Source organism: Nerophis ophidion, linkage group LG01 (assembly GCF_033978795.1).
Source record: "Nerophis ophidion isolate RoL-2023_Sa linkage group LG01, RoL_Noph_v1.0, whole genome shotgun sequence".
NCBI lineage: Eukaryota > Metazoa > Chordata > Actinopteri > Syngnathiformes > Syngnathidae > Nerophis > Nerophis ophidion.
The window spans coordinates 23,594,596-23,666,207 of NC_084611.1; the positions used below are offsets into that span (position 1 = coordinate 23,594,596).

General features: G+C 38.2%; 5 protein-coding genes across 7 annotated transcripts; 4 read left to right on the forward strand and 1 right to left on the reverse strand.

The window, feature by feature from the left end:
• Nucleotides 1-222: 222 nt before the first annotated feature.
• On the forward strand, nt 223-23,266 carry dhx37 (DEAH (Asp-Glu-Ala-His) box polypeptide 37). 2 transcript variants are annotated; one of them, XM_061898907.1, is made up of 27 exons: nt 223-375; nt 495-603; nt 679-848; nt 932-1,044; nt 3,141-3,471; nt 5,496-5,644; nt 5,726-5,818; nt 5,888-5,984; nt 6,510-6,623; nt 6,718-6,934; nt 7,019-7,117; nt 7,186-7,259; nt 7,348-7,483; nt 7,567-7,643; nt 8,822-9,054; nt 9,126-9,237; nt 9,310-9,416; nt 10,884-11,072; nt 11,159-11,283; nt 14,011-14,127; nt 14,213-14,385; nt 14,445-14,559; nt 18,842-18,979; nt 19,044-19,138; nt 22,675-22,748; nt 22,820-22,917; nt 22,995-23,266. In XM_061898907.1, exons 2-27 carry the CDS (start codon nt 501-503, stop codon nt 23,069-23,071), a joined length of 3,426 nt encoding a protein of 1,141 aa, XP_061754891.1. In that variant the 5' UTR covers nt 223-375; nt 495-500; the 3' UTR covers nt 23,072-23,266. The 2 variants fall into 2 exon arrangements, with proteins under 2 accessions (XP_061754891.1, XP_061754901.1); XM_061898917.1 differs by having other exon boundaries at nt 225-375; nt 499-603.
• A 180-nt stretch (nt 23,267-23,446) lies between these two features.
• On the forward strand, nt 23,447-35,470 carry ufd1l (ubiquitin recognition factor in ER associated degradation 1). Of its 2 annotated transcripts, none has more exons than XM_061898929.1 (12): nt 23,447-23,604; nt 25,589-25,721; nt 29,600-29,632; nt 29,717-29,838; nt 33,383-33,513; nt 33,758-33,830; nt 34,104-34,172; nt 34,252-34,320; nt 34,389-34,439; nt 34,512-34,600; nt 34,704-34,788; nt 34,888-35,470. In XM_061898929.1, the coding sequence occupies exons 1-12, from the start codon at nt 23,596-23,598 to the stop codon at nt 34,960-34,962; spliced, it is 939 nt and encodes a 312-aa protein (XP_061754913.1). In that variant the 5' UTR covers nt 23,447-23,595; the 3' UTR covers nt 34,963-35,470. The 2 variants fall into 2 exon arrangements, with proteins under 2 accessions (XP_061754913.1, XP_061754922.1); XM_061898938.1 differs by lacking the exon at nt 23,447-23,604 and adding an exon at nt 25,234-25,391.
• A 2,700-nt stretch (nt 35,471-38,170) lies between these two features.
• lg01h22orf39 (linkage group 01 C22orf39 homolog) lies at nt 38,171-45,405 on the forward strand. Its single transcript, XM_061898979.1, has 3 exons — nt 38,171-38,330; nt 43,242-43,409; nt 43,496-45,405. Exons 1-3 carry the CDS (start codon nt 38,301-38,303, stop codon nt 43,625-43,627), a joined length of 330 nt encoding a protein of 109 aa, XP_061754963.1. The 5' UTR covers nt 38,171-38,300; the 3' UTR covers nt 43,628-45,405.
• Nucleotides 45,406-47,121: 1,716 nt separating this feature from the next.
• mrpl40 (mitochondrial ribosomal protein L40) lies at nt 47,122-56,622 on the reverse strand. The gene is made up of 5 exons (XM_061898966.1): nt 56,459-56,622; nt 56,249-56,329; nt 52,783-52,941; nt 47,552-47,633; nt 47,122-47,487 (listed from the first exon to the last, which is right to left on the reverse strand). The coding sequence occupies exons 1-5, from the start codon at nt 56,518-56,520 to the stop codon at nt 47,260-47,262; spliced, it is 612 nt and encodes a 203-aa protein (XP_061754950.1). The 5' UTR covers nt 56,521-56,622; the 3' UTR covers nt 47,122-47,259.
• A 148-nt stretch (nt 56,623-56,770) lies between these two features.
• Nucleotides 56,771-70,670, forward strand: acaa2 (acetyl-CoA acyltransferase 2). The gene is made up of 10 exons (XM_061898950.1): nt 56,771-56,931; nt 59,569-59,735; nt 63,852-63,980; nt 64,063-64,179; nt 64,271-64,418; nt 67,343-67,518; nt 67,602-67,731; nt 67,818-67,888; nt 69,998-70,152; nt 70,233-70,670. Exons 1-10 carry the CDS (start codon nt 56,916-56,918, stop codon nt 70,312-70,314), a joined length of 1,191 nt encoding a protein of 396 aa, XP_061754934.1. The 5' UTR covers nt 56,771-56,915; the 3' UTR covers nt 70,315-70,670.
• Nucleotides 70,671-71,612: the final 942 nt, after the last annotated feature.

The window sequence follows — 71,612 nt, forward strand, 5'->3', positions numbered from 1 at the left end:
TAGTGACATTCGTGAGTTTGCAAATTGCACGCCATTGGTATTGTGCTTACAACAGATACCATGCACATTTAATGTAGAAAATGTATTATTATTTTTAAATTTCATCCCATTGTAATGGAAAGCTTTGTTTTTAAAACATGAAACGAGAATAATTCATTTTTATAATGCATTAAAAAAAATACAATTTTAGAAACAAAAACACAAAATTCAACGTGGTTTTTATGAGCGGAACGAATGTTTGGGGAACAGTTCTACCACGGACACATTAAGTACAAGGACCCAGTTGTGTTTACACGTGAGGTTTCGCTCAAGCTTCTGTACAGAAAAGTGTGAAAAAAAATCTCAATGACATTATTTGGATACTGAAAATCAACGGTTTGTGATTTTAATAATAATTTTTGACGATAGTTGATGTTTAAATATGTTTTTTATTTGAATCGATTGTTACCAAAGTCTCTCGCCGCCTATTATTATTTACGGTTCCCCTTTCTCAGGTAGCGATGGGCAACCTGAGAAAGAAACACAACTGGAAAGGGAGACAGAAAGGCGACCCTAAACAAGCAGTAAATGTAGAAAAAAATGAAATCGCCATCGAAATACAAGGTGATTTAAAACGACGAGGTCGGCGCTCTTAGTGGAGCTTAGCAGCGGCTAATAAGTAGTGTTGTGCTTCCCCAGATGGAGTCAGACTGAAGGGTGTCGATGAGAGCAACGCCTTGGTGCTCCCAGCCAACAAAGCCAAAAAGAAGAAATGTTCAGTGCCTCCTGTTTCAAACAAGAAGCCTCTCACTAAGAAGCAGAGGAAGGAACTGGAGAAAGTTCTACAGAAGAAGCAGAAGAAAGCCCAGGTGATAAGCTCATAATGCTGCTGTACACAACCTCCAAGTGAATTATTATCTATTAAAGATTGACACCAATGTGTTCTGTTCAGAGGGCTGACATCCTGACCCGACTGGCGGAAGTGCAGGTTCCAGAATCTGAATTGAAGCTACTATACACAACATCCAAACTGGGTCTTGGGGACAAGATTTACCACACTAAACAGTATGTATAGGACAGTGTTTTTCAACCACTGTGCTGCGGCACAATAGTGTGCCGTGAGATACAGTCTGGTGGGAGATTATGTAATTTCACTTTTTTGGGTTCAAAATATGGGCTTCACGGTGGAAGAAGGGTTAGTGCGTCTGCCTCACAATACGAAGGTCCTGCAGTCCTGGGTTCTTTCTGTGTGGAGTTTGCATGTTCTCCCCGTGAATGCGTGGCTTCCTCCCACTTCCAAAGAGATGCACCCGGGGATAGTTTGATTGGCAACAGTAAATTGGCCCTAGTGTGTGAATGTGAGTGTGAATGTTGTCTGTCTATCTGTGTTGGCCCTGCGATGAGGTGGCGACTTGTCCAGGGTGTACTCCGCCTTACCGCCCGATTGTAGCTGAGATAGGCCCCAGCGCCCCCCGCGACCCAAAAGGGAATAAGCGGTAGAAAATGGATGGATGGATGGGTTCAAAATATTTTTTGCCAGCCAGTAATTATAATCTGCAAATGAGTGTCGGTGCTGTCTACAGCTCGGCAGCATAGCCATGTTTTACTTTTCCATATCAGTAGGTGGCAGCCGGTAGTTAATTGCTTTGTAGATGTCAGGAACACGTTGTGTGAGACTAAAAGGGTTTGTCGTTGTATCTAATATTCTTACTTCAAAAGAAAGCGATTAGAATTGTAAATTATGCGAATTATCATGACCATACCAATGCTCTGTCCATTCAATTAAAAACATTAAAACTGCACGATCTTGTTGACCTCAATACTACTATTGTGGGTTTCATAGCTCATAACCACATGCTGCCTGGGTGTCTACAAGTCAGATTTAAACCCAGAGAGAATCCCTCTGACCTCTGAGGTTCAGCTTTCTTTCAGAGAGCAAAAATAAGAACGAGTTTAAAAAGTATATGTGTTTCTGTTAGAGGAGTTCAACTGTGGAACAGATTGGATGATTCCTCAAATTTTCCAGTTCCATTCACACATTTAAAAAACACTTTAAGACCATTGTCTTGAAAAAATATATCACTCTTGAATCGACATTGTGATTAACGTTAATTAAAAACTAAACGTGGGATATAAATAATAATGGAAGTATAATTGTTTGTGTGTATAGTATATAATTGGTGCAAAGGTTTAATATGTGTGCAAGGATATTTCACATGCCTTTACTGTGTATATAATTGAACTATGTTCATGTTGTGTATAATGTGTATTCACAATATGTTGTGCAAAGGACATTTCAAAATTCTCGGCAGTTTATATTTATTTTGTACTTGACATTGCTTATAGGGTTAGGCGCAATAAGTTTTCAACTTCAGCCTAAACCCTATCGGTCTGCAACATTTTTTTTTTCTCATTTTCAATATATGTATGTACAACTGTTTGTTTGTTGACCGAAAAACAATAAACTTAAACTTGAACTTAAACCAAAAATAAATAAAAGGTGAGTGCCTTTAAGTAAAAGTATTTAAGATTAGGGAAGGCGATGCAGAACGAAACTAAAACCTAACTGGCTACAAAGTAAACAAAAAACAGAATGCTGGACGACAGCAAAGACTTACTGTGGAGCAAATACGGCATCCACAAAGTACATCCGAACATGACATGCCAATCAACAATGTCCCCACAAAGAATGATAGCAACTACTTAAAGAGTCTTGATTGCTCAAATAAAGCAGATGAGGGGAATATCGTTTAAAGAGGACATGAAACTAGTACAGGAAAACTCCTACAAAACAGGAAAAGCCACCAAAATAGGAGCGCAAGACAAGAACTAAACCACTACACACAGGAAAACAGCAAAAAATTCAAAATAAGTCAGGGCGTGATTTGACAGGTGGTGACAGTACACCTACTTTGAGACAAGAGCTATAGTGATGCATGCTTAGTTATGGTTTAATGTCATATCCAACAATTGCCACAACTTTTTACTGTCAACTGAGTTCATTTTTAATGATTGAGCTGGTGATGTGCCTCTGGATATTTTCAATGAAAACAATGTGCCTCGGCTCAAAAAAGATTAAAAAACACCGGTATATAAGATGAATAAACTACTTATTGACATTTTTGTCTGTGGCGAATCACTCTCTTGTTTCCATCTTTCAGGTCATCAGATGAAGTAAAAGATGAAGTTTCTGGCTCAAAGATCAGCAGTGTCAGTGGGGCCAACAGGAAGAGAAAATGGAAAGAAGAAGAAGAGGAGGCGGAAGAAGCAGAGAATAGTGAAGGCTCATCTGATGATGATGATGATGATGATGATGAAAATAAGGAGAAGGAAGATGATGCAGTGGACAAAACCGCAGAAGCAAGTGAGCGCAAGGAAATAAGCACTCTGAGTGAGGACTCCAAAGAGGAGGTCAAAGAAGCACAGAGTGAGAGGAAGCAGATGTTGCAGCCATCTGTCTTCATCCCAGTTGATCGATTACCGAAAGTACAGGTAAGAGAAAATGACACTTTACTTTATCTTCATTATTATTGTGCAAGATGTTAGGCCAGCTCTAGTTTTGCTGTTTTAATTAGGCAAATAGTAATCTGCATCATAATTGTACTACCCACAGGATTGCCATCCTCCATAAACCAGGAATATATAATAAAAATTATTTAAATTTGGCTGCTAATAGAGATTTTAATACTATCGGAATAATGCATGTTGATGACAGATGTTTTTCCGTAAATTTGACAGCAACAGCAACACACTGTAGCGTTCTTACTAGTGATGAGCATATCCTCGTCTCCATGGAGACAAATAGACTACGTTTCTCACATGTAACATTATCACTTGAGAATGAAGAATAGCTAAACATGCTATACTACATACAGTAGGAGGATGTGATAGTCATGCTAATTGCGAGAGGTGGGGGAAATGATCGATTTTTATGAGCATCGCATTAGCAATTTTAATATAGATAATCGAATCGATTAATAAACGTCAATAGCCGATTTATTTATTGAAAATAAAGTAATGCAGACGGTTCTAAAATTTGGCCGATTGCAGCGAACCACCTCACCAAGGGATCCGACCAACTCCTTTATTATCGGAAACTTATCCAATTTTTCACACAAGTGTATTAATTTAATAAATGTGGGATTAATTTGTTATTCCATTTTTTTTTTTTTTTTACAGTTGCAAGTGATGAATACTTATTTAGTGAAACGAAACAAAATTTAATACTGCGTTAATATAAATAAACTAAAGATGCATCAATAGTTGATATTTAATCGGATCGTAGCTCCTGAATCGTTATCGGAGCTACGAATTCCTAAGCTCGAGCTCTTGAATGTAAATAGGAGTGGGCGAATCGGTGTTTGGTCGATACTGAAGTGATTACATCGATATTTTAAAATACAAGTAACTGAAGAAAGGAAAACTTTAAGGGCACAATCGAAGAATTAATTTCGGAGCCAATATTAGTTTTTGCTTAGTTTTTCTTGCTTACTTTGTTTAGTTATTTTGAAGAATTGATTTTATTTTAATATTTAAAAGGGAATAAGGAAATCTTTGAAATATTAATTTATATTTTTACACCGCCATTTTGTGATTAGTCTGATTACCCAGTTGTGATCAAAATTTAATAATTTAATTATATTGAACATTTTAAGTATGAATATTGGTAGGACCAATACTGCCTTTGTAACTACTAGGTATTGGATCAATACCCACATTTGTAGTATCGCCCACAACTAAAGTTAAGTATCCAAACAACAAAAGAATAAGTGTTTTTTTACATTTTAATACAAGGGTAGGTAGAACCATGTTACAACAGAAAGTAACCAGGACCAGCTATTGATGATCGATTCGATAAAATAATACAACTAGAAATGATACAATATGTTATCGCATACGTCGCATACCAAATTGTTCGATTAACATTTAAATGCCTAATAATATATTGTGATATATATCGTATCGCAGGAGGTTGCAATATATATTTTTGGCAATGTCGTCCATCTCTACCAGGAAGTAAGCCCACTAACTGACAAACTAATGCACAAATTCACCGTGACTGGGGTCTGCTTTCTGCTGACTAACATTCTTATTTCTCATACTGCAATACAAGCTGTGTACTGACTGTATGGTAAACTTTACAGGAAGTAAGTTTAATTTTTTGGGATGGCGTGGCGCAGTGGAAGAGTGGCCGTGCGCATCCCGAGGGTCCCTAGTTCAATCCCCACCTAGTACCAACCTCGTCACGTCCGTTGTGTCCTGAGCAAGACACTTCACCCTTGCTCCTGATGGGTGCTGGTTAGCGCCTTGCATGGCAGCTCCCTCCATCAGTGTGTGTGAATGGGTAAATGTGGAAGTAGTGTCAAAGCGCTTTGATTACCTTGAAGGTAGAAAAGCGCTATACAAGTACAACCCTTTTATCATTCATTTATTTTTCAAATCTTTGATGAAGTGTGGGGAGTGTACACATGGTATCTTTGAAACTAAGTAACACATTTTGTGTCTGTGGCTTGTAGGAGGCTCGTTTGAAGCTGCCCATCTTGGCAGAGGAGCAGGTGATCATGGAGGCCGTAAACGAGAACCCCTGTGTCATCATCTGTGGAGAGACAGGAAGTGGAAAAACGACGCAAGTGCCTCAGTTTCTGTATGAAGCCGGCTACGGCAGGTTTGAACCCCTCTTTCTGTGTGTTGTGCACATACAAGCTTAGAAACCATTGTTGACGTGGGTGGTGTTTCCTCCCTCCAGTGACACAGGCATCATTGGTATCACTGAGCCAAGAAGAGTAGCAGCAATCAGTATGTCCCACAGAGTGGCAAAAGAGATGAACGTGTCCACACGGTAACACACATGCACTACTGCTAATATTATCTTTAATTTTATGACATTGTTTTTGTCTGGGTTGTTTAGAGTGGTGTCCTATCAGATCCGATATGAGGGGAATGTGACTGATGAAACCAAAATCAAGTTCATGACGGATGGTGTTCTTTTGAAGGAGATCCAGAAGGTAGAAGCGCTACAGAACTACAGTTCTTTAATTTAATTATTTACATTCTGTTAATGTCCAATTGTTTGCTTTTAGTTAAGTTTTTTTAAACTATATATTTTTTAGATTCAATCCCTTTTTCCATAGATCTGTTTTAAATTGGTAATTTGTTTTTATCCAATAATTATTTTTATGTAGAGATATTGAGAAAGTGCTTGAAAATTAGGATGTAGTGTTTTTATAGCAACAAACCACCTGTTATATTAAAAGTAAAAATCGGTTTGTACATGCAAACCAGTTTTATTTTCCTGTCACCCACACAAAAAAATCTACAAAATGCAGCCATGACACAGAGACTGGAAAAAGGATAATCATAAACGAGAACTTTAGTTTTGGCCTTAGTCCTTTGCATAGTCCTCTGTACATGTTTGTGTATAAAAAAGCTTTTAAGTGGTAGTATAGCTAGGAAATCCATCTGGTAAAAAATATATATTTAGATTAAAATATTGATTAAAGGGGGTTTATTATTTTTCTCTGTGTAACTAGGATTTCCTGCTGCAGCGTTACAGCGCTATCATCATAGACGAGGCCCACGAGCGAAGCGTGTACACAGACATTTTGATCGGACTGCTTTCTCGTATTGTTCCACTGAGAAACAAGGTAACAAGCAGCGGGTGTCTGTCTGTGTGTGACTTCTTCATTTCTTATGCTGCAGTAATGTTAACTTGCTGTTTTGTGTATCCTCTGTCTGCAGAAAGGTTTGCCCATGAAGCTGATGGTGATGTCAGCTACTCTGCGTGTGGAGGACTTCACCGACAACCAAAAGTTGTTTAAGATGCCCCCACCCACCATTAAAGTGGATGCACGCCAATTCCCTGTCACCATACACTTCAACAAACGCACCCCACTAGATGATTACACAGGAGAGGCCTTCCACAAGACCTGCAAAATTCACCGGATGCTGCCTTCAGGTGCTCAAACTTATTTTTACTGCTTCTTTACTGCTCCCCAGTGGTCAGTATTTGTGGACTCATTGTCATTTGACCATGCTTCAGGGGGTATCCTGGTGTTCCTTACTGGTCAGGCTGAGGTTCACAGCCTTTGTAGACGACTGAGAAAAGCTTTCCCGTTCAGGAAGGGCAACACAACCACTGGTAAGTGTGTTATACATTTGCACTTTAAAACAAGCAAGTTTTTGCCTGATTTTTGTTTTTCTGTCCAGGCCATGATGAAGAGGGGGCAGACCACTCAGAGGCAGTGAAGAAGTTCAAGAAGGCCAAACATAAGAAGACAATTGTATGTTTGACTGTTATGATGATCATTGAACTACCTGTACATTTAACCAGATTACATTGTGACAATGTTGTGGTCTCTCTGCTTACAGTCACTGCCTCGTATCGACTTGGACAACTACTCTGCCTTGCCTGTGGACGAAGGAGACGAGGACAGGGAAGCAGGCATTGCAGAGGACGAGGACGAAGGCTCTGACCTGGACATCGGAGATGATCCCGGCGACACAGGTGAGCCTTGGCACTAATTTCACAACAGTAGAGGGATGTGAAACCTATCAGCTAAAAAGTTATGTTGTGTTTTATTCTCGTAGAAGAGAAGGCTGACCCGTCCATCCCCATATACGTCCTCCCGCTCTATTCTCTTTTGGCTCCTGAACAGCAAGCCAAGGTAAACAAACAAACCAAACTGACCTGAAGATTATATGAGTCTATTTATACTTCTATCATAATTATATAAATAGAAGAAGTCTTTATTTAAGGCATACAGCCTCGTTTCCAAAAAATAGTACTAGAATGTAGTGATAGTACTATTAATTGTCCAAACATATGGCTTAAAACTTCCAGCAAATTAAAAAGTTAAGGCTTTTGCTCATTGTATAGATTTGTCCACTGTTCCTGGCGATGAAGTCACGTTATCGATTAGGAAAATTAATTTTTAGAAAATATGATTTGCCTGAGTGGCTTGGAAACACTGTGAGTAAGAAGCGGTAGAAAATGGATTAGAAAGGACAGATTTAAAAAAATACATATTTTTTTTTTTTACTTGGATATTTGTTACCTTGTATTTAGAAGAAATTTGGGATTTTGGTAAAATTTTGTTTTAGCTATTTATATTCTAGATCAAGGGTCCCCAAACTACGGCCCGCGGGCCGGATCTGGCCAGCCAGCGTTCATAATCCGGCCCGCGGGCCGTATTTTGGGAACCCCTGATCAAGAATATAAATAGCTAAAAGAAAATTTTACCAAAATCCCCAATTTCTTTCTTTTAAATACATGGTAACAAATATTACCAAGAGTCCTCAACTCTATCATAATAATAATAAGGCTGAATTTCCCCCAGGGATCAATAAAGTACATTCTATTCTATAAACTAAATTATGAAATTAGTGCCGTCAACTTTAATGCATTAATTGTGTGATTAATCACAAAAAATGCATTAACAGCTTAACCACGCAAATTATGTTAAGCGCTCTTTTATTTTAATCGCAATAATCACCGCTTTCCATCCCAGCTGATGGAGCTTGAGAGGTGCTGCTAAGACAAATGGGCAAAACTGCCCACAGCTAGGTGTGCCAAAGGTGCATAAATTCAGTATTGAGCAAAGGGCCTGAATACATTTGATATTTTAGTTTTTTTAATTGTTATACATTTGCATTCATTTCTACATTTGTTTTTTCTGTCAAGACTGGGTGCTGAGTGTTCAATAATGAGAAATAAAATGAACTTTTTTTATTTTATTAAATGGCTGCAATGAATACTTTTGGTACCACTGTATGTATGAGATAATTGTGTTTTTTACTTGTAATTATTTTACAAAATGTCTTAAAGTGTGTCATTCTCTCCCAGGTGTTCAGACCTCCTCCTCCTGGCACTCGTCTTTGTGTGGTCGCCACCAATGTTGCTGAGACCTCGCTGACAATCCCTGGCATCAAATATGTGGTTGACTGCGGGCGGGTGAAGAAACGTTTCTATGACCGTGTGACAGGCGTGTCCTCGTTTAAGGTGACTTGGACCTCGCAGGCCTCAGCCAATCAGAGGGCGGGTAGAGCTGGGCGAACGGAGCCGGGACACTGTTACAGGTACGAGTTATTGTTGTGTCTGCTTGAGGAGAATATGTTTCTTAATGAGAGTTATGTAAATCCTTCTGCAGGTTGTACTCGTCTGCGGTGTTTTGCGACTTCAGTCCATTTTCTGAAGCAGAGATCACTCGCAGGCCTGTAGACGATCTTGTCCTCCAGATGAAAGATCTCAACATAGAAAAGGTCCCTTCTTAGATCATCGGCTGACTTATGTTAAAACATTTTTTATAATAATAGTATTTCTTATGGTTGCAGGTGGTCAATTTTCCTTTTCCCACTCCTCCTCCTATTGAAGCTCTTGTTGCAGCGGAACAGTTGCTTGTCTCCTTAGGAGCACTCAAACAGCCGCCTCGCATTGGAAGGTGACTATCTTTTTCCACTCCCGCCGTTATATTAGAAATATTTCAGTCAGTTAAAAGATTAAATTGCCTATATGTATATTTATTGGTTATACTATACTGGATAGCAGTATTTAAACGCCTACTGAAACCCACTACTACCCACCACGCAGTCTGATAGTTTTTTTATCAATGATGAAATTTTAACATTGCAACACATGCCAATACGGCCTTTTTAGTTTACTAAATTGCAATTTTAAATTTCCCGGGATTTTCTTCTTGAAAATGTCGCGTAATGATGACGTGTACGCGTGACGTCACGGGCTGTGAGGAAATATGAGCGCTGCTCACACACACAGCTAAAAGTCGTCTGCTTTAACGGCATAATTACACAGTATTTTGGAGATCTGTGTTGCTGAATCTTTTGCAATTTGTTCAATTAATATTGAAGAAGTCAAAGTAGAAAGATAGAGTTGGGAAGCTTTAGCCTTTGGCCACACAAACACACGGTGATTCCTTGTTTAAAATTCCCGGAGGTGAAACTTTACTATGGATCAGAGCGGTCAAGCGAACATGGATCCCGACCGAATGTCAACCAGCAGGTTTCGGTGAGAAAATTGTGGTAAAAAGTCGCTTCTTACCGGAGATCAGCTGAGCTTGCGCCGTCCATATGTCTTCCCTGAGACACTGGCGTCAAGACACCCATGGACATACACCTTTGACTATCAGGTACTGTTAAACTCACTAAAACACTAGCAACACAATAGAAATATAAGGGATTTCCCAAAATTATCATAGTAAATGTGTCTAAAAACATCTGAATCCGTCCCAATTAAATCGCGTTTTTTTTTTTTTTTTTTTTTCTTTCATCCTCGCTCAAATTAATGGGGAAATTGTGTTTTTCTCGATCCGAATAGCTCTTTTTGTGTGAGGCTCCTATTAAAAACAATGTGAGGATGTGAGGAGCCATCAACGAGTGACGTCATCATCTGCAACTTCCGGTAAAGGCAGGGCTTTTCTGTTAGTAACCAAAAGTTGCGAACTTTATTGTCGATGTTCCCTACTAAATCCTTTCAGCAAAAATATGGCAATATTGCAAAATGATCAAGTATGACACATAGAATGGACCTGCTATCCCTGTTTAAATAAGAAAATCTCATTTCAGTAGGCCTTTAACATGTCAGATGTAAACATGTAAATTGGTGTGTTGTTTTAGAATAGAATAGAAAGTACTTTATTGATCCCTGGGGGAAATTCAGCACCACAGTTCGCTCACAATAGACAATAATAATAATAATAGATAATATAATATATATCATATACTATATACAGGTATATAATGTATGAATAGTTTTAAATTGCTGTATAGTCCCCTCTGTTTTCAACATACTCGATTATCCCCTAATGCTAAAAAACATCTTTATTGATGGATGTCATCAGCCGTATTTATTGATTACTTTTTTTTTTTTAAAGCTATCTGTCTTCTTCCAGGGTAAAAGAGATGGAGCAGGCCAGGCTGAGCTCGCCTATTACGCCGCTGGGCAGAGCCATGGCCTCTTTCCCTGTCGCACCACGCTACGCTAAGATGCTGGCGCTCGGCAAGCAGCAGGAGTGCTTGCCCTACGTCATCGCCTTGGTCGCTGCTATGACAGTCAGGGAGCTTTTCGAAGACCTCGATAGGTGAGAATGCATTCGGTTTGAAATATACAGTGGCTACAGTAGATGGCAAAAATAGATATAGTATGATTATTATTATTCTTGTTCAGACCTGCAGGTAGTGAAGATGAGAACTCCAAGCTCTCCCAACGTCGTGCTCGTCTGGCCCAAATGAGGAGGTTGTGGGCAGGGCAAGGCGCGTCACTCTTGCTTGGGGACCTCATGGTCATGTTAGGTAAGTTTGTTTTTTTGGGGTGGCATCCACTGCATGCATAAGTCTGGGTACTGGGGTTGTGTGATAACGATTATAAATCAGGATTTGCTAACCTTTTTGACCTCGGGAACCAACTTTTCCAGTACAGAGGCACCTGGGGCCCATTTAAATGTTAATAATGAAATAGTAATCTTACTCGTAATTTTAATCGTATTCAATAATTATATCTAACCTACAGTACGAACACTTTAACAGGCTACACCTTTTCAAATGATATGGAACCATGTGCCTCCCTGCTTGGCACTCAGCATCAAGGGTTGGAATTGGGGGTTGAATCACCAAATGATACCCGAGCGCGGCCACCGCTGCTGCTTACGCTACCCTCACATCCCAGGGCGTGAACATGGGGATGGGTCAAATGCAGAGAATAATTTCATCACACCTAGTGTGTGTGTGACCATCTTTGGGACTTTAAATTTAACTTCAATCACAAATATTATTATCAAGGCTTAGGTCATAAAAAAAACATGTACTTACCAACATGCAGTGCTGAAATAAATACACTCTAAATAAATTAATAATAAATAATAATATATGATTTCTTAAATAAACTGTCAATAAAATGTATGTGCAACTGAAAATATAGCTTACCACTTCTGTCATAATTTTTGGGCTTCAGGAACTTCTCTATGACTTTAGCTCCATACTTCTTCTCTTTGATTTCGTCATTACTGCCACAGGTGCTGGAAAAGTGTTTTACAACTGTGTACCGCTGCGGCCCATACTGAAAAAGAGATATTTTTTGGCGGCCCTCTGTAGGGCGGACACGGCCCAACAATGGTTAAGAAATACTGATAAAAATGATATAAATTTGGCCGACAATAGAGCTTTTTATACTATTGTTATATCGTGATAATACATGTTGATGACACATTCAAGCAGTGTCCCACAAATTTGACAGCGACAAGCGAACATTTACGTTCTCAACACAACGTAGCATTCTTGCGAGTGGCTATTGTCACTTCACAGTACAAAGACACTTATATGTCAGCAATCCAAATAAGCTACTTTTCTTACAAGAATCAAACCTGGAGGACAAGGAATAGCTTATGTTACACTACACACTGTAGAAAGATAATGCTAACTGCAAGGGAGAGCTCTTGAATGTAAACAAAGTGGACAGATTGATACAAATATTGACCGTACCGAGACAAAGTAAAGTATCAGTATGCAGTAAGGTCGATACTACAGTGCTTACACCGATATTGTTGGGAATCAAAAAATATTTTGTTGTGTTTGTTATAGTTTAGAAACTCAGGAAATAAGTCCCCGGATATAGGAGGGCTTTAAGTGCAAAAACCAAAGGATTTACTGTAAATCAATGCCAATAGTAAGAACTAGTTAAACATTCCTAAAAAAATCTACAAATGTCCTATTATTGGTTTGATAATGTTACACAGCCCTGTGTTAAGGTCTGATTATAATTGTGATTAAAAATGTTGTCATTCAATGATCTTGAAAATCTGAAGTATCAGTAAGCATTGATATAAAAAATACTGCCCCTGTAACTACTTAATATTGGATTGATACCCAAACGTGTGGTATATCCTAAAACCAATGTTAAGAATTGAAACAGCAGCTGAATAAGGCATTGTTACATTTCAACAGTGATGTAGATAAAACCACGTTACAACTGAAATTACCAACTATTAACACAATATTAAAAATTATATTATTACTTGATTTGAGAAAACATTTGTAACCCCTTTTTCTTGGTTATTTTATCATTTACATACTAAACCAGGGGTGCCCACACTTTTTCTGAAGACGAGCTACTTTTCAATTGACCAAGTCGAAGGAATCTAATTTATTCATATACCGGTATATAATTTATTTTTAATTATTTATGAAAGAGACATTTTTGTTAACACGTTGAAGGTGTTTAATGATAACACCAGCATGTTTAACACATATAGATTCCTTTGTTTCATGAAGACAAGAATATAAGTTGGTGACATGTATTACCTGATTCTGATGACTTGCATTGATTGGAATCAGACTGTAGTGCTGATAACGTCCACATTTTCGAATGGAGGAGAAAAAAAGTCCTCCTTTCTGTCCAATACCACATGAAAGTGGTTCGTTTTTGGCATCTTATTTGTCCAGCTTCTATACTCGTTTTTATACATTTTGCAAGAAATGTATTAGCGGCAAACTCCGTAGCTTGCTATCTTGTGCATGCTAGCTTTCTGAGACTCTTATTTTGTTAGCGCAGGCAGGATGAAGCAGGGCTTTTATTGTGAAGACAGCAACTGTACAGTCTGTCTTTAGGGTTTTGACAGCAGGTACGGCGCGAGAGTCTGTTGAAATAAAAAGTGTTTCTCGCCCTCCTCTCGGTCATACTGTATGTTTTCTTAATAATGATCTCGCAGCAGCCAGCGTCATCTCAGAAAACCCTCGGGTGCCATGAATGTCAATCAAGTGACGAAAGTGACGTCGTAGTAAAGATTGATGATCACTAATTTTTAGTTTTATTTTTTCAATGCTTGGTTTGCGATCGACTGGCAGACCCTCCACAATCGACCGGTAGCTCGCGATCGACGTAATGGCCACCCCTGTACTAAACAATATGTCGTGACATACTGTATGTCGTTATCCCAGGAGGCTGCAATATACAGTGTATTGTAATACAGAACTTAGACCATATTGCCCATACCTACTGGTTATAGTCTGCATGTCTCACTGCAGGTGCTGTCGGTGCGTGTGAATTCACCGGCTGCACGCCCAAATTCTGCGAAGACAACGGGCTGAGATACAAAGCCATGGTGGAGATCAGGCGGCTCAGAAGTCAACTTACTAATGCAGGTAGTTAATATGAAAGGTGCCTAAATGGAAAGATGTGACCAACTGTGTTAAAAGCACACATCATCACATAATATTTTTTTCCCAGTGAACGCTGTGTGCCCAGAGCTGGGCATGTTTGTCAACCCCAAGATGAGTCCGCCTTCAGAGCACCAGGTGGTCTGCTTGCGACAGATCACTTTAGCAGGACTCGGGGACCATCTGGCAAGAAGAGTGCAGGCGGAGGAATTGTTAGATCCAAAATGGAAAAACGCTTACAAGGTGAGCGCCTTGTGTGTGTTTTGGTTCCACACCGCTTTACATTTTCCCTCCATCCCCAGACGCCGCTTATTGACGACCCGGTGTTCATTCACCCGACGTCGCCACTTTTCAAAACACTTCCTGAGTTTGTCGTCTACCAAGAAATCTTGGAGACTACCAAGATGTACATGAGAGGTTAGTCTGCATAAGTACAAAGTTGTACTGTATTTTATGTTCTTTTTTTTTTTTACATACAGTACAGCACTGTGCAAATGTGTTAGGTCTGGGGTCTGCAAACCGCGGCACTGGAGCCAGTCGTTATAAAAATGGCAATAGATTACGAAAACATTTTTTTTTGTTTTGATATGGTTTCTGTTGGAAAACAAACATGACACAAACCTTCCTAATTGTTAGAAAGCCAACTGTTTATACTAAACATGCTTCACTGTTGAGAGTATTTGGCGAGCGCGTTTTGTCCGACTAATTTTGGACTTTACGTAGTTTGTTTACATGTACAACCTGCACCAACGCAGCCAAAGAAAGACATGTTTTATTTCACTCCTTCTTTATAAATAATAATAAATGGGTTGTACTTGTATAGCGCTTTTCTACCCTCAAGGTACTCAAAGCGCTTTGACACTACTTCCACATTCACCCACACATTCACACACTGATGGAGGGAGCTGCCATGCAAGGCGCTCACCAGCACCCATCAGGAGCAAGGGTGAAGTGTCTTGTTCAAGGACACAACGGACGTGACGAAGTTGGTACTATGTGGGGATTGAACCAGGGACCCTCTGGTTGCGCACGGCCACTCTCCCACTGCGCCTCATTATGTCTACCAAACCTTGTATGCTTTGCATGAATGCACAAAGGTGAGCTTTGTAAATGTTATTGACTTGTTGGCGTGCTAATCAGGCATACGTATTTGGCCAACGCATAACTGCAAGCTAATCGATGCTAACGTGCTATTTAGGCGTGCATCATTATGCCTCGTTTGTAGGTGTATTTGAGATCATTTAATTTCCTTTACTCATGTCCTTTGTGTATTTTATTTATATTTGTATCTCTCATGACACATTATTTACATGTAATATTGGCTCCATTTCTGATAGTTGTTTATGCTATAGACCAGTGGTTCTCAAATGGGGGTACGCGTACCACCCTGGGGGTAGTTGAAGGTATGCCAAGGGGTACGTGAGATTTTTTAGAAATATTCTAAAAATAGCAACAATTCAAAAATCTTTTATAAATATATTTATTTAATTATACTTCAACAAAATATGAATGTATTTTGTGAAGAAGTGTTTAGAATTAAGTTCATGAATCCAGATGGATCTCTATTACAATCCCCAAAGAGGGCACTATAAGTTGATGATTAGTTCTATGTGTAGAAATATTTATTCATAATTGAATCACTTTTTGTTTCTTTTTCAACAAGTTTTTAGTTATTTTTATATCTTTTTTCCAAATAGTTCAAGAAAGACCACTACAAATGAGCAATATTTTGCACTGTTACACAATTTAATAAATCAGAAACTGATGACATAGTGCTGTATTTTACTTCTTTATTTCTTTTTTTCAAGAAAAATGCTTTGATCTGATTAGGGGGTACTTGAATTAAAAAAATGTTCACAGGGGTACATCACTGAAAAAAGGTTGAGAACCACTGCTATAGACCAGTAATGAATGACCAACCACCGGTCCAGGGACTGGTACCGGTCCATGACGCATTTCCTACCGGTCCGCACAGAAACATTAATTAATTTATAAATTACCACATTTTCTTTGACTTAACCTTTACCTGTTCGACTAATCACACTATAAGTTTGTTAATAGATGTACTTTACAGCTCCTTTATATTACAAGTTCAGGGTTATAGTGAGGGGATTTGTCATGCTCATTTTTTGCTGTTTTTACCTGCCACATGTGGAAAGACGGTCCGTAAAGATAATGCATACATTAAACCTGTCCCTGATGGAAAACAGGTCGGGAACCCCTGCTATAGACCACACCAAACGTTACCCAGCTTGCAAAGATTTTAAAAAATCCATTAGAAGGTGAAAGCCTGCCGTTTCCTTTAACTTGGCCACTCTAAGTCTGTAATTTCAAGGAGTTATCTCACCCTCAGTTTTAATAATGTGTTCCAATGTTGTAAAAATGTGTAGAATAAATATTACCTTCCAACACGTCTGTCAACAAAGACTTGCGTCAACCTGTGACACATTCGTTATGATATTAGGCTGTTATAGCTAATATAGACACATCATGTTTTGCCTTCATTATAAGACTTATATAAGGCTTTTATTTGTTTGTGACTCCAGACAGACTATCTTTGTATTTTGGGTCCAATACGGCTCTTCAAACATTTTCCTTTGCCGACCCCCTCTGTTGGGCCTTTGTCTAGTGCGGTACTGATTAATGCGAAGGGCTCCCAGTTTGATACACACTTAAATAAATTGCCAGAAATAGCCAATTCGCTCAATTTACCTTTAATAAATAAATCTATATCATATATATATATATATGTATGTACGTATGTATAAAAAATGGGTATTTCTGTTTGTCATTCCGTCGTACATTTTTTTTCTTTTTACGGAAGGTTTTTTGTTTTTTAGAATTTTGATGACATGTTTTAAATAGGTTCAAATCCAATCTGCACTTTGATAGAATATATAACAAATTGGACGAAGCTATATTTCTAACAAAGACAAATAATTTTTTCTTCTAGATGTTCCAGAACAAAAAATTTTAAAGAAATTCAAAAGACTTTGAAATAAGATTTAAATTTGATTCAGAAGATTTTTTAGATTTTCCAGAATATTTTTATTTTATTTTAATCATAATAAGTTTGAAGAAATATTTCACGAAATACTCTTCGTCGAAAAAACAGAAGCTAAAATGAGGAATTAAATTAAAATGTATTTATTATTCTTTACAATGAAAAAAATTTATTTACTTGAACATTGATTTAAATTGTCAGGAAAAAAGAGGAAGGAATTTAAAAGATAAAAAGGTATATGTGTTTAAAAATCCTAAAATCATTTTTAAGGTTGTATTTTTTCTCTAAAATTTGTCTTTCTGAAAGTTATAAGAAGCAAAGTAAAAAAATTAATTAATTTATTCAAACAAGTGAAGACTAAGTCTTTAAAATATTTTCTTGGATTTTCAAATTCTATTTAAGTTTTGTCTCTCTTGAAATTAAAAATATCGAGCAAAGCGAGACCGGCTTGCTAATAAATAAATACAATTTAAAAAAGTAGAGACATCTTACTGGTAAGTGCTGCTATTTCAGCTATTTTTAGAATAGGCCAGCGGGCTACTCATCTGGTCCTTACAGGCTACCTGGTGGCCGGGGGCATCGCATTGGTGACCCCTGGTCTAGTGTATTATTTTACATGGACAACAAACTGCAAAACAATGTAAGTATATGTTGTAGGCCTCTCTAAAATATTGATGGAATGGAATGGTCCCCGTTAGTATTTAGCAGCTATACATTATTTTGTGTTTACCTTTTATATTTCCCCATATAAACTGTTGATCTGGCCTAGGTTGGTTTCCTTTGTTTCAATACAGCTTCATGTGTATGACTATACTGTTTTCATTTTGACATAGTGGAATACCACATTGGGCCTAAAATCACGCTAAAACCTCAAATCTGAGTAGGGGGAAGAATGTTTTACTGTAAAAATGTCTCGTGTAAGGAGCCCTTATTACTAAAAAGGTGAATATCGGGTGTATGATTTAAAATTGTACAGTATGTACACATTTAGTCCACAACAAAGAGTGTTAAATTCCCAAAAATGTGTTTTTGTCCAACTCTAAAAAGCTGAAAATACTGTAAAACAGTTGGAAACGTTGGCTTTCTTTCCCCTTCTACCTCAGCAACCAAACAGCCTCTAATACTTTGATTAATGAAGGGGGCGGTATAGCTCGGTTGGTAGAGTGGCCGTGCCAGCAACTTTAGGGTTGCAGGTTCGATCGCCGCTTCCGCCATCCTAGTCACTGCCGTTGTGTCCTTGGGCGAGACACTTTACCCACCTGCTCTCAGTGCCACCCACACTGGTTTTAAATGTAAAAATTAGATATTGGGTTTCACTATGTAAAGCACTTTGAGTCACTAGAGAAAAAAAGCGCTATATAAATATAATTCACTTCACTTAATTCACTTCATTTTTTTTTGCTAATAAGAAAGTGGTGTCATCTTTTAGTGCCGACTTTACTTTCAGAGTGCTGCCTTCCTGCACCAAAAGCGCATATAAAGGAGCAATAAACATGATTTCCAAAGTAATGGGGAACATTAACAATCATAAATCTGATTTTACATGTCTACACTATATAAAGACTAGTATGCAGTTTAAAGTCATGCTATGGCACCCTTTATGGTGCACCTGTGTAGACCACTGATTCGACGTTGTGGGCTCTTGAGTGTTTGTTAGTGTAATAATCAACGTCTGTGCTTTCCTGTTCCTGTCAGGTGTGTCCGCGGTGGAAGCCGAGTGGGTCCCCCAGCTCCTGCCTCAGTACTGCCATTTCAGCTCTCCTCAGGAGACACCACCACCGTGGTTTTGTTCCTCCACAGGCACCATTCGATGTCTCCGCTCAAGCACCTTTTGTATGTTGCTTAACTTTTTCCCTCATTTCAAGTAAATTTAACTCCCGTGTCTTTTGTTTTGTAGTCCGAGTGGCCTGGCAGCTGCCTGCTGTGGAGATGGAATATCCAGACGGTCTGGAGCGATACAAACTGTTTGCTCAGTTTCTTCTTGAGGGACAGGTACTACAGGATGGATCGCATTTACACGGTTGTAGTAACATTTTTTAGAACATTTTATTACAATAGCTCTTCTAAATTCACCCCGGATTTTTTTCTTACAGTACTTAAAAATCTATGGTTAAATATTGTTTAATCACTACATGTTCGTTGTATTTTGTCCTTTCTGAAGAGTCTGGCTACAATCTGTAAAAAAAATATGAATCTGGATTTTTTTCCATTAATTTAACTGTTTTTATTATTACACACACACACAGCCTTTAAAAATCCCTATAATTTTTATTGCTGAAAAAAGTATTTCTATTATTGCCCAGGGTCTGAATCTTTATAGCAAAGTTCATCCCAAATAAAATCCAGGTTGCATATATTCAATGCGTAAATTGAATGCTATATAATGCATTTACTGTACTGTCATTGCAATACATACAACTCTACAATAACGCTTACATTGCTGTCATAAATGTAATTGTTTGGTTATTTATAACAGTGGTTCTCAAATGGAGGTACACGTACCCCTGGGGGTACTTGAAGGTATGCCAAGGGGTACGTGAGATTTTTTTTTTAAATATTCTAAAAATAGCAACAATTCAAAAATCCTTTATAAATATATTTATTGAATAATACTTCAACAAAATATAAATGTTAGTTCATAAACTGTGAAAAGAAATGCAACAATGCAATATTCAGTGTTGACAGCTAGATATTATGAGGACATGTTCCATAAATATTGATGTTAAAGATTTTTTTTTTGAGAAGAAATGTTTAGAATTAAGTTCATGAATCCAGATGGATCTCTATTACAATCCCCAAAGAGGGCACTTTAAGTTGATGATTACTTCTACGTGTAGAAATCTTTATTTATAATTAAATCACTTGTTTATTTTTCAACAAGTTTTTAGTTATTTTTATATCTTTTTGTCCAAATAGTTCAAGAAAGACCACTACAAATGAGCAATATTTTGCACTGTTATACAATTTAATAAATCAGAAACTGATGACATAGTGCGTTTTTTTCGATTAGGCGGTACTTGAATTTAAAAAATGTTCACAGGGGGTACATCACTGAAAAAAGGTTGAGAACCACTGATTTATAATAATATTAATTTATATGTTGCTGTTTGTATGTGCCCTGCGATTGGCTGGCGACCAGTCTAGGGAATACCACGCCTCTCGCCCAAAGTCACTTGGCATAGGCTCCATCTTCAGGCATGTGAGCACCCATTGAGGAAAAAAAAGTGGAAAACTGGCAACAAAATAGGAAAATTTATATCGGCACAAAGTGCTGCCATGCAATCCCCAAATACAATTTGAAAAATCAAGACTAAATTTCCTGCAATTGGGTGGATTTCCACACTTTATTTTACCTTTAGATTTTTTCTCATCTACCAACCTCTTTTGGCTGTCGTTTTGATGTTTGCATGTCTCATGTAACTTTCCACAGTTTTTTTTGTAGATATTTTTAATTATTAAAATGTAATGTAGGGCAGCACGTTGAACAAGGGTTAGTGCGTCTGCCTCACAATACGAAGGTCCTGAGTAGTCCTGGGTTCAATCCCGGGCTCGGGATCTTTCTGTGTGGAGTTTGCATGTTCTTTCCGTGACTGTGTGGGTTCCCTCCGGGTACTCCGGCTTCCTCCCACCTCCAAAGAAATGCACCTGGGGATAGGTTGTTTGGCAACACTAAAGGGTCCCTAGTGTGTGAATGTTGTCTGTCTATCTGTGATTGGCCCTGCGATGAGTTAGCGACTTGTCCAGGGTGTACACCGCCTTCCACCCGATTGTAGCTGAGATAGGCACCAGCGCCCCCCGCGACCCCAAAGCGGGAATAAGCGGTAGAAAATGGATGGATGGGAAAATGTAATGTAACATTTTTATTACATGCAGAGAACTCAAAAGTTGACCGTTTTGGACGGCGAAGCTCGGGTGGTTGAGCGGCCATCCCAGCAACTTCAGGGTTCCTGGTTCGATCCCATCTTGCACCATCCTAAAGTGTCTTGCCCCACTTCACCCTTGCTCCTGATGGGTCGCGGTTAGGGCCTTGCATGGCAGCTCCCGCCATCAGTGTGTGAATTTGGAAATAGTGTCAAATCGCTTTGAGTGTCTTGAAGGTAGAAAAGCGCAATATAAGTATAACCCATTTACCATTTGGCAAAGCTATCTTATAGCCACGCCCCCTTGGTAATATACTATATGTCTGGTATTGTGACATAGGTTTACATCCGTGACATCGAAAGATATACCTTCTTCAATGGTTCAGAACTAACAGTGTCCGGATTGTAATCATCCAAATAATATTAACAGCAAAGTAGAAAGCCGTCAACGTTGTGGCTTGCAGAGTGAACGCAGACGACAACAAGTAAGCTAGCTGGATGATGCCAAGCATGCTAACTAGCGAGCTTGTTTCGACACCCCTGATCGTCTCCTGTCTTGCAATTCAGTGTGGCATTTAGGCAAGAAGAACAGCTAGCATCTGCTGCGAGCATTAAAACAAATTTTGTTTAGAGTCAGTTTTTTTTATATTTCATTGAAAAACCGCAGAAGAGATATTTGGATGTGAAAAATAAATGTTGAAAACAAAGATTTCAATGTCTTTTAAGACATTTCACATGCCTCCATCTTATTCATGATCCTAATGAGCGGTAAAGAAATTAAATGGATGGATATTCAATTAGGGGTTAGTGCATGTGCCTCACAATACGAAGGTCCTGAGTAGTCCTGAGTTCAATCTTTCTGTGTGGAGTTTTCATCTTTCTCTCCATGACTGCATGGGTTTCCTCCAGGTCCTCCGGCTTCCTCTCGCCTCCAAAGACATGCACCTGGGGATAGGTTGATTGGCAACACTAAATTGGCCCTAATGTGTGAATGTGAGTGTAAATGTTGTCTGTCTATCTGTGTTGGCCCTGTGATGAGGGGGTGACTTGTCCAGAGTCTAACATGATACTGTGAAAGTTCAATCCATAAAGGATCCAACGCAGCCGTGAGAGTCCAGTCCAAAGCGGATCCAACACAGCAGCGAGAGTCCCGTTTACAGCGGAGCCAGCAGGAAACCATTCCAAGCGGAGGCTTATTAACTACTATATATATATATATATATATATAACTACTATATATATATATATATATATATATATATAACTACTTATATGAATAATTGAATATCCATCCATTCATCCATTTTCTGCTGAAGTCTCGCTCGACATCCATTGCTTTCGTCCTCTCCAAGGTTCTCATAGTCATCATTGTCACCGACGTCCCACTGGGTGTGAGTTTTCCTTGCCCTTATGTGGGCCTACCGAAGATGTCGTAGTGGTTTGTGTTGTGGTTTGTGCAGCCCTTTGAGACACTAGTGATTTAGGGCTATATAAGTAAACATTGATTGATGATTGATATGGATGGATAATAGTTACTTGTATGTACTTTTTCTCTATGTACCCAGAAAAAAGTGTGAAGTCCCTATTTTCGTTGATTTTATATGTAATAAATATTCAAGTATTGGTGGAGGTCTGGCCTCTCAGTGTTCATGTTTGTCCGGTGTGCAGGTGTGTCCCAAACTGAAGGCCCACAGGAGTCATCTGCTGTCCAATCCCTCCATCATGATGAAAATGTGGTCTAAGTAGGTCAACGCCCTCACTTACAATTTCTCAAAAGAAAGAAAACGAGCGACTTGTCATTCTTCTTCGACAGGCTTCAGCCCAGGACGGAAGCCATGCTTGGGGCTCTCGTGTCGCAGAGAGTCGACTGCAGAGACGCCCTGCTCTCCCTGTGGAAGACTGAAGATAAATGTGCGTATTTGTTGACTCTGCCAAAACTTGTCTGCTTTTTAAGTTTTCACCTAACCTTTATATTTATACTCGCACAGTTCTGCTGTCTCCTTACTGCCAGTGGCTACCCGAGGCAATGCATGAGGACATTGCCAAGAGTTGGCCTCCGCTATGAAAAGCTGGCCTGGAAAAATGAAGTCTGCAGAAGACCAGAATGACCATTTTCACTACTCTGTATTTTTGTACATGCATCTTGTGGTAAAAATACCTGTTAGGACTCAGATAATTAATTGTGCTCCAGTCAACCATGTTCGTTTGATTTAGTCTTCATAAGACTCATTAAAATATTAAACTTGGGGTGTGAATGTAAGTATGAATGTTGTCTGTCTTGTGTTGGCCCTGCGATGAGGTGGCGTCTTGTCCAGGGTGTACGCTGCCTTCCGCCCGATTGTAGTTTAGATAGGCGCCCGCGACCCCAAAAGGGAAAAAGCGGTAGAAAATGGATGGATGGATGGATAAATGAATTTTGTGTCACCAGGCAGAATTGAAACTGTAAATCCCGCCCCCTAGTCTGCACACCTCACTAATAGTCCCGCCCGGTTTCTTCCTCTCAGGAAGTGCATGACATCGTGCACGCGCATAGATTGTTGACAGTGAAGAGTACCGGACGAACCTCGAGTTCCTGTTTTGTTGCAGGAAATGTCGCAGGTACGTGTTTTTTTAATTCTAATTATGAAATGTTTATGTTGCTAAGATGTAATATCACCATATAGTATACAAAGATTGAGCAAAGATCTAAATGCGAAAACCACAAACTATGTCTCCGCTTATAATACACGGGACAGCAATGGCGTCAGTAAGTATAAAGATCCACACCAGATATAGGAAAATGGAACATGAGATGTGCTGTCCAGAAGGAAAACGGCCGCTTGCGCTTCTGAAGTTAGTCCAAGATTGGCCTGCAATGCCCTCCATCTTGAATACGCCGGACTAATAATTATTCGACTTTTGGCTCTTTGTTTGTTTGGGCGTACAGCGTCTTTCGTTTCTTCCTCGAATTTCCTATTTTTTGGGTGTTTTAGCGGCGCATGTGGGTGTTTTGCATCCGTGCTTTGCTGAAAACAACTTCGCGCAGTGCACGCGCTTCACTACATATTGCATCAGCCAATGAGGAGGCTCCTTCGTGGGTTCCGCTCCCCCCTCCTTTCTTTAAATCCTGTGATTGGATCTTTAAAAGGTTGCCCCATAGACACGAATAATTCGGCCGCCATCTTGAAGTGGTGATGAGGAGCCTAAACCAGTGGTTCTCAACCTTTTTTCAGTGACGTACCCCCTGTGAACATTTATTTTAATTCAAGTACCCCTTAATCAGAGCAAAGCGTTTTTGGTTGGAAAAAAAGAGATAAAGAAGTAAAATACAGCACTATGTCTTCAGTTTCTGATTAATTAAATTGTATAACAGTGCAAAATATTCCTCATTTGTAGTGGTCTTTCTTGAACTATTTGGAAAAAAAGATGTAAAAATAACTAAAAACTTGTTGAAAAATAAACAAGTGATTCAATTATAAATAAAACAAATCTACACATATAAGCAATCATCAACATAAAGTGCCCTCTGTGAGGATTATAATAGAGATCCATCTGGATTCATTAACTTAATCATAAACATTTATTCACAAAAAAATAAGTCTTTAACATCAATATTTATGGAACATGTCCATATAGTATGCGCCTGCCTTGAATTACTGCCGGGTCAAACTCGCTTCCCAAAATAATTAGCGCATGCCTGGTGAAACCCGTAATGTCACGAGTGACACTTCCCCTGTCATCATTTTCAAGATGGAGGAGGCTGATTTCAGTACCGGTAATTTGAAATTGCATAAAGGGAAGAAGATTAAGAGCTATTCAGTTGGAATTTAAGGTCCAGGCTTACGTAACACTCAAATTTTTACTGCATACCTTTGGTAAGTGCCGGAGTGAGAAGAGGTTTTGAAATAATTAGCGCATGCTTACTTTTACCACATGCCTTTGGCAAGCGCAGGAGTGAGAAGAGGTTTTAAAATAATTAGCGCCCCGACGCAATTTAAGGAAATACGGTGTGTGTGTGTGTGTGTGTTTATATATCTATATATAGATATACATGTAATATATATATATATATATATATATATATATATATATATATATATATATATATATATATATATATATATATATATATATATATATATATATATATATATATATATATATATATATATATATATATATATATATATATATATATATATATATATAAAAGCCTACATCAAATGTTTTAAATGAGACATCACGATTGGTTGGATTCACATACGTCATCCAGCGTACTTCCGGTATGAGCAGACAACAACAGAGAGGAGCGAAACGGCTCGTGTGTAAATGTTAAAATAGCGTAACAGAAGCTTGTATTTTTCTTTTGGCGTGTTCAAGAGAACAAAGACAAACACGTCGATATGGTAAGCAACACTTGCTTTCATCTACAACCACTGACGAAGCCGTCAAAATGTAACAAAAGTCGACGCTGTTGAGCTAGCTGCTGCCAAACAACACAGAGAATCACGCACCGTCATCATGAAACTTAACATTAACAAATCATGTGTTTATTCCTGTCCAACATGTTCTGCTTCATAACACATTGGGTTTTCTTTTACAGTTTTCTTTCCACGTCTTCGACCACCCAATGTCTCGCGGGTTTCAGAACCGCTTTTCCACCCAGTACCGCTGCTACTCGGTGTCGATGCTGGCTGGCCCGAATGACCGCTCTGATGTGGAGAAAGGAGGCAAAAGTAAGCTGGAATAATGTAAATTAAAATATGTAGAACTGTCAACAAACTAAGAAACATATTCCGTGTCATCACTCGTAATTTTTCTGGTGCAGTTCTCCAGTGGTTTACTTCTTGTATAAATGGGAAAACTATTAAAGGCCTCCTGAAACCCACTACTACCCACCACGCAGTCTGATAGTTTATATATCAATGATGAAATATTAACATTGCGACAAATGCCAATACGGCCTCTGTAGTTTACTAAATTACAATTTTTTATTTCCCGGGAGTTTCTTCTTCGAAACGTTGTGTAATGATGACGTGTACGCAAGACGTCACGGGTTTTTAGGAAGTATGAGCGTTCAATTAATATTGGAGAAGTCACAGTAGAAAGATGGAGTTGGGAAGCTTTAGCCTTTAGTCACACAAACACACGGTGATTCCTTGTTGAAAATTCCTGGAGGTGAAACGTTCCTATGGATCAGAGCGCGGTCAAGAGAACATGAATCCAGACCAAATGTCAACCAGCAGGTTTCGGTGAGAAAATTGTGGTTAAAAAGTCAGTTGTAACTGGAGAAAAGCTGAGCTTGTGCCGTCCATAGCTGCCGTCAACTCCCCTGAGACGCTGCGCGTCAATACACCCGTGGAGACACCCTTCCGACTATCAGGTAATATTAAACTCACTAAAACACTAGCAACACAATAGAAAGATAAGGGATTTCCCAGAATTAACCTAGTTAATGTGTCTAAAACATTTTTATATATATATATTTTTTTTCTAGTCCGTCGCTATCAATATCCTCAAACACAAATCTTTTATCCTTGCTCAAATTAATGGGGAAATTGTCGTTTTCTCGGTCCTAATAGCACTTTTTAATGAAGGCTCCCATTAAAAACAATGTGAATATGTGAGGAGCCATCAAACGTGTGACGTCATCGTCTGCGACTTCCGGTAGAGGCAGGGCTTTTTTTCTCTTAGCACCGAAAGTTGCAAACTTTATGGTGGATGTTTTCTACTAGCCTTTAAAGGCCTACTGAATGAGATTTTCTTATTTAAACGGGGATAGCAGGTCCATTCTATGTGTCATACTTGATCATTTCGCGATATTGTAATATTTATGATGAAAGGATTTAGTAGGGACGGCGTGGCGCAGTGGGGAGAGTGGCCGTGCGCAACCCGAGCGTCCCTGGTTCAATTCCCACCTAGTACCAACCTCGTCACGTCCGTTGTGTCCTGAGCAAGACACTTCACCCTTGCTCCTGATGGGTGCTGGTTGGCGCCTTGCATGGCAGCTCCCTCCGTCAGTGTGTGAATGTGTGTGTGAATGGGTAAATGTGGAAGTAGTGTCAAAGCGCTTTGAGTACCTTGAAGGTAGAAAAGCGCTATAAAAGTACAACCCATTTATCATTTAGAGAACACCGACGATAAATTTCGCAACTTTTGGTCGCTAATATAAAATCCTTACCTGTACCGGAAGTCGCAGACGATGACGTCACCCGTGTGAGGGCTCCTCACATTGTTTATAATGGGAGCTTCCAACAAAAAGAGCTATTCGGACCGAGAAAACGACAATTTGCCCATTAATTTGAGCGAGGATGAAAGATTCGTGGCTGAGATTATTGATAGCGAAGGACGAGAAAGAAAAAAAAAAGTTAAAAAAAATAAAAGGCAATTGCATTGTGAGCGATTTCAGATGTTTTTAGACACATTTACTAGGATAATTCTGGAAGATACCTTATCTGCTTATTGTTTTAATAGTGTTTTAGTGAGATTTTAAAGATTGTAAAGACATACCTCGAGGTCGGATGGCTGCGGTAAACACGCAGTGACTCAGAGAGAAGCCGAGGAGCCAAGCTCACAACTGCCTTTTTTGACATGACAGCTGCTGCAGGACGACGAATAATCCATTGATGTCTCCGGTAAGATATATATCACAATTTCCAAAAACATGCTGGTTGACGTACAGAAAACATGTTCGCTTCACCGCTCCGCTTCACAACAAAAAAAGAAACACCGGCTGCGTCTCGGTGCTAAAGACAGCTGCAATCCACCCCTTTCCACCAACTGCATTGTTCTTTATAGTCTCCATTATTAAATTACAGTGCAAAAGATTCAGCAACACAGATGTCCAAAATACTGCGTAATTACGCCATGAACAGAGACGACTTTTAGCTGTGTTTGGTGCAGCGCTATTTCTTTACAGTCTGTGACGTTACGCGTCATATTCCGCAACGTTTTCAACAAGAAACTCGCAAGAAATTTAAAATTGCAATGCAGTAAACTAAAAAGGCCGTATTGGCATGTGTTGCAATGTTAATATTTCATCATTGATGTATAAACTATCAGACTGCGTGGTCGGTAGTAGTGGGTTTCAGTTGGCCTTTAATGTTGCTTTTAATGATGTAATAATGTCCATTGTGTCCAACCTGTCATGTGGTGTGGCCCAAGGTTCAGTTCTGGGGCCTGCTTTATTTTTGTTGTATCTGATGCCGCTTGGGAGGTTGATCAGTCGTTTTAAAAATGTTTCTTATCATTTCTATGCTGATGATATTTAACTCCTTCAATGATTCAGAGTTTCACTTTTTATCTGAGTATCCTGTATTAAAAACTGGTTGCCCTCAAATTTCCTCCAGATAAATTCAAACAAATTCTGATAATTGATTAAAAAAAAGATCCCCCTGATCAAGAACTCCCTTGGTGCTTTAAGTGCATCTGCTAAAAGCAGCCTCAGAAACCTTGGGGGCTGTGTTGGATCAGTCCATGTCTTTGGAGGGTCACTGTCAACTGACCAAAAACTGTTTTTATTCTCTCAAAAATATTTCTAAAGTGAGAAATTTGTGGTTAAAATTGGATCTGGAAATTATCATTCACGTGTTCATTTCATCTCGCATTGACTATTGCAATTCTCTTTTCACCCTTTTCAACAAGTCAACGCTAAAGAGACTTCAGACTGTACAAAATGCGACTGCTAGACTTTTGACCCAGAACAGCCCATATCCATCCATTTTCTACCGCTTATTCCCTTTTGGGGTCACGGGGGGCGCTGGCACGTATCTCAGCTACAATCGGGCGGAAGGCGGGGTACACCCTGGACAAGTCGCCACCTCATCGCAGGGCCAACACAGATAGACAGACAACATTCACACTCACATTCACACACTAGGGCCAATTTAGTGTTGCCAATCAACCTATCCCCAGGTGCATGTCTTTGGAAGTGGGAGGAAGCTGGAGTACCCAGAGGGAACCCACACAGTCACGGGGAGAACATGCAAGCTCCACACAGAAAGATCCCGAGCCTGGATTTGAACCCAGGACTGCAAGACCTTCATATTGTGAGGCAGACGCACTAACCCCTCTTCCACCGTGACTACAGCCCATATCACCCCCGTTTTATACAGTCTCTATTTACTTCCAGTCAAATCCCGCATTGAGTTTAAAATTTTAGTTCTAAAATTTCATGCGTTGCATGGTGGGGCCCCTCAGTACATCACTGACTTAATATGCCCCTACTCTTTATGGCGCCTTTGGTTTTCAGGCCAGGCTCTTCTAAAGATCCCGAACACTCGTTTTAAAACCCGTGGAGACCTAGCATTCCTCCTAACTCCTCACAGCGCCCAGACTCTGGAACACTTTGCACCAGTCCTTTCGTGATCTTGACTGTGTTGAAACTTTAAGACACATTTGAAAACTTCTGTTTATATTAAAGCTTTTAGTTAATGCACCTTTTAACTATAATTTTTAATCCACTTTGTATCCTTTTTATTGTTGCCCCTATTGTTTTGAATTGAATTGTTGTTTTACTTTATATTTTGTACAGCGCTTTGTGATTTTATCTGTGAAAAGCACTTTATAAATAAAATGTACTTACTTACTAATTTGGCTTATTTGTTTCCCTCAGTTATAATGCCACCTTCAGCACTTGACCAACTCAGTAAGTGCACATCTACTCAGAAAAACTCTCTCATTACCTTTTCCCCCTAATTCCTAACTCTCCTTGTGTTGTCCACCTGCTCAGGTAGACTTAACATCACCTATCCTATGCTATTCAAGCTGACCAACAAGAACTCCGATCGAATGACACACTGTGGGGTTCTGGAGTTTGTGGCCGATGAGGGAATCTGCTACTTGCCACACTGGGTGAGAAACACATTTGTCATAAAAACCGAACCTTAAAAGGAATATGTTTCCTTCTAGCGTACCTGTCAACCCTCCCGTTTTCTCAGAGAAACGGTTCCTTTATATTTTTTTATTTCCATGTACGGCAGAAACTCGGCCTGGGCTTAAAAAAATAGATTTACAAAATTTTTCCAATTTTTCTCTCTTTTTCTAAAAGAAACAATCAATCGATTTCCTTTATTTAATCAGGTAAATACTCATTTAAATTAAAATCTATTTTTTACAAGAGCAACCCGACAAAGAGGGCGGCACATACAAAGTTACAATAATAATTACAACAAGACAGAAAAATACAGAACAACAGCAGTCTTACCACAACAGGTCAAAAATTATTTAAAACGATTAAGTAATCATTCAATTTAAAAGCAAGTACATTTCCCAAGAGAACTGGTATCTCAATCTTTTAAAATGTACTTAAACTCCTCCAAAGCGATCAATTCTACCAATGAATACAAATGACAGAGATAATTCAAAACATGTTTTGCTTTTCTTTGATCAAAACTAGTAGTTTGAAATGATATTGCATACACTGCATCTTATTTCATCTTTGCAAAATTCTCATTTGTATAATGTTATTATTTTTAGACCACATATAAATTGGACCTTTTTATGCAATCATTATCAAATGACTAAATTAAGAGCTTCCTCTGGCAGGCACTACTTCTGCTTGAATAAAATACTCACGCAAACAAAAATGTAGCATTGTACATTGCATGCAAATAAATAATAATCTTCAACATTGAGATTAATGAAGTGCAAACTTAAAACGTAGCATTGCACATTGCATGCAAATCAATAAAGATACCAATAATCATTAAGTAGTAATAAAGTTTAATCAGATGAATAAAATGCAAGCCTAAAACTTATGTTTTGATTATAAGTTTACTGTAAATAAAATTATAGTATTGTACATTGCATGCAAATAATCAGGTAAAACATTGAGATGACACTGTATTTTTAGTTGGTGGATAAACACAGACTTTTCCTTGAAGTATCCTGGGTTCCTGTGTAGTGTGTACTGATGTTAAAGACATTTCATTACACATGTAAAATATAACTATATAGATGTTCAAATGCTATATAAATCCATGAGTTTTGCAGCTGCACTCCTGCGTAGTAGTCGTTCTGTGCATTGTTTTCCTTTCTAATCATACTGTACATAGTACCTTGTGTAAATTATTTCACCACAGTAAGCTGCTTATTAGGTGGAATGTGTTGTTGCGGTCTTGTAGTCTTGTAAAGGGTTGCGTTTCCTCTCAGTTCGATGCTGGAATAACTTTGTTGTTCTGCTGCCTTTTAAAATAAATTTTGCAGTGGCAGCCACTTGTTTCACGCCTTTTGCCACAAATCTAAAGCATTGTCATCTGCACCCTGGACAAGTTGCCACCTCATCGTAGGGCCAGAGAACTTTTTTTTATTTTTCATTAATTTTTCATTATAAGTAATTGATAGTGATGCTTTAGAATAGAATAGCATATAATAGAATGCCTTTTATTGTCACTATACTCAGGTACAATAAGTTAAAAAGCAACTCCAGCATTAGTGCGACAGTCTACAAATATGCAAAACATAGAAAGGAAAGAAAAGAAAAATAGTGCAAAAGGAGGTAATGTGCACAGTCGAGTCCTGAGAACGAATGTTCTGAATGTGGTGTTTAAATATTATACTACAAAGCCTGTTTCGTTATGAAATTGTGTTAGATGTAAAAAACGGAATACAATGATTTTCTAATAATTTTCAACCCATATACAGATGAATATGCTACAAAGAACATATATGATGTTCAAACTGATAAACATTTTTTTTTGAAAATAATTAACTTTATAATTTGATGCCAGCAACACCTGACAAAGAAGTTGGGAAAAAGTGGCAATAAATACTGATAAAGTTGAGGAATGCTCATCAAACACTTATTTGGAACATCCCACAGGTGTTGGGAACAGGGGGGTCCCATGATTGTGTATAAAAACAGCTTCCCAAAAAATGCTCAGTCTTTCACAAGAAAGGATGGGGCGAGGTACACACCTTTGTGCACAACTGTGTGAGCAAATAGTTAAAACAGTTTAAGAACAATGTTTCTCAAAGGGCAATTGCAAGAAATTTAGGGATTTCAACATCTACGGTCCATAATATCCTCAAAAGGTTCAGAAAATCTGAAGAAATCACTCCACATAAGCGGCATGGCCGGAAACCAACATTGAATGACAGTGAACTTCGATCCCTCAGCACTGTATCAAAAAACGACATCAATCTTTAAAGGATATCACCACCTGGGCTCAGGAACACTTCAGAAAACCACTGTCACTAAATACAGGTCGTTGCTACATCTGTAAGTGCAAGTTAAAGCTTTACTATGCAAAGCGAAAGCCATTTACCAACAAGATCCAGAAACGCTGCCAGCTTCTCTGGGCCCGAGATCATCTAAGATGGACTGATGCAAAGTGGAAAGGTGTTCTGTGGTCTGAGTCCACATTTCAAATTGTTTTTGGAAATATTCAACATTGTGTCATCCGGACCAAAGGGGAAGCGAACCATCCAGACTGTTATCGACGCAAAGTTCAAAAGCCAGCATCTGTGTTGGTATGGGGGTGCATTAGTGCCCAAGTCATGGGTAACTTACACATCTGTGAAAGCACCATTAATGCTGAAAGGTACATACAGGTTTTGGAACAACATATGCTGCCATCTAAGCGCCGTCTTTTTCATGGACGCCCCTGCTTATTTCAGCAAGACAATGCCAAGCCACATTCAGCACGTGTTACAACAACGTGGCTTCGTAAAAAAAGAGTGCGGTACTTTCCTGGCCCGCCTGCAGTCCAGACCTTTCTCCCATCGAAAATATGTGGCGCATTATGAAGCGTAAAATACAACAGCGGAGACCCCGGACTGTTGAACGACTGAAGCTCTACATAAAACAAGAACGGGAAAGAAGTCCACTTTTAAAGCTTCAACATTCTGTTTCCTCAGTGCCCAAACGTTAATTGAGTGTTTTTTAAAAGAAAAGGTGATGTTACACAGTGGTGAACATGCCCTTTCCCGATTACTTTGGCACGTGTTGCAGCCATGAAATTCTAAGTTAATTATTATTTGCAAAAAAAAAAATAAAGTTTATGAGTTTGAATATCAAATATCTTGTCTTTGTAGTGCATTCAATTGAATATGGGTTGAAAAGGATTTGCAACTCATTTATACAGAAGCATTCAGACTGTGGGTGGAAAGTAAAAATTTCATGGTAAAAGTGTAATTTTTTACATCAAGTCGCATCAAGTGACTCAATCAAATCGATCCATATTATTTTACGCTACATCATGTAGAGATGTTAACAGCATTAGTTGAAGGGTTATTTTGATAGTGGTCCATGGGGTTGGTTTCCCTGTTACTGTTATTTCAAGGAAATGTATTTTATTTTCAAATGCAAATGTTGACATGTATGCCTTTCACTAGATCTAATATTTTTCAATGGCACTATAAGATATTGATTGACATGATCTACATACCCCCACAGATGATGCAGAATCTGCTGCTGGAGGAAGGTGGTCTGGTCCAGGTGGAGAGTGTAAACCTTATGGTGGCCACCTACTCAAAGTTTCAGCCACAGAGTCCCGACTTTTTGGACATTACAAACCCAAAAGCAGTGTAAGGAAAAAAGCCGTGTGGGACAAACCCCGATTATTTACTTTTTACTTTTTTTAAATTGATCTCAACTCTGTACACTGCTGCTGGAATTTTAATTTTTCTGAAGGAACTCCCCTGAAGGAATCAATAAAGTACTATCTATCTATCTATCTATCTATCTATCTATCTATCTATCTATCTATCTATCTATCTATCTATCTAAAACGGATCCCTTTGACATGATAATGTAATAACTCGTTTTCAGGCTGGAGAATGCTTTGCGGAACTTTGCCTGCTTAACCACTGGTGATGTCATAGCCATCAACTACAACGAAAAGGTAGAACGTTGAATTCACCAACTTGCTTAGTTTTTGTACAATGACGTTACCGCCACCATACCTGCTTTTTACACAATAATGACCGTGTTCTTAGTCATTTTCAGTGGATAGTAAATCTTTGCTACTGTACCAGCTGTACACTGACTACTCTGAAATATATCAAAGTTCTATTTATAAATCATTGACTCTTGAGAAGATATCATTTGAAAAATGGCTGCTGAAATATGAGTGTTCTTTGAAGCCCGACCACTAACAAGAACAAACGTATTCCAGATTTATGAGCTGCGAGTAATGGAGACCAAGCCTGATAAAGCAGTATCCATTATTGAGTGTGACATGAATGTAAGTATTTCTCCATGTGCAGTATTTTTTTTCAATGTTGTGCCACATGTAACACTTCAATGTGTCGTCACTCACACAGGTGGATTTTGATGCTCCGTTGGGTTACAAAGAACCTGAGCGCCGGCCTCAGAACCACGAAGAACCAACCGTGAGGCTCACGTTTAAATCGTTTATTTTTGTGCTCTGAGCTCCTCATTAATTGTTTTATCGCTACAGGAGGAAGAGGCAGATCCAAGCAGTTACTTTGACATGGATCTAGGATTTAGAGTAAGTAGTTGTTAATAATGAAAATGAGATGTCGTCATGTAGTTACATGATCACACTGAGTCGACTCTACAGGCTTTCACCGGCTCTGGCAATCGTTTGGATGGTAAAACAAAAGGGATTGAGCCCAGCCCATTTCCTCTAACCGCCAACGACATTAAAAGGTTAAATAAACCATGTTCAATATTTACTGTCCACTTGAACAATTGAATACAGGAGCTGTATCAAAAGATAGCTAGACATTTTTGTTCTTATCTTGCCATACAGAGGTATTCCCAACTATGAGTTCAAAGTCGGCAGAATCACCTTCATCAGAAACTCAAGGCCACAGCCGCGGAAGATGCTTGATGATGTAAGTCCATGTGTTTAATATTTCCCTAAAAAACAATTAATGTCATCACTTTCTTTACTCTCCAAGTCATGTGCCCGCTATTAAAACTATTTTTCTCAGGATGACGCCATGAACAGATTCATCGCCTTTTCCGGAGAAGGACAATTATTACGCAAGAAAGGAAGAAAGCCATGATGAGTTCCAACAGGACTTCTTTCAAATGCGCGTACACACACACACACACAAATATTGTCACTTAACACTTGTAGAGGGAAAGCATTCTTTCAGGTGCACAGGGATGTTGTGTTTACCATCACTTTTGAAATTGCAGTTCTGTGGAGTTGGGCTAAATGGCGTGTTAAAACTGGCAGTCATATTTCTGCTCAATGAAAGCTCCATAATTTAAAGCCAGTGCTTGGTTTGGATTCTCTTAGCAAAACATGACCAAGGTTAATTTATGAAGCATCATTATTTGGATTTGAAAGTTTACTTGACCTATTTTTATTATAATTATTAATTTGGAGAAAAAAAATCATTCCACTTCCAACATGCTGTTCCCATTATGACTTATTATTGTAAGAAAATGGTTGCAAAATTTGTGGACCTAGTTTTTTGATAATAATAATGGCAAAATGTTTTTTTTGAGACATTGTAGGGATTATTTGGATTATTTATAGATAAATAAATGATTGTTGCAAATAAAGTGAGTGTTTGTGTTGTTCATTAAGCACACCATGAAAAACAAAACATGTCCATACACAGCAGTTTATATTCAACTGTTAAAAATAGCGGTACTTTTGCAATAATGTGACATAGTTTCTCAATATATAGTACACGTTGATACCACACAAGTTTTTTTTCTGGATGTTATGTCTAACAAAAGTAATCCACAGAATCTCTACTTTTTGGACATTGCAAACCCTGCGTTATTCTTTAGTTCATAGTTCTTTATTCTTCTGTTCCCTGTTCAAACTGTAAAATGCCACAAGACCCATTGCCTTGACACGTGTGTTGTAATCACGTGACTTAGAGACACATCTGGGCACTTCTGGATTTCAGGCGATGGTTCTAAACCCCATTGGGCTGTTTGTTTACCTGCATACATGCAGATTTACGCTCATTTTGAAAGGTTTGAAAGAGGCAAAATATTTAAAATCGGATAGACTGGATTATTACATCCTTAAGAAAAATATATTTTTCAAATATTTAAACTATCATTACCAAGAGCTAGGTTACTGCTACCGTACGTCACTTGACACGGTATTTATAAAAGAAAAGATCGGAGGCACATCATATATTTACTTTTGAGGGGTCAACAAATGAAGCCTATGTCCGTGAAAGACAAAGTTGGATTTATACGTGCATTGCTCAGTACCGTATTTGACTGACATAACGAGGTCTTTTCTGCTGTGATCGTGAATACATTGAGAAAAAGGATACATTTTAAGTCGATTTCCTGCTACAATTAGTCCCGTCTCCAATTCATGTCTGCTGTTGATTTTATGCTGTAAAGTTTATATTTTATCGCATTATTTAGCTGTACATACAGTGGGGCAAAAAAGTATTTAGTCAGCCACCGATTGTGCAAGTTCTCCCGACGTGGTGAGTTTATACCAAAAAGTTCTATTTTGGTTTCATCTGAGCATATGACATTCTCCCAATCCTCTGCTGTATCATCCATGTATCCATTTTGGTATAAACTCAACTCGTCGTGTTTGGAGGAAGAAGAATACTGAGTTGCATCTCAAGAACACCATACCTACTGAAAAGCTTGGGGGTGGAAACATCATGCTTTGGGGCTGTTTTTCTGCTAAAGGGACAGGACGATTGATCCGTGTTAAGGAAAGAATGAATGGGGCCGTGTATCGTGAGATTTTGAGCCAAAACCTCCTTCCATCAGTGAGAGCTTTGAATGGCTGACCAAATACTTATTTTCCACCATAATTTACAAAAAAAATATTTTTTTCACAGTCTGTCTCTCACAGTTGAAGTGTACCTGATGAAAATTACAGACCTCTGCTATAATTTTAAGTGGGAGAACTTGCACAATCGGTGGCTGACTAAATACTTTTTTGCCCCACTGTGTCTCTGGTGGTCAGCAATGTTTCCTAGCGATATCAAGATTTAGTATACCAGAGATGTATTCATCTATCCATGCATCCATCTATTTTCTACCACATTCCTTTAATGAGTTGCGGGGGGCGCTGGTGCCTTTCTCAGCTACAATCGGGCGGAAGGCGGGGTACACTCTGGACAAATCGCCACCTCATCGCAGGGCATATATTCATCTACTTCATTAATATTAAGGATGCGTTTTTGATATTAACAAATATCAACAAAGACGCTATAAGGTGACCTTCCTGCACAAAAACTAAGCTTGTAGTTTGTTATTAAAATCGACAACAATAATACGGCGGATCGAACAATCAGGATATTTATTACCAGCGCCCCCCGCGACCCCAAAAGGGAATAAGCGGTAGGAAATGGATGGATGGATATTACTAGGACTTCAAATGACGTCTATTTGCACAACCAGTTACATTTGGGTATAGCAACCACAAAAGAACAAACCATGCGATCTATTGTCATTTATGTTTACTTCGGCTACCAAATACTACTACCGTATTTACTTGAATTGCCGCCTGGGCGCTAATTACTTTAAAACCTCTTCTCATTCCTGCGCTTACCAAAGGCATGCGGTAAAAGTAAGCATGCGATAATTATTTTAAAACCTCTTCTCAATCCGGCACTTACCAAAGGCATGCAGTAAAAAATTGAGTGTGATGTAAGCTTGGACCTTAAATCCTACTGAATAGCTCTTGATCTTCTTCCATTTATGCGATTTCATATTACCGGTATTGAAATCAGCCTCCTCGGTAATACTAAGCATGTGCTAATTATTTTGGCAAGCGAGTTTGACCCGGGAGTAATTCAAGGCAGGTGCATACTATATGCCCTGCGGCAATTCAAGGAATTGCGGTAATTTAAGTCGATTGTATCACAGAAATTTATTCAAACAAATCAAAATGTTCAAAAAAAAATGTTTACAAAAATGATCGCTACAGACACAATCGCACAAGAGGATGAAAGTGATATTTCATTCGACACACTTTAGTTTTTTCCTGACTTCACTACTTTTATGAACCACTTTTTTTGGGACTATCCGAAAGCTATTTCCTTTCTTTATTTGAACGACTGTAACACCCAATAACACATTTTTAAACTCTACACTCTTTTAACGTTACGCTCTAGCTGAGTGACTATCGCGTGAATTAAAGCTGTGGAGAAGAAAAACAGACGTGACGTCATATGCTACCCTAAAAACGGACAACCTGACTTTAATGTTGAAAAGCAAACGGATCTCTTAATGATACGCTCTAGCTACTTGACCACCGTGTAAATTTAAGCTGCGAAGAAGACTAGCGGATATGACGTCACATGCAACCCCCCTCTAATCAAGGAAAACCAGACTTTAATGTTGAAAAGCAAACGGAAGTGGATAAATCCATCGTCGGCACGTAGCAGCGCTACCAATGGAGAAGCCCCAGAGGACCGCTTGGAGGGTAAATTAAACAACGACCTTACGAGTTTTATGTATTTAACTAAATGTCGTTTGTAATGTTCTAAACTCGAGCTAAAATGTTGCTCAGTTTAGGTCGAAAATATTCACGGTAAAGTTGGCTAGTCCTGCGAAATAGCTCAACACTGCTACCTAGTTAGGATCTAGCAATGTCACACAAAGACCGATAAGGCGCCAATGTGTAGAAAAGTGGCAGTTAAAATGTATATTTACATATAAATGCATTTCCTGCTACTAGTAGCGACATTTCGATACATACCTTTTTAAACAGTCAATCAATGTTTACTTATATAGCCCTAAATCACGAATGTCTCAAAGGGCTGCACCAGCCACAACGACATCCTCGGCTCAGATCCCATATCAGAGCAAGGAAAAACTCAACCCAACGGGACCATGAGAAACCTTGGAGGGGACCGCAGATGTGAGACACCCCCCTCTCCCCCACCCCCGGGCGACCGGTGCAATGGACGTAGAGTGGATCTAGCATAATGTGTGAGTCCAGTTCATAGTGGATCCAACATACTGGTAATAGTGAGAGTCCAGTCCATAGTGGGGCCAGCAGGAGATCATCTTGAGTAAAGACAAGTCAGCAGCGCAGAGACGTCCCCAACAGATGCACAGACGAGTGATCCACCCCGGGTCCTAACTTTGAACAGCTAGCATGTCATCTGTGGTCACCTAATAACCTCTCCACGCAGGAGAGGGGGCAGAGCAGAAAAGAGACGGCAGATCAACTGGTCTAAAAGGGGGGTCTATTTAAAGGTTAGAGCAGGGGTCACCAACACGGTGCCCACGGGCACCAGGTCGCCCGTAAGGACCAGATGAGTCACCCGCTGGCCTGTACTAAAAATAGCTCAAATAGCAGCACTTACCAGTGAGCTGCCTCTATTTTTGGAATTGTATTTATTTTCTAGCAAGCTGGTCTCGGTTTGCTCGACATTTTTACTTCTAAGAGAGACAAAACTCAAATAGAATGTGAAATTCCCCAAAAATATTTTAAAGACTTGGTCTTCACTTGTTTAATTAAATTCATTTATTGTTTTACTTTGCTTCTTATAACTTTCAGAAAGAAAATTTTACTGAAAAAAATACAACCTTAAAAATGATTTTAGGATTTTTAAACACATTTACCTTTTTACCTTTTAAATTACTTCCTCTTCTTTCCTGACAATTTAAATCAATGTTCAAGTATTTTTTTTTATTGTAAAGAATAATAAATTCATTTTAATTGAATTCTTCATTTTAGCTTCTGTTTTTTGGATGAAGAATATTTGTGAAATATTTGTTCAAACTTACTATGATTAAAATAAAATAAAAATATTCTGGCAAATCTAGAAAATCTTTAGAATCAAATTGAAATCTTATTTCAAAGTCTTTTGAATTTCTTAAAAAAAAATTGGCTCTGGGAAATCTAGGAGAAATAATGATATGTCTTTGTTAGAAATATAGCTTGGTTCAATTTGTTATATATTCTAACAAAGTGCAGATTGGATTTCAACCTATTTAAAACATGTCATCAAAATTCTAAAATTAATCTTAATCAGGGAAAATTACTAATGATGTTCCATAAGTTATTTTTTTATTTTTTTCAAAAAGATTCGAATTAGCTAGTTTTTCTCTTCATTTTTTTAGTTGAATTTTGAATTTTAAAGAGTCGAAATTAAAGATCAACTATGTTTCAACATTTAATTTTCATTTTTTTGTGCGTTTTCTCCTCTTTTAAACCGTTCAATTAAGTGTTTTTTTAATCATTTATTCTCTACAATAAACTTTCCGTAAAAGGAAAAAAAATGTACGACAGAATGACAGACAGAAATACCCACTTTTTTATATATATATATCTATATATATATATATAGATATATATATATATCTACATATATATGGCTTTGGACTGGACTCTCGCGACTGTGTTGGATCCAATATGGATTGAACTTTCACAGTATCATGTTAGACCCGCTCGACATCCATTGCTTTCGTCCTCTCCAAGGTTCTCATAGTCATCATTGTCACCGACGTCCCACTGGGTGTGAGTTTTCCTTTCCCTTATTTTGGCCTACCGAGGATGTGGTAGTGGTTTGTGTTGTGGTTTGTGCAGCCCTTTGAGACACTAGTGATTTAGGGCTATATAAGTAAACATTGATTGATTGATATATATAGATTTATTTATTAAAGGTAAATTGAGCAAATTGGCTATTTCTGGCAATTTATTTAAGCGTGTATCAAACTGGTAGCCCTTCGCATTAATCAGTACCCAAGAAGTAGCTCTTGGTTTCAAAAAGGTTGGTGACCCCTGGGCTAGAGTATACAAATGAGTTTTAAGATGGGACTTAACTGCTTCTACTGAGGTAGCATCTCTAACTGTTACTGGAAGGGTATTCCAGAGTACTGGAGCTCGAATAGAAAACGCTCTATAGCCCGCAGACCTTATTTGGGCTCTTATAAGCCGTAGTTCTTTGAATGCAGATTTCTTGCCGGGACATGTGGTACAATACAGTCGGCAAGATAAGATGGAGCTAGACCCCTTAGTATTTTATACCCAAGTAGTAAAACCTTAAAGTCACATCTTAAGTGCAGGTAAGCCAGTATAGGTGTGATATTTGCCCTATAGGCGCAATATTTGCATTCGATGAATTTTAGCCACTTCAACTATTTTCTTACCAGCTGGTCTCAGGCTGGTCAGAGTTAAAAAAAAAAAAACATTGGAAATCTTGTAGAAACAAGCAATTAAAGTTATGGATAAAAAAAAACCCACGGGCACTATCATCACTGTGCCATTCTAAATAAGTACAGTATTTAAAACTGGCACAGTTTTCACATATTTACAGGCTTCAAACTGACCTATAAAGTACTGCATGAATTGGCTCCAGATCCTCTAGCAGAGTTCATCAGCCAAAGAAACAGCTGTGATCGTGTCACTCCAGGTTCTGTAAGAGGTGACTGTTATATTCCTCTGCTCAGGAGCACTTTCAGTAAGTCGGCCTGGTCAGTAAGGAGTGCAAATGTGTGCAACTCAGTACCTGAGGAGGTTAAACTGGTCACAACTAACAAGGCCTTCACAAAAAAATGGAAAATGTGCCTTATCAACACCTATAGCTGCCAGCACTAAAAGATGAGCCTGTTTTCATGCTATGATAAGTGTTATGTTGTATGTTATATTTATTATATCGTATATGTATTGTGATTGTATTTCTTTTCGTCTCTCTTTTTCTTTTTCTTTGAAATTGTAATTTTACTGCCTTTCATACATCGTGGGACTACAGATGAAAACTAGCCTTCTGGCTAAATCTGGCTTTTTTAACTATGTGTTTAATGAAATTGCATTGTCCCCTTTTGAAATAAACTAATCTTAATATAGTCATACCTCTTGTCTACTTCATTGCGATTACTAACACATAAGTTCACTTCCTGTTCTCAATTTGTACACAATTAACATCAATTTCTTTGAATTACAACAATTATCTTCATAATTAGATTAATAATATCTTATTTTTAAGCAATTCAACAGGTTTATCATATCTCTTCTGCCAGCTTGTACTTTGTAAATACTTGTACTTTGAACAGTTTCTTCAACTACATCATATTATTTTGCTTGAGTTATTTGCTTTATCCATTCAATGTGAGTGTGAATGTTATCTGTCTATCTGTGTTGGCCCTGTGATGAGGTGGCCACTTGTCCAGGGTGTACCCCGCCTTTTGCCCGAATGCACCTGAGATAGGCTCCAGCGCCCCCCGCTACTCTGAAAGGAACAAGGAGTAGAAAATGGATGGCATTATAAAATAGGGTTGTCCCGATCCGATATTTGCCAAAAATTGCGTATCGGCAAGGCATGGGAAAATGCCGAACCAGATCCAGTTTTTAAAAATAATACGGTCCGTGTTTTCCAACGCACCGATTTAAAATAATACATTCCACTCTTCTGCTGCTCCCTACGCTCCGTTCCGCATTTTCCAGCACACCTTCAACACATCCACAGGTCTGTATTCTAATCGTTAAGACGGCCGTGTGAATTTAAAGTTACGGTAAAAATGTCACCTGTGGGATTATTCTACCCTACAAAACGAAAAAGATGAAGAGGTGGAGTGCAAAACATGCCACAATAAAGTCAAGCGTGGTGGTAAAGTTGTAAGACATTTTAATGACTCTTGCGAGTGAGAGGCTTTTTAGCACTCATCATTGATGAACACAGGAGCAGGCTGACACCTGAGCATCTGGAAGTGCTCGTCTTTGTCAGAAGGAATCTCCCCATTATGCTTGGACTTCAATTGTTTGCCCCCCCTGACTGGGGCAAACAATTGAAAGGAATGTGTAGTTTTTTTAATTATTTTTTTTAAGTTTACACTTGTTCGAGAGCAAGTATTGATGCTGAGTTATAGACATTTTATACAACTCAGGTTGTTTGTGTGTTTTGATTTTTTTAATAGTGTTTACAGCATTATTTGCACTTTATACTGTTCACTTTTTTACTGTTTAATGATGCCATTTCTGTTTGTCATGTATATTTTTTTCTATTTTGTGTTTATCCTTGAATACCAACTGTTGTGTATTATTCAAACTCACCTAATTCAGCTGGCTAGTTGTTATCAAGAGTACTAAAACTCTTTTCAGCATGAATCTGACAACTAAGTAGGCTAAATAACTTGAAACTTTAATACATGCTCGGATAGGCCAGTATCGGCCAGTATCGGATCGGAAGTGCAAAAACCTGGATCGGGACATCCCTTTTATAAAATCCAATTCCACATACTAGATGCTAAAGTTTTAAGTGTTGTATGTGCAGACACATTTGTTAAGTTAGATTTTTCTCCAAGGTTCTATTTCTCCTCTTTTGTTGAGAAGAATTGGCTTAGGCAAATATCTCCCAGCACGTCTTCCTCTTTGTGCTCTTCGCAGACACCCCGAGCCTGCAGTGACTACTGGAGTGAATACAAACTCTGTAAAAGCTTGCGGAATCGTTTTCACCATTACTACACTTACGGTACCTTCCCGTCCTGCATGCAGTGGAAAGAGGACTACAACAACTGCACTGCGTGGGAGAAAAACCAAGGCACTGAAGCCAAGGTCCGACTAAATACATCAAAGTTCACGTCAAAAGTTTTCTTCAAGAATAAACGCAAACACCATTTTTGTATGCGCATGTGTTGCAGGAAGCACTGCGGAAGAGTGAAAGGGACAGAGTGGCAGAGCAGAAGAAGTTCACCCCGGTGTGGCGGTTGAGGCAAAAGCCGCCAAGCGATTGGCACTCGCCCCTCAACCAGGACGAACCTCAGGATTCTTGACCTCTCAACGACAAACCTGAAAACTGTAAATTACACATCGTACTGTATTTCACGACAAATGAGTGTTATTGTCCTCAAGTGGTAAACACTATTTGTTGTTTGGGTGTTGTGTAATGTATGTGAAAAAAGCTCAGTAAATAATATTTATAGTGATGGGCAAGCTACTTGGTAAATGTAATAAGCTAAGCTACAAGCTACAGGGGAAGCTATCCCGGAGAATTTCAGCAAACTACACGGCAAAGTAGCTTGCTACATTTAACGGCATTTATATCAATGGGCCCACATGTATAATATCAATGTTTATGTTACTGAGAGTACAAATGGACCCATTAAGGGTCCATTGCTATTAACTATCTGTCATTTAGCTGAAGACACCCTACAACTACCTCTAGGGCAGGGGTCACATACCTTTTTGAAACCAGGAGCTACTTCTTGGGTATTGATTAAGCCGAAGGGCTACCAGTTTGATACACTTAAATAAATTGCCAGAAATAGCCAATTTGTTCATTTTACCTTTAATATATAAAAAAAATGGGTATTTCCGTCTGTCATTCTGTCATACATTTTTTTTCCTTTTACGGAAGGTTTTTTGTAGAGAATAAATGATGAAAACAACACTTAATTGAACGGTTTAAAAGAGGAGAAAACAGGAAAAAAAAAATAATAATTTGAAGCAGTTTGTCTTCAATTTCGACTCTTTAATATTCAAAATTCAACCGAAAAAAAGAAGAGAAAAACTAGCTAATTCGAATCTTTTTGAAATTTTTTTTAAAAGAATTTATGGAACATTAGTAATTTTTCCTGATTAAGATTAATTTTCGAATTTTGATGACATGTTTTAAATAGGTTAAAATCCAATCTTCACTTTGTTAGAATATATAACAAATTGGACTAAGCTACATTTCTAACAAAGACACAATAGTTATTTCTTCTAGATTTTCCAGAACAAAAATTTTAAAAGAAATTCAAAAGACTTTGAAATAAGATTTAAATTTAATTCTACGGATTTTCTAGATTTGCCAGACTATTTTTTATTTTTTATTTTAATCATAATGAGTTTGAAGAAATATTTCACAAATATTCTTCGTCGAAAAAACAGAAGCTAAAATGAAGAATTGAATTAAAATGTATTTCTTATTCTTTACAATAAAAAAAAATAATTTACTTGAACATTTATTTAAATTGTCAGGAAAGAAGAGTTAGGAATTCAAAAGGTAAAAAGGTATATGTGTTTAAAAACCCTGAAATCATTTTTAAGGTTGTATTTTTTCTCTAAAATTGTCTTTCTGAAAGTTATAAGAAGCAAAGTAAAAAAATAAATGAATTTATTTAAACAAGTGAAGACTAAGTCTTTAAAATATTTTCTTGGATTTTCAAATTCTATTTGAGTTTTGTCTCTCTTAGAATTAAAAATGTTGAGCAAAGCGAGACCAGCTTGCTAGTAAATAAATAAAATTAAAAAAAAAGAGGCAGCTCACTGGTAAGTGCTGCTATTTGAGCTATTTTTAGAACTGGCCAGCGGGCTACTCATCTGGTCCTTACGGGCGACCTGATGCCCGCGGGCACCGCGTTGGTGATCACCGCTCTAGGGGTACCCACACCTCCCCGTATGTATTTATTTAGTTTGCCCTTTGGCCCACCCCTATGGTAGTTATTTTCTCTACCTATGTTAAAAAAAACAGCATCTATCTATATCTTGACAAAAAAAACCACAATGACTTGTGTATTTGGGAACAGTTGGTAATGTTTATGTGCAGTAAAACTTTTCATGAACGCAACTCACCTTAGTGTTTCTTCCTAAATTTGTGTTTGATGTCTTATATGAAGAAAGCAGTAATGATTTTGGTTTACAGAGTAAACTAAAAACTAAGGTTTTGGGCATTGTTTCTGCCAAACGCATTTGTCTAAATAAGATCGAGGACCAGTGTTGCCGCAGTTGCCTTGAAAAAGATTAATGACTACTGATTACTTCTTTAGAAAGTAACTTAGTTATTTTACTGATTAGTTGATTTTAAAGGTAACTAAGTTAGATTACAAGTTACTTTAATAGTTGAATTCAGCAATGCAGCTCCCGACATTACCTCCGCAGCCTCAACATATAAATGACAATAATCACTTAATTTAAAATCAACAACTGCACATAAGATAAACATTTGTTTTATATGAAAAAATAAATGACTACTCTTTCTCCACTGCACTTAACATAAAGACTGGTTTTACATATAAACAAATGACAGTCTTTCTTTACTGCACATAAATACTTGTTTTATCTATAAAACTGCAGTTGACATAAATTCAGTTTTTTTTATAAAATAAAGTATTTTTTACCCGACTGTTAAGACTGCATTGGCAAAACCTACAAATACAAATGTAACTATTAAATAATTTTTAACTTTCCCAATGAACACTGAACCTGTTCACATTATCAGAGCAGCTAGGCTTGGTTTTACAAAACCGTGTATAACAGCACGTTTGCTCTAATTGTTCTATTGTTACAATCAAGTTATGAGTCAAACAGTGGCGTGGGGCGAGTGAACCAGTGGTTGTACCTCATTAACTAAAGCCTCTCAAACCTCTTGTCAGAAAATCTATTCCTTTTTGGCGGGAGGATCAAACCTCCCAGACTGAAAAGCCGTTCCACAGGAGCACTCCATCAGGTTGGAGAGTTATACGTTATGAAAATGTTCTTCATGTTTGGAAACCGATGCAGCCTTGTTGCATTTTAATGGGAATCTACTGATCCACAATAGTGTTATCCTCGTGCTTAAAACGTGACTTATCGCTTACGTGACGTCACTCGAATTTTCTCCTTATGTTCTCATTCACCCAGGATATTGTATTTTTTTTTATATAGCGCTTTTTCCCCGAGTGACTCAAAGCGCTTTACATAGTGAAACCCAATATTTAAGTTACATTTAAACCAGTGTGAGTGGCACTGGGAGCAGGTGGGTAAAGTGTATTGCCCAAGGACACAGCGGCAGTGACTAGGATGGAGGATGCAGGGATTGAACCTAGAACCCTCAAGTTGCTGGCACGGCCACTCTACCAACCGAGCTATACCGCCCCACGTCTTTCTTCTTTTTTTTTTTTTTTTGGCCTGGATTCGCAGTCTATTCCCTCTTTTTTGAGCTTGTAACTATAAGTTACCTGGCTACATGGGTCTAAAAGTAGCTGAAGTACAGGAAAAGCTACCGAAAAAGATTGTTAAGCTACGTGGCTTAGCTACATGTCGCTTGTTACTACCCATCAGTGCGTATTACTGATAATTGTAACTTAGCATATTCAGTGTATATAGTGGCTGTAATCTGAAAATGTGTATTCAAAAATAAGTTTTTGAGCATTGAAGTAGCATGAAAGAATGAATGGAACAACAGAGGTTTACGGCCTTGCTAAGTAATTTTTGTAAATAGTCTAAAAGTACAATTTTTGTCAAGATTTCCACAATGGCTTTCACTTTAGTGATTCATATTTCCAACAAATCCAATCAAACCGTGTTTTTGTTTAAAATACATACATTTATTGTATATTTGACATGTTCTCACACTTGATTCAAGGTAATGCTTGTTTTTTTTCCCGAAAAAAAAAAAAATAGACAACATCAGGATGCACACAAACACTTTTTACACACACCATCACTGTGTGTAGACTTTGGTGATGTCGTTGTACTTCCCATCAGGCGCGTCGTACGTGGTCTTCGGCGGTGTGTAAGTGGGACCCTCGTAAGTGAAAGGGAACATTTGGAGGTCTGGTGTCAGTGCAGCCTGATAAAGCTCCTCTGATTCAGCCTTGAGTTCTTCCAGCGCCTCCGTCTGTGCTTGCAGTGCCAGCTTTGTCGCCTGTAGTTCAGCCAAATGCTGCTCCTGTAACACAGACAAGCATGTCAAATGCAGTCTAAAGATGAGTGAAATTTGGAGGCGGTATTACATGTTTGTAAAGGCTCCACTTCTTCAGCAACAGAGCTCGTTCTTCACTTATATCAAAGGACAGCTTTGGAGCAGCGCGGACCCTTTGGAGGGAAAACAAAGAACAATTATTAATGATCTGTAATTAATCTCTTTTTGATCTTGCTGAGAAAAGTCCTCACATTAAGGGATTTTCAAAATTCGCTGCATTATTATAAAGATAAGCCAAAAATGGCTTTAAATTTGTTTTTAACAGCCTTCAACAAATGTAGTCTGTTTTCTTAACTAGAATAAATCTGGTCCAAAGAAAGTAATTATTAAAAACACCTTTTGCTTTTCCTCTGCTGCAGATAATATAAAATAGATAAAAGCACACCATTGACCACAGTGCTGGGATATGTTAACACAGTAGTAGTTTAACAAATAACATTTGTCACAATCAGTCATTAAACTTCATAAAACCTTTCCCAGGAATAAGAGGAAATATTGGCTTCTCCGCTATCAATCACAGCGGTCTCCTATATCAATGTGCAACATTATGTCATGTTTTAAACCATATTTAATGACAGAACATGATATTATTCACTGACAAGTTTTAGTTTCATTTCGCCCAGGTGCAGTTGCGCATGTGCACAGATGACACACACCAGCTATTAATACAATATTCTCCTAAATGTACTGTAAGTGTGCTCTGATTTTATTTTTAATGTACACTTCATTGTAAGTGTAATATATGACTATAATAACGCACGGATGCGGTATTTTAGTATAAACACAGCTTGATGTGGGTCAAAATTCCCTGTGCCCCGTGCAGTATATACTATGTAGATAGAAAACATTGTCAAATCCATCTTAACAATAAAACAAACATTGCAACATATACATATCATAAACACACTTCTGAAACGTCAAAGATTAATATGAACATTTGGCACTATTTGTTAGATATAATTCATCCTATCACACACTTCTGAAACGTCAAAGATTAATATGAACATTTGGCACTATTTGTTAGATATAATTCATCCTATCCCCCCAATTTAAAGCCGCTAACATTACCGGCCAAAACACATGACAAAGTGAGAGTGAGATCTGCTGCAGGTATCAGTGGATCTAATTTAATGCAACCTAAACAAATTTAATGTCCATGTCTTACTGCAGATCATTATATATATTGATATCCTTTTTTCAAAATCATACAATTGTATGGACAAAATTGTAAGCATTTGACAATGGTAATGTTGACAGAGATATAAGGTGGTCCATGGAAGACAGCTAACTGAGCCATTCCAAATGAAGACTAGGGTCAGACAGGGCTGTCTTCTTTCGCCAGTCCCCTTCCTGCTAGCCCAGGGGTCGGCAACCCGCGGTAGCGGGGGTGTATACTGTAGCCCCGAAGAGTTAGGGATACATGGGATTCTGGGTATTTGTTCCGTTGTGTTGATGTTGTGTTACGGTGCGAATGTTCTCCCGAAATGTGTTTGTTATTCTTGTTTGGAGTGGGTTCACAGTGTGGCGCATATTAGTGAGAGTGTTAAAGTTGTTTAAACGGGCACCCTTAGTGTGACCTGTATGCCTGTTGAACAAGTATGCCTTGCAGTCACTTACGTGCATCTGCAGAAGCCACATACAACATGTAAATGGGCTGGCAAGCTGTTTGTTACAGTTGTAGACGGCTCCAAACGCATTACCATCATAGCATGCCCTTATAATTATTGTTTGGGTGAAAATCAGCAGACATTCTAGAGAATAGTTGCTCTGAAATACGGAGGTCTCCCGGAAAAATTGTGACGGTTGGCAAATGTGATGTCAAGCAGCATTCAAATAAAGCTCGCGGGCCGCACATTAAGATGACCTGGACCCAACTGAAGAGAACCGCCCAAGATAGAAATGCCTGGAGATCACTTCTTGACGGCCTATGCCCCAGAAGGGGTAGTAGGCGTAGGTAAGTAATAATGTTGAATAGTTAAAAAGTTGATAAAATAAGCACTAATGTAATAATAATATAGAATAATGCAAGTAATCCTTTCAAACGCAATAAACATATATTTCATAACTGTAGTATGTTTACTATTGTAATTGGAAGTTAGCTAAACATTCATTACACTTCATTAACGGTGTTACAAAAAAGATCAGTTAGAATAATACGTAATGTTGGATATAGAGAACATGCAAACCCTTTACTTATTGAATCAAAAATACTGAAATTCCATGACATAGTGAATTTGCAAACAGCTAAAAATATACACAAAGCAAATTATAACCTGCTACCCAAGAATATAATTCTTCTCAACAAAAGAGAAATATAATCTTAGCGAAAATTTTAATTTATAACGTTTGTACGCACATACAACACTTAAGACTTTCAGTATATTAGTATGTGGAATTAAATTATGGGATGGATTAAGCAAAGAAATCAGACAACGTACTAATATGATCCACTTCAAGAAACTCTTCAAACTTAAAGTGTTTACAAAGTACAAAGAATAAGAACCATTCTGAATGTATCTCATCCATCCATTTATTTTCTAAATAATCTTACTCATCTCACCATATGAAATATAACTTACTTCACCAATTGTTATTTATTTATTTTTATTGATATTACTTATGGAGTATATTGTGAATAAATTGAGAACAGGAAGTGAACAAAAGTTTTAGCAACTGCTACGTAAAAGAAAAGGGGTAGGATTAAATAAACTCAGCTTTTTTCTACACCTTTTCAAACATGTTGAATAGAGAAACTGGAAATTGTGACGTATCAAGTTGTATGCATGCATGCATGTTTAAAATAAACTCAAACAAAAATAAAATTAACTCTCAATCTCTGTTAGCAAAAATTGTACTTCTTGAAGTGCAGTTCCCCACCACCGCCACTCCCTTCGGAAAAAACGGATCGGGTGGTTTGTTTTTGTTGTCTTTTTTGCTGCCAGTGCCATCACAGATCACGTTGCTCATTCAGTAGATGAAACATTGCCCCACAGCTACATTTGGCTTTGTAATTATCTTTTTTCCTCTTAACTTTTGTTACTTAGCAGTGCTACTTACTAAAGAGTAGCGACCAGAGAGGTGATGTTGGTGTATTCCATGTGTGTAAACTGCTCATACCAAAACAAAGATTGTGGATGACTGACAAGAGGCTTCACCCTGTTCATATAATCCTATAGTCAAATGAATGTGCTCATGTGCCGAGAGCAACGCGCAGAGTTTGAAAGCCAGAGACGAAGAAAAGAAACACACGGACATAGCAATTAATCAATGCTGGCAATGTTATCAAGTTAAAGGCCTACTGAAATTAGATTTTCTTATTTAAACGGGGATAGCAGGTCCATTCTATGTGTCATACTTGATCATTTCGCGATATTGCCATATTTTTGCTGAAAGGATTTAGTAGAGAACATCCACGATAAAGTTCACAACTGGAGAAAAGCCCTGCCTCTACCGGAAGTCGCAGATGGTGACGTCACCCGTTGAGGGCTCCTCACATATTCACATTGTTTATAATGAGAGCCTCCAACAAAAAGTGATATTCGGACCGAGAAAACGACAATTTCCCCATTAATTTGAGCGAGGATGAAAGATTTGTGTTTGAGGATATTGATAGCGATGGACTAGAAAAAAAAACAAAAAAAAACGCAATTGCAATCGCGTTGCATTGAGACGGATTCATATGTTTTTAAAATAAATTTACAAGGATAATTCTGGGAAATCCCTTATCTTTTTATTGTGTTGCTAGTGTTTTAGTGAGTTTAACAGTACCTGATAGTCTGAAGTGTACGTCCACGACCAGGTGTTGACGCGCAGTGTCTCGGGGAAGTCGACGGCAGCTGTACGGGAGGCGCAAGCTCAGCTGATCTCCGGTAAGAAGCGACTTTTTAACCACAATTTTCTCACCGAAACCTGCTGGTTGACAAGTGGTCGGGATCCATGTCCGTTGTGGTCCATAGGAAAGTTTCAACTCCGTGAATTTTAAACAAGGAATCACCGTGTGTTTGTGTGGCTAAAGGCTAAAGCTTCCCAACTCCATCTTGCTACTTTGACTTCTCCAATATTAATTGAACACATTGCAAAAGATTCAGCAACACAGTTCTCCAAAATACTGTGTAATTATGCTGTTAAAGCAGACGACATTTAGCTGTGTGTGTGCGTAGCGCTCATACTTCCTAAAAACGCGTGACGTCTTGCGTACACGTCATCATTACGCGACGTTTTCAAGACGAAACTCCCGGGAAATTTAAAATTGTAATTTAGTAAACTAAAAAGGCCGTATTGGCATGTGTTGCAATGTTAATATTTCATCATTGATATATAAACTATCAGACTGCGTGGTGGGTAGTAGTGGGTTTCAGTAGGCCTTTAATTTATCCTTCAATTATTGACTTAATGACTATTGGCCCAGGACTATAATTGTATACATTTTTTAATGCTTCAGGACATTGTATTGAATGTTTTTAAATGCCATTTAGGCTGTAATTTGAGCAAAATCCATTTAATGATTTTTAATGCTTTTTAGCGACCCTTGAAAACTTTGTGCCACATAGCCATAGCGCGAGGCTACTTGCTTACAGAGTGTTATGTTTGAGATAAAAATTGATTAATGTGATTATAAATATATACCGTATTTCCTTGAATTGCCGCAGGGCATATAGTATGCGCCTGCCTTGAATTCACTTCGCAAAATAATTAGCGCATGCTTAGTATTACCGTCTGGTCCAACTTGTGACGTCACGAGTGACACTTCCCCTGTCATCATTTTCAAAATGGAGGAGGCTGATTTCAATACCGGTAATTTGAAATCGCATAAAGGGAAGAAGATTAAGAGCTATTCAGTAGGATTTAAGGTCCAAGCTTGCATCACACTCAAATTTTTACTGCATACCTTTGGTAAGTGCCGGAATGAGAAGAGGTTTTAAAATAATTAGCGCATGCTTTTACCGCATGCCTTTGGTAAGCGCAGGAGTGAGAAGAGGTTTTAAATTAATTAGCGCCCCGGCGGCAATTCAAGGAAATACGGTAACTGTAATTGACTAACTGCAGTTAACGGGATAATTTGACAGCCCAAATTAAAACTCAGTTTCGACAAGTAAGAAACGAAAGGAAGTAAACCGCTGGTGAACAGAAAATATTGTACATTGTATTAACCGTTCCAGGGTCAAACTGTCACCTCACAGCAGAGGTGACATGTTTTTGTGACTAAACAAATGTTTAGTAAATGAATGTTTAATAACAAAAAAAAAGAAAAGAAGAACCCACCTTGTCTCATCCAAACATTTGATTGGAGTCATGAAATCCTCAATGGGAATGAACTCGGGCGGAACTCTCTCCAACTTCTTCACTTTTTTCTTTAACCTCTCCTTCACCAATATCTCTCTTTTGGGGTCCACTTTCTTCTTCTTCCTTCTGGGCTCAGCACTTAAAAAAAAAAATTACTTGTGCATTTATTCAAAACTATGACCACAATAATAAACCTGTTAGTAATTCATTAGTATTAAATACAAACTGTGCATTGTTATAAAAAAATATACAAACGAATAACGATCACTTAAAATAATAGGGGCGTAACAATTGATCGATAGACAAATTTGTATTCCTAAATTTCATGGAAAATTGATCTGTGCTCAGCGAGCTTGCCTTCCGTGTGATAGGTATTGATCAAAGATAATTTTAAGAGGGAATCAATCGATTTTATTGATATCAGAAAAAGGAAAAAAAATGGATTAAGAATGGAAGACTTTATTTATATGTAGTTTAGCACTTTGAACAATAAGGACATTAAATGTTTAAGCCCCTTCTACACTAAGCTGGCTGTGGTTATCCAGGGTAAATCCCACCTAACCTTTTCCTCGTCCACACACACACAGTGATCATTTTAAGACCTTAAATTTAACTTATCTGAACAATATCCAGTGTTGTGGCATTTCAATTAACTGGAATCCAGTGTGCTGTGGGGTCCTATTGTAGTGAATCACACCTGAGACATCATAAATTAATCAACTCTTTAATGGACATGTAAAGGATCTAGATATCTGGTCAGGACACTCTTCACTCTTTTGCATTCACCTTCATTGTGCATTCCTTTCTGATGACTTTATATACTCTGGACTGAGACGTTGAGTCCGTGACATACATGGCGGACAATAACTGATATGGTCTGCTCTCCCAGTCCAAAAGCATTCGCTGTTTTCCGTAGTCTTCACTCGACGGCCGGGTAAAACAAAGCATACGCTACTTTTCTAATCACATCCACGGGAGCCCACATTCTCGTTGTCTCTCCTTCGACAAACGGACAGGGTTTTTCGGTAAGTTGAATCACAGCTGACCTCGACATTCGAAGTTCTCTTGCCGTCTGAGATGTGTTGTATCCAAAATTGTGCGTTTCCTCTACTTAATGTATTCGTGTGTCATTTCCACAAGCGCCTGTACATGTAGGAGGAGAAACACAGGCATGTCTGGGTGACTCGCCTCCATCTTTCCACTTGGTAACTCCGGTTGTTATGAAGCTGGATGTGCCGCGTCCTTTCTGACGTCAATTCCGATGTGACGCGTGGTCTTTCTTACTTCACTTCCTCTCCGAACTCAGTTTGTAAACGATCAGTGAGTCCATACAAAGCTAAGAGCCGGAGATTCAAGAAATACACGCTGCAATTACCCGTGTAAAAAATTATCCAAGGAGGGGGAACTTAAACGATGGTTTAGTGTGGCTGACACGGGGCTTAGGCTAAATAATTATTCGTTTAAAGAGTTATTCGGGGTTAATGTAGACATGGCCTAAGTCTCTTTGCGCATCTGTGGTGTCATAAAAATAAACGGCGCTGTACGGAATGGTACACGGACGTAGGGAGAAGAACAGAGCGCCAATAAACCTTAAAGGCACTGTCTTTGCGTGCCGGCCCAGTCACATAATATCTACGGCTTTTCACACACACAAATGAATGAAAGGCATACTTGGTCAACAGGCATACAGGTAACTTTAACACTGTTCCAAATATGTGCCACACTGTGAACCAACACCCAACAAGAATGACAAACAAATTTCGGGAGAACATCCGCAAAAACACAACAGAACAAATACCCAGAATCCCTTGCAGCACTAACTCTTTGGGAAGCTACAATTCCCCCCCCCCCCCCCCACCCCCCCCCCACCCAACCTCAACCCCGCCCCCCAACCCCTTCCACCTGAACTTCCTCATGCTCTCTTAGGGAGAGCATGTCCCAAATTCCAAGGTCCGGTTTTGAGGCATGTTAAAAAAATAATGCACTTTGTGACTTCAATAATAAATATGGCAATGTCATGTTGGCATTTTTTTCCATAACTTGAGTTGATTTATTTTGGAAAACCTTGTTACATTGTTTAATGCAGTGGTTCTCAAATGGGTGTATGCGTACCCCTGGGGGTACTTGAAGGTATTCCAAAGGGTATGTGAGATTTTTCTTAAATATTCTAAAATAGCAACAATTCAAAAATCCTTTATTAATATATTTATTGAATAATACTTCAACAAAATATGAATGTAAGTTCATAAACTGGGAAAAGAAATGCAACAATGCAATATTCAGTCTTGACAGCTAGATTTTTTGTGGACATATTCCATAAATATTGATGTTAAAGATTTCTTTTTTTGTGAAGAAATGTTTAGAATTAAGTTCATGAATCCAGGTGGATCTTTATTACAATCCCCAAAGAGGGCACTTTAAGTTGATGATTACTTCTATGTGTAGAAATCTTTATTTATAATTGAATCACTTGTTTATTTTTCAACAAGTTTTTAGTTATTTTTATATCTTCTTTTCCAAATAGTTCAAGAAATACCACAACAAATGAGCAATATTTTGCGCTGTAATACAATTTCATACATCAGAAAATGATGACATAGTGCTGTATTTTACTTCTTTATCCCTTTTTTTCAACCAAAAATGTTTTGCTCTGATTAGGGGGTACTTGAATTAAAAAAATGTTCACATGGGGTACATTACTGAAAAAAGGTTGAGAACCAGCATCCAGCGGAGCATCCATCTATCCATCCATTTTTTACCGCTTGTCCCATACGGGGTCGAGGGGGGTCCTTGGAATCTATCTCAGCTGCATTCGGGCGGAAGGCAGGGTACACCCTGGACAAGTGGCCACCTCATCGCAGGGCCAACACAGATAGACAGACAACATTCACACTCACATTCACACACTAGGGACCATTTGCAGTGTTGCCAATCAACTTATCCCCAGGTGCATGTTTTTGGTGGTGGGAAAAAGCCGGAGTACCCGGAGGGAACCCACACAGTCACGGGGAGAACATGCAAACTCCACACAGAAAGATCCCGAGCCCCGGATTGAACCCCGGACAACTCAGGACATTCGTATTGTGAGGCACATGGACTAACCCCTTTTTCACCGTGCTGTGGCACAACATAATTAGGCATAATAATGAGTTAATTCCACGACTGTATATATATCGGTTGATATCGGTATCGGTAATTAAGAGTTGTACAATATCGGCAAAAAGTCATTATCGGACATCTCTAGTTACACCCCTATAAATTAAATATTTAATTAATAAACTCTGTCATAAATGTATTTTCTGCATGACTCCAATCGTTTTCAAAAGTTTTTATAGACGCTAATTAAAAATGAATAATCCATCCATCAATTTTCTACCGCTTGTCCTTATACAACAGAATATTGACTAAGCGTTCTCCGGGTCAGAATATTAAATAATTTTCTTACCTGAGAGGAGCCGACGTCCTTATTGTCATTGCTGCAGAAAACCAAGGATTCTGAACACCTGCATTTTCTATTGACACAAAACTAAAGTCGCACAAAAACACAAAACATTAAGAAAAAAACAAAGATATTTGACCACTGAATAACCTTTAGAAGCATGTGGCTAGCATGTTGTAAGCTACATCAAATTTTGTCTCCTATTTACAAACCTACCTTCTTGGAGCGGTCTTTAGGGATAAAATCCTACTAATACTGCGAAATGCAACTAAAGACATGTTTGTTAATTTAGTGAAACTATGAAAATAGAGAAATGTTCACATGTGCTAGCATCACTTCGCTGCGCAATGACGCGGCGCAGGTTGATGACTCATGAAAAGCACATTCGTGTATTTTGCTTGAACTTTTAAAAAAGAAATGTATTATCTTCTTATGGGCTGAATAAAAATAAATTGTATTTATTGATGCATGTATTAAAACGCTATAGTATATTTGCATATTTTATGGTAACATTCGTAGCGAATCATCCGATGCGAGTAGTAAAATAGACGACCACAGGATTGAGGGGAAAGGTCGCACACAACATTTGTCTTTTATGCCGGTAAGGAGAGTTTGACGCTCCAGGAGAAAATATAAGTGGAAAGTTTGAATCCTTCACTTTGTAATAGTCACCATGGCACTCCTCAGAGGTAAGTAAATACTTTTTCAATTCAAATCAAAGTCAAATAAACCGGCATTGCAGAACCAGGTTATGGTTAAAAGTACATTTTGACTGTTCGTGTGATAATGTGGCGTCATAGTCTTATCAAACAAACTAAACCACAATATAAAGTAGACATTACAATGTTTGTGTTTGATTTTATCATTCATTTTATAAAAGAACGACGTGTATGCACTTAGCACCACTGTACCTAATTTAACCACGCAGATGAGCAACCACTTGTTATTAGTGATGTCATGGTGTTAACAGAGGTAGCTATAACTACCAAACACATCCACTATGTCATAATCACGTTGGAAAGGAAGGCAAACGTGAATTTGTTAACAATAAAAAGTGTTAAATGTGGTGGCAAACTCACGATGTGGCATATTGTTACTGTACGTACACAAAGTCTCCAAAACAGAAGTCTGATAGAAAGTATCCAGTAACAAACGTGTCCGCATCATTCGACTTTCTGCCCAATGAGCTTGACTTAAAGGCCTACTGAAACCCACTACTACCGACCACGTACTCTTGATAGTTTATATATCAATGATGAAATATTAACATTGCAACACATGCCAATACGGCCGGTTTAGTTTACTAAATTGCAATTTAAAATTTCCCGCAGAGTTTTTTTGTTGAAAACATCGCGGAATGATGACGGCTAAAAGTCGTCTCTTTTCATCGCGCAATTAAACAGTATTCTGGACATCTGTGTTGCTGAATCTTTTGCAATTTGTTCAATTAATAATGAAGAAGTCAAAGTAGAAAAATGGAGTTGGGAAGCTTTAGCCTTTAGCCACCCAAACACACGGTGATTCCTTGTTTAAAATTCCCGGAGGTGAAGCTTTACTATGGATCAGAGCGGTCAAGCGAACATGGTTCCCGACCACTTGTCAACCGGCAGGTTTCAGTGATAAAATTGTGGTAAAAAAATTGCCTCTTACCGGGTATCAGCTGAGCTTGCGCCGTCCATTCAGCTACTGTCAACTTCCCTCAGAGACTGGCCTCAGGACACCCGTGGACACACCTCTCTGACTATCAGGTACTATTTAATCTCACTAAAACATGAGCAACACAATAGAAAGATAAGGGATTTCCCAGAATTATCTTAGTAAATGTGTCTAAAAACATCTGAATCTGTCCCAATGCAATCGCCTTTTTTTTGTTTTACTTTTTTTTCTAGTCCTTCGCTATCAATATCATCATCCATGAATATTTCATCCCCGCTCAATCTAATGGGGAAATTGTCGTTTTCTCGGTCCGAGTAGCTCTTGCTGCTGGAGGCTCCCATTATAAACAATGTGAGGACATGAGGAGCACTCACCCTTGTGACGTCATCGTCAAGGCAAGGCTTTTTTTATCAGCACCAAAAGTTGCGAACTTTATCGTCAATGTTCTCTACTAAATCCTTTAGCAAAAATTTGGCAATATCGCGAAATGATCAAGTATGACACATAGAATGGACCTGCTATCCTCGTTTAAATAAGAAAATCTCATTTCAGTAGGCCTTTAATGAATTATTGTGAGACCAGGTTAAGGCTTATCACTTAGACTTAGACATCCTTTTTTTGTCATTCAAATTTGAAATTTACAGTACAGATAAGAACGAAATTTCGTTGCATTAGCTCATGGTAGTGCCGGATAAAAAAAACAATAAGGTGCAGATATAAATAAATAGATTGCTGTACAGATAAATATATTACACTTTTTCATATGCATCCAGGTTTATGGATGTATGTTATATTGTCTTTATATTCCAGTGAGTTAATCCATTGTGGGGGGGAATTGAGGGGATAATTATGATGCGTTCAAGAGTCTTACGGCCCGAGGGAAGAAGCATTTACCAAACCTTGAGGTTCTGCTTCGGAGGCTGCGGAACCTCTTTCTAGAGTCTTGGTGGGGGTGGGAGGAGGGAGTCTTTGCAGATTTTCTGAGCCCTGGTCAGGCATCGGCTTTTTGCGATCTCCTGGATAGGAGGAAGAGGAGTCCTGAAGATCCTTTACCCACGTGTAGATTGTGTAGGGATATAATTAAGATAACTGTTAAAACATGTCTATGGGCTGCACTTTGGACACCCATGCTGTAGGCTACGATGAGCTAGCAGCTACACAACAGCTAAGCTAAAACAAAGCATTTAAGCATATCTAATAATTATAGTTGCTTATTACGTACACAAAGTCCCCAAAACGGAAGTCTGACAGAAAGTATCCAGTAACAAACGTGTCCACATCATTCAACTTTCTCGCCATGAACTTGACTTAATGAATTATTGTGGCCACTAAGTGTTGTGAAAGATCAAATTACCATTGCAAAAGCATCCGTCATAGGGTTGGTGTTTTTCTTATATTTGTGTCAATATGTATCAGCATATTTTGTGTCTTTTCCCATATTGAATGATTTGCATAAAATGTAGGGTCACTATAAAGGTCAGTCGTTACTGCTTTGAGGTCTGCAACCCTAATGCCGCCCTCCAGTGGTCCACAGAGGCTGAAAAAGCTTTCATTGACCTCAAACATGACCTGTCCTCCACATCTGCTTTCGCTGTACTTGACTTGGATTTTTTTTTATTTATGCAAATTTTAACTAATACATATTGCCTCGTCCAATGTCCTCTTCTCAGGCGTATTTGTAGTAGCAGCCAAGCGCACTCCATTTGGTACCTATGGGGGTGTTCTGAAGGACCACAGTGCAACAGACCTGGCTGAGCATGCAGCCAAAGCTGCCTTGGCTGCCGGAGGTGTGGCACCCGAGCTCATAAACAGTGTCATCATGGGCAACGTCATGCAGGTATTTAAAATGATAATATTCTACTATTTTCAGCAGTTTTTTTTTTGACTGTTTGGATTGGAACACAGATTATTGATCACATTTCTCCTTTGCTCTCTGATTGCAATACAATCATCAATGAGTGAGATTGTCTGATGCCAATGCACATACCAACCACATGTCTTAACTGATCATTTTTTTAAATGTATTTATGGTGAGTGCTATCAACACAATACTTGAACTATTTTTATTCTCTTTTATTTCATACAAATGATCAAAACAAAGTCAATAGGACACAATAACAAAACAAAATTTTTTATCGGCCGCTCATTTAAACCCTTGTTTTTTTCAGTCAAAGTCCTCCTGTGTCCTGGGAATTATTACCTGAGTTTGGAAACAAAAACAAAAAAATATATTTTTATTTTTGTATGCATCAATCCACCCTCTTTCTTACGTGTGGTGTACTGTACTAACTGTGATGATGCTGACACATCAACAGTTGATGTTTTATTATCCTATATATATATACAGCTGTATATATATATATAAACACTATTTGTTATTTTCCCTGATATCTGCTTACATTTTTGCTCCATCCCCACTTTTTAAAGTTAACTAAGGACTTATTTCTTGGTGTTGTTTTTAAAGCTAGCTTAGCGATTATCGATTAGCATACTTGCTCCTGCTTCCTCTTTATGTGTAACATGTTTAGCCACGGCCTCCAGTGATAATGATACAATAATAATGATACTTAAGATAAAAAATGCACTTTATTTGGAGGTTATTAATATTATCCTCGATAAATGGCTTCACACTGTGAATGGAAATACCGTACATAATTAGCTGCAGCCGCATGTTAACCGGGGTACTCAAAATAAATACAATGTCAGCCACAGAGGGGATCGGCGTTTGTGATCGGCAAAAAAAGTCTTTAATTGGCAATAGGAATTCACCCTACTTAAAACCCCGATTAATCCTCACATGCTTTGCGATGTCACAGAATGTTTATCCATCCATCCGCTTTACTGAGTTGGGGTTGCGGGGGCAGCAGCTTAAGCATAGAACCCCAGACTTCCTTCATGAAATTTAAGTTTAGAATATTCCAAAGGTTAAAAAAAGGCTTTAAAGTACCAGTACAGTGGAAAAACAAGTTGCCTCTATATTGCAGCCATTATCTTATTATATATCTGATGTATGACACCAAAAGACTTCCAATGTTTACGAATGAATAGATATGATCAAAATAGTATAAATCTCATAGAGATTCCAGAGTCATTTTGCAAGATAATGAGCTATCCAGACATATCATCGTGTGACGTAGAAGTTTGACCCACAGATCCCTTCATCACGAACAACAATGCAAATCATGCAGATTTTGTGAGAGCCAACAAAGATTACTTTGGGAAAAGCTTTTATCCAGAAACCTACATTGTTGATCCTGAATATGAGGAAAAGCTACACATTTTAGAAGCTCTGTTCAATAGAGCCAGCTTTAGTGAAACAAGACGCATCATGTAGCAGTATTGTGACGCGCTAAACAAGAAATACAAATTAAAAAACGTAATAAAACGATAGCTTATTGTAACAATGTCTGCTATTACTTCGATCACGACTGATAGGATGTTCATATCGTCCCATTTATATGAAGTATTAATCATGATGCACACGAGGAGTTCACATGGAAAAGTCTTCCTGCAGACACTGTTTTCAATTGTATGATTGTCTCCATTTTTGCGTGTAAATTAAATGTCACAGATGAACAACTTTTAGATTTATAGTTAAATCCTCCTAATATCCAGATGAGAGGCATGATTTATAATCTAGAATAACTTTGACAAATGGGTGTGCAGCACGGTGGAAGAGTGGTTAGTGCGTCTGCCTCACAATACGAAGGTCCTGAGTAGTCCTGGGTTCAATCCCAGGCTCGGGGTCTTTCTGTGTGGAGTTTGCATGTTCTCCCCGTGACTGCGTGGGTTCCCTCCAGGTACTCCGGCTTCCTCCCACTTCCAAAGACATGCACCTTGGGATAGGTTAATTGGCAACACTAAATTGGCCCTAGTGTGTGAATGTGAGTGTGAATGTTGTTCGTCTATCTGTGTTGGCCCTGCGATGAGATGGCGACTTGTCCAGGGTGTACTCCACTTTCCGCCAGATTATAGCTGAGATAGGCACCAGCGCCCCCCGCTATCCCTAAGGGAATAAGCGGTAGAAAATGGATGGATGGAATAACTTTGACAAGCTGAGACGCAATAATGCGGGAGCAGGACATTGCTGCCGCATCACAATACAAGCAGCAGAGGTATACTGAGCTGTGTGTTATTAATCTGCTGCCAAAAAATAGTTTGTCTGCGTTGGCGCTTGTAAAAACAACATTGCTAATATTTTTTTATTATTCAAGTCACACTAGGTATATAGAGTATTTTTGGCAGGTTTTGGATGGTAATTTAGAAGGTTTTGTGGGCTAAATAGGGCCCCCCCAAATGACAGAATGCATAAAAAATTAAAACATGTGTACAGCACATCTCTGTCTAATTTGTACTTCCAATATGAGTGATCTGATACTATGGTCAGAATCAGAATAGTTTTTATTGCCATTGTTTGAGAACGGGTTCACAAACTAGAAATGTTTCTTGGTGGAATCATGCAACATAAAACACATAACACAGAATATGTAATAAAATGAACTGTGCCTGAGCTATCAGATCTTATTATTGTTCATGTGCCTGATGGCCGATGCAGAAGTGTTACTTCAGTGACGTTGACGTCACTCTACGGAAATTACCAAAGACATTCTGAGCGGACTGAATTTTGTGATGTTCACACTGTATTTTCACATACTTTGCGGATCGTAAATAAGTTTTATGGTTTAATGGATACGATGAAACACAATTAAGCATATAATGTCCACTTGTTTTTACACTCTATTGGTACTTTAATGCTAATGAGCTTCGTTTCTCCACACCTGTCTCAGTCCCTAAAAGCGCTATTTAGCCACTTTTTACAAATACTCTGCATTGTCCAAAATAATGGATGCTATATATTATATACAACAATGTAACATTTAGGAGTGGGACAGGAAGACACAAACATTAGCATAGCTATGTGAGCTAACAATACAGTCACATTTTAACAGCATTATAATGCTATGTTGGCCTATTCGCTGAAGAAAAACACATTGTTTATGTGTAAGATGTGTAGCGAAGCCTCCGGGCGGGTGAGTGGTGATCCATGAGGAGGGAAATTTTTTAACTTAATGACATCATGAAAACCCGTAAGTTAAAAAATGGAACAAACAAGTGAGGAAAGTGATTGCTACCGTTCGGTGTTAATAAACAGGCCCTAAAGGCATGTTTTACGGCAGTCCTGGGCAATTATTTTGACTCGGGGGCCACATTTAGAGAAACAAATGTGTCTGGGAGGCTGGTATATCTATTTTTATGAACACTAATACAAAACCTCACAATATTGTCTGATTGAATGCTAAAAACGTTATGACAGACCGCATTAAAAAACAGAATTTTACATTTTTCTATGAAGGATAAAACACTGAATATTGACAAAATATGAGCATCACTCCCCATTTTGATCGAGACAATTTACAAAAAAAGTGAAACGCAACAAAAATGCAACAAACCGTGAACCATGAACGCGAAGGGTACAAAATAAACCCACCTACAATCTGATATATCTGATACATCACTAAGCTTTAGAGCTTTGTTGCGAGAATCTCCATCCACTTCCGTTAAAACGCTCCCCACCCACACTGCTTGGTGCCTCATCTGAGCTTATATGACGCAGATGGCCATAGTAACTTATTAGAAAAGCATAGTAACTAATTAGATGACCATAGTAACTGGTATATCATCCATAAGCGCTTATTCCAACCATTGAAAGACTGAGTTTAGTTGAAGACTTACAGTCATTAGAAAACATGAGTGCGCATCATAATGGCAGCTACACTTTCCATCTTAAAGATCTAAAAAAATATTTGAGAATGTCCGGCAGGCCAGATTGAAAAGCCTTAATTTGCCCAGGTCTGTTTTACAGTATTCTACATGTCATTTTTGCATGATAGGGGACATTGATCAGATCATGATATTTATAATGTATCTCACATCGGTCTATAAACATTATTAGAGTTCAGCTGACGCCCCTTACATCGCTCGCCATGTTGGTCTGAGGTGTGGCGTTCCCGTCCCAGTGCCTGCTCTCACTGTCAATAGGCTGTGTGGCTCAGGTTTCCAGTCCATCATCAATGGCGCTCAGGTGAGACAGCAACAAAGATTGTGCACTTAAGACGCAAGTCCGTTTTCAACACGTTCTTCACATGCCTTTTTGTGTTTTATAGGAAATCTGTTTAAAGGAGTCTGAGGTGGTCTTGTGTGGTGGTTCAGAGAGCATGAGCCAGGCGCCCTACGCTGTTCGCAACATCCGATTTGGTACTAAGTTTGGTTTTGATCTCAAGGTCTGATTTCCTTTCTCATTTAAGTGCACTTTTTAAAAAAAAAAAAAAAAAAGCTAACTTTCTATTGAGCCTACCTGGGTGTGATTGACAGCTGGAGGACACTTTATGGGCGGGTTTGACCGACCTGCACATCAAAATCCCAATGGGTATCACAGCGGAAAACCTGGCAGAGAAATATCAAATCACAAGAGAGGAATGTGACAACTACGCTTATCACACTCAGCAAAAGTGGAAAGCAGGTAAGGGAAGCAGCCATCGCACACAATGCCCATCTTACAGTACAAAGGAGTATCGTTATTGAAGAGGAATAAAATACTATATAGAACACAATAAATACTAAAATAATCATTCAAGACTGAAGTTGTATTATTACAAGATGAATTTAGTGGTAATATGCTTCTATATTACAATTGTTTCCTCTTACCGTTAGTTTTATAATGTATATATTGCATAACATTTCTATTTTTAACAATTTAATGTGGGGCGGCATAGCTTGGTTGGTAGAGTGGCCGTGCCAGCAACTTGAGGGTTACAGGTTCGATTCCCGCTTCCGCCATCCTAGTCACTGCCGTTGTGTCCTTGGGCAAGACACTTTACCCACCTGCTCCCAGTGCCACCCACACTGGTTTAAATGTAACTTATATATTGGGTTTTACTATGTAAAGTGCTTTGAGTCACTAGAGAAAAGTGCTATATAAATATAATTCACTTCACTTCACTAATTCTCATATCACACTTTTTTTTTGTGACTTGGCTTTTGCCTCATATTACAACCATACAACTTTTTTTTTTGCATAATCTGGAAATGTTTTTCTTCCAAAACGACAACTTTTTTCTACAGATAATACAACTTTGTTTATTATAACTTACAATTTTGTTGCTTAATATTAAAGCTTTTTTTGACTAGATAAAATGTTCCCGAAAATGAAAAATATTAACTAATAAAATAAAATAACTGTTTTCTAAAATATATTTCTTATTTATTGTGAATATTTTCAGTTTTACAATATATTATTTAAAATTGTTAATACAACACAGGAAAAGAAAATGTAGTTTTGATCATATTTTGTTGTAGAATATTTTAAGATGATGTACAGTATTTTTTCTACATAATACAAATGTTTTTATTGTAACAATATGACTGTATGTATATACTATGTCTTTTTTTTTCTAATGAAAAGTTTTATTGTTGGAACTAGGGTTGTCCCAATACCAATAATTTGGTACCGGTACCAAAATGTATATCAATATTTTTCGACACTTTTCCAAATAAAGGGAACTATGAAAAAATTTACATTTTGGCTTTATTTTAACAGAAAATCCTACAATAAAATAACCATTTTAATTTTCCTGAGGGAACTCTCCTGAAGGAATCAATAAAGTACTATCTATCAATCAATCAATCAATCAATCAGTCAATCAATCAATCAGTCAGTCAGTCAGTCAGTCAGTCAGTCGGTCAGTCAGTCAGTCAGTCCGTCTACATAATTTTCCTATTAGGGACGGCGTGGCGCAGTGGGAGAGTGGCCGTGCGCAACCCGAGGGTCCCTGGTTCAAATCCCACCTAGTACCAACTTGGTCACGTCCGTTGTGTCCTGAGCAAGACACTTCACCCTTGCTCCTGATGGGTGCTTGTTGGCGCCTTGCATGGCAGCTCCCTCCGTCAGTGTGTGAATGTGTGTGTGAATGGGTAAATGTGGAAGTAATGTCAAAGCGCTTTGAGTACCTTGAAGGTAGAAAAGCGCTATACAAGTACAACCCATTTATCATTTATTTATTGCACTCGAAGAACAATTTTAGAAGGTTAAAATATAAATTACAGGGCATTGAACACATTGTGTTTTTCTTGTTGCACTAAAATAACTATTTACAATTTTCCATAATCAAAAAATTGGATTAGAATATAATAGAAAAGTTTTATTAACTGGATATTGAATTATTAATGATTTATGGTGGCCAATCCTGGTCCGTGTTTAGTAAGTGCTAAAATCAAAACTATGGATAAATGTACCCAGATAAGCAATGTAGCAGGTAAAACACACACAGTTTAAGATCAAACAAAAATTGTAGCAATTTGTTACCAAATTCAGTCATGTTACCTCTAATAGTTGACGTTAGATGGGCGGTCCTAACTCCGCTAATATTTGGCATCAATCCAGGCAGCTGTGTGCGCATCTACGTATCAACACGTTATGTATCTACATGTGCAGAGCAGGGGAGCTGGTTAACTTAGAAGAGTAGTGTATGTGTGTTTGCGAGAATGGCATCGTGTTGTCTGAGTGATGTCAGTGAGTGAGTGGGCGAGTAAAGAAAGGGAGAGGAAGAGCATGTACTGCGCAGTAGAAAAATTAATGGGTCTGGTTGTGTCCTGCAAAACTAATAATAAAGCAACCAGAATGTCACACATCGGCAGCCTCGAATTCTGACCGGAAAGCAGAGGTTAGCAGACCCATTGCAAAGTGGTAGGTTACCCCCGACGAAAACATCGACCCTGAAGGGAGCGTCTGCCCTCTGCTCCTTGACGACAGTCTGCACCGGAGCAGAACAGCAGGACAGGTGTAACAACTACATTATTACCTGTCACTCTTTATAACTCCTTGTGCATATCTTAATGACTATTATTTAAATGTATACCTAAGTTTGAAGCAAAAGTGGTAATACTGATCGCCACATTTGGCGAGTCTTGTTTTAAAGCGCTTACTTGTTTAAAGCGTCACCTTTATCGTTAGTTTTGAAGCCCAAATATCTCCCATACTGCGCTTCAGGCACCCTCTATATTAACCTGTAATATTCCTGTTTGTTTTTTTTTACATTCTTCCTTTACAAGATGTTATTGCTTGTATGCACTTTGTGTGTGCGTTTTGACACACTCAACAGGATGCGCCTTGGTTCTGTAGTCAACGCCGCAGATGAAAGAATGGTACTGATTTCAATCAATTAGTATCGCGGTACTTTATTGATACCGGTATACCGTACAACCCTAGTTGGAACATAACTTTTTTTCTGCATTTTATTATTTTTTTTCGTAAAACCTTACAAGTAATAATACAGTTATTAAAAAATGTATTATTACAACTTACCTCCTAGCTTTTTTTCTCTCTTAAGGCATTTCTTGTTTTTTCTAAGTGGCCCTAATGCTTCGTTATCTTTTGTGCTCTGTCAGCACAAGAGGCTGGTCACTACACAGAAGAAATTGCTCCTGTTGATTTAAAATCTAAGAAAGGCAAAGTGTCCATGGCTCAAGATGAACACCCCCGCCCTCAGACCACAATGGAGCAGATGGCCAAACTGCCCACCGTCTTCAAAAAAGGAGGGACTGTTACTCCTGCCAACGCTTCAGTCAGTCCTCCTCTAAAATATGTTATTCAAACTGGAACAAAATATTAAAGCGATGTATCCCTAAATGTTTTGCTCCTCTTCAGGGTGTGTCTGACGGTGCTGCGGCAGTGGTGATCGCAAGTGAGGATGCACTCCATCAACACAAGCTCACTCCACTGGCAAGAATCGTGGCCTATCATGTGTCGGGCTGCGACCCGAGCATCATGGGAATCGGTGAGTTTCCTAGTAAAGAATAAAACAAAACATGAGTTAATATTTATATTTGACTAATACTGATATTTTTGTTTTGAATCCTGCAGGCCCAGTCCCAGCTGTCACTCAAGCTCTCAAAAAAGCTGGGCTCTCGCTAAGTGACATGGACCTGGTTGAGGTCAGTTACATATTGTGACATTAAAATACCTGATGCTGTTTATTGTCTTTTTAAGGCATTTTTTTACAACACCGGATAATATTATACACGTGTACCTAACGAAAAATCCAGAGCACAGACCAACAAACATTGTACCTCCTATTCATTTTAACAGAGTCTCCTCTAGTCGCTGGGTGTGTGGTCTGGAAAAACGGGACGGCATGGCAAAGTTGGTAGAGTGGCTGTGCCAGCAATTTGAGGGTTACTGGTTCAATCCCCACCTTCTACCATCCTAGTCACGTCCGTTGTGTCCTTGGGCAAGACACTTCACCCTTGCTCCTGATGGGTTCTGGTGAGCGCCTTGCATGGCAGCTCCCGCCACCAGTGTGTGAATGTGTGTGTGTGAATGGGCGAATGTGGAAATACTGTCAAAGCGCTTTGAGCCCCTTAAAAAGGGGTAAAAAAGCGCTATACAAGTACAACCCATTTACCATTCAACAAAAATACCGCCGATTAGGGATGGGCAATATGGCCTAAAATCTATATCGTGACATATATGTGTATCTGTGATAACGATAAATATCAAGATTTTTTATTATTGGTTTTAAATGACAATATACCCATTACAAAATAGGTTACAAAGGCTCCTTATATGGCTGTTGATGAATGCGGTAACATTTTGCATCATTTTTAGTTGTATAATATTGTTATAACTATTATCAGTTTATTTGGTCATTTACTGTTAATATCAGGTTACTTCCTGTAGTAGTAACAGGGCTCTAACTAGACTTCTGTTAAATGTAATCTGGCGGTGGGTTGGCTTCAAGCGGGAAGATGTTGAACAGACAACCGTATAATGTCAAGTATGCGGCAAAAGCGTTGCTACAAAAAGTAGCAGCACTACTAATTTTTAGCATCATTTGAAAATTCACCCACTAGAGCAGTGGTTCTCAACCTTTTTTCAGTGATGTACCCCCCTGTGAACATTTTTTTAATTCAAGTACCCCCTGATTAGAGCAAAACATTTTTGGTTGAAAAAAAGAGATAAAGAAATAAAATACAGGACTGTCATCAGTTTCTGATTTATTAAATTGTATAACAGTGCAAAATATTGCTCATTTGTAGTGATCATTCTTGAACTATTTCGGAAAAAACGATATAAAAATAACTCAAAACTTGTTGAAAAATAAACAAGTGATTCAATTATAAATAAAGATTTCTACACATAGAAGTAATCATCAACTTAAAGTGCTCTCTTTGGGGATTGTAATAGAGAGCCATCTGGATTTATGAACTTAATTCTCAACTTTTCTTCACAAAAAAAGAAATCTTTAACATCAATATATAATGGAACATGTCCACAAAAAAAATCTAGCTGTCAACACTGAATATTGCATTGTTGCATTTCTTTTCACAGTTTATGAACTTACATTCATATTTTGCGGAAGTATTATTTAATAAATATATTTATAAAGGATTGTTGAATTGTTGCAATTTTTAAAATATAAAAAAAAAATCTCACATACTCCTTGGCACCACTGCACTAGAGAATAAGGAGTGCTTGAAACTTCGCATGTCAACATCTCTGGCCGGTGCCATACGCACAAAATGCCGAAGCAACCAGCACTGACCCGATTGAGCCTTGCGTCTTCCATTTCCACATCAACACCGTATGAAAAAAAATTGTCAAAAAAAGAAGGAGATAACGTCCGCAGTAACCGACCACATAGCAAAGGACATACACTATTTGATTCCCTATTATGCAGCTATTTTTTATGTGATAGTTATTGAAATATCTTGTGTGACATCATGCACAAAAGTGGACTTTATTTGTTTTAAAATATTGTAGTGGCGTTCTCTACAAAAGGTGCACTTTAAAGGCAAAATATGGAGATATATATTGTGTATTGTGACATGGCCTAAAAATATCGAGATATTAATAAAAGACCATATTGCCTAGCCCTGGGTCAAACAGACAATTAAGTTGTTTAATATGATCATTTTTTACATTTTGGACATAACAGCCTCTCTTCAATTGTCTGCCATTTCAAATGTACGCCGCGTCCACTTTGTGTTTTAGGTAAATAACCTATCAGAAAGTTTATGCAATTGTCTTTCGATTGTCCACAGGTGAATGAGGCGTTTGCCCCACAGTACTTGGCCGTTGCCAAGGCCCTCGGACTGGATCCGGAAAAAAGCAACGTAAACGGCGGCGCCATTGCCATCGGACATCCTCTCGGAGCTTCAGGGACTCGCATCACCGCTCACCTGGTTCACGAGCTCAGGTAGCTGGGTCATGAGAATATGCTCCGCCGTCAGGAGTTATTTTCTCCCGCTATGAATGATTGATGTTTTTTCATGGCAGGCGACGAGGCGGCAAGTACGCCGTGGGATCGGCTTGCATCGGAGGCGGCCAAGGTATCGCCATCATCCTTGAAAAGTGCTGAGTTTTTGCTGCCTAAGAAGAGGAATGTCATTGACACATGTACACATTCACATAATATTACAAACAGTAATGTAAGGACGGCTTTAATGTTGAGTGGTGTTGTCATTGCAATTTGTTATGATGCTATATTTCAATTAACAAAGTCCTGTGTTGCCTTATTTTGAAAATCTATAATAATGAATGAGTTTGTGTGTGACTCCACACGTGTGTACAGAAACATGTTTGCCTTCATGCATTAGAATCACTCCATCATTAGAACCATTTGTTATTTTTTTTAAAAACCTCTTACACAAGCAGAACACATCATGTTTTGGATTTATTTGCAAGTTTTTCTGAATAAATTACATATTTGGAAAATGTGTTGTTGTTTTACTTATAACAAGTTGCATCAATCCTCAAAATGTTGTTAACTTGTGGTTAAGAGATAATTATACCTTATAAAGGATATAATGATTGTGGCTGGTTTGTATTGTTTTTAAAAGCTTACTCATCGCATTGATTGTTACGTCCTTATTGAGCCCCCTCAAAAAAAACGTTTGTGGAAAATGTTGCTAATTTACATTATATTGACAATATAACTTGTTGACCAAAAATAAAGTCTATATTGAATTGCTCATCAGCATATGAGTGGTGACTGTAAATAGATTGAATTGGTGGCAGAACATATCACAAACACCATTACGCACAGGTGTAGGCATTCTTACAAAAAGGGTATAGACCTGTTTATACAAAACCCAAAACCTGTGAAGTTGGCACCTTGTAAATCGTAATCATAAATAAAAACTGAATACAATGATTTGTGAATCATTTTCAAATGTAGTCAATTGGATTTTTAAAAAATTGTATTACGATCAGGGTTTGTGACTTAAAATAGTTTTCGGATGAGTTTGTTTCATACTTTACATATTATACAGTACCAACAATAGTCATGTTGTTTTTGTCTGATTGTCTTATATTAAGATGAACAAATAGGTAACGTCTACATGTAGCGTTTAAATAGATTGGTAAGTAATTTAAAACACTATGTATTTAATATATGTATATGTATGTTTTATGTTTGATATGCATTAACAACACGACAAAAAGACAAACGTTTTTTTTTTAAATATAAATCTTTATTTATGATCATCAACATTTACAAATAAACATGAACAACAACAGTACAAAACAGCGCCAGGGGGTTGTAAACTAAAACAACTGCAGTAGAATTCAATATATATATATATATATATATATATATATATATATATATATATATATATATATAACAATGTGAAAAGTTATAAGGTCACACAAGTT

Coding starts and splice junctions, on each gene's coding strand:
- dhx37 (XM_061898907.1), top strand. CDS start 501: ATGGGCAACCTGAGAAAGAAACACAACTGGAAAGGGAGACAGAAAGGC. Junction 7,484..7,566: donor AGATGATCCCGGCGACACAG/GTGAGCCTTGGC, acceptor TTATTCTCGTAG/AAGAGAAGGCTGACCCGTCC. Junction 22,749..22,819: donor ATGATGAAAATGTGGTCTAA/GTAGGTCAACGC, acceptor CTTCTTCGACAG/GCTTCAGCCCAGGACGGAAG.
- ufd1l (XM_061898929.1), top strand. Junction 25,722..29,599: donor TGTGGAGAAAGGAGGCAAAA/GTAAGCTGGAAT, acceptor TGTTTCCCTCAG/TTATAATGCCACCTTCAGCA. Junction 34,173..34,251: donor TTATTGAGTGTGACATGAAT/GTAAGTATTTCT, acceptor TCACTCACACAG/GTGGATTTTGATGCTCCGTT.
- lg01h22orf39 (XM_061898979.1), top strand. CDS start 38,301: ATGGAGAAGCCCCAGAGGACCGCTTGGAGG. Junction 38,331..43,241: donor CCCAGAGGACCGCTTGGAGG/GTAAATTAAACA, acceptor TGCTCTTCGCAG/ACACCCCGAGCCTGCAGTGA. Junction 43,410..43,495: donor ACCAAGGCACTGAAGCCAAG/GTCCGACTAAAT, acceptor CATGTGTTGCAG/GAAGCACTGCGGAAGAGTGA.
- mrpl40 (XM_061898966.1), bottom strand. CDS start 56,520: ATGTCTTTAGTTGCATTTCGCAGTATTAGTAGGATTTTATCCCTAAAG. Junction 52,942..56,248: donor AGGACGTCGGCTCCTCTCAG/GTAAGAAAATTA, acceptor TTTTTTTTTAAG/TGCTGAGCCCAGAAGGAAGA. Junction 47,634..52,782: donor AAATGTTTGGATGAGACAAG/GTGGGTTCTTCT, acceptor TTCCCTCCAAAG/GGTCCGCGCTGCTCCAAAGC.
- acaa2 (XM_061898950.1), top strand. Junction 67,519..67,601: donor TTACTCCTGCCAACGCTTCA/GTCAGTCCTCCT, acceptor GCTCCTCTTCAG/GGTGTGTCTGACGGTGCTGC. Junction 70,153..70,232: donor CACCTGGTTCACGAGCTCAG/GTAGCTGGGTCA, acceptor TTTTCATGGCAG/GCGACGAGGCGGCAAGTACG.